This window comes from Arachis ipaensis, chromosome B1 (genome assembly GCF_059453495.1).
Source record: "Arachis ipaensis isolate K30076 ecotype BB chromosome B1, ASM5945349v1, whole genome shotgun sequence".
In the NCBI taxonomy this organism is placed as follows: domain Eukaryota; kingdom Viridiplantae; phylum Streptophyta; class Magnoliopsida; order Fabales; family Fabaceae; genus Arachis; species Arachis ipaensis.
The window spans coordinates 43,115,162-43,180,743 of record NC_142436.1 but is presented as its reverse complement, the minus strand read 5'-3'; the positions used below and the strand labels follow the sequence as shown (position 1 = coordinate 43,180,743).

At 37.8% G+C, this 65,582-nt stretch overlaps 4 protein-coding genes and 1 non-coding gene across 5 annotated transcripts; 3 read left to right on the top strand and 2 right to left on the bottom strand.

Moving 5' to 3' along the window:
- Positions 1-6,853: 6,853 nt before the first annotated feature.
- LOC107629393 (bax inhibitor 1) lies at positions 6,854-9,783 on the top strand. Its single transcript, XM_021120554.2, has 6 exons — positions 6,854-7,205; positions 7,552-7,695; positions 7,819-7,910; positions 8,654-8,840; positions 9,116-9,271; positions 9,367-9,783. Exons 1-6 carry the CDS (start codon positions 7,098-7,100, stop codon positions 9,415-9,417), a joined length of 738 nt encoding a protein of 245 aa, XP_020976213.1. The 5' UTR covers positions 6,854-7,097; the 3' UTR covers positions 9,418-9,783.
- Positions 9,784-13,755: 3,972 nt separating this feature from the next.
- LOC148576365 (protein MAINTENANCE OF MERISTEMS-like) lies at positions 13,756-16,412 on the top strand. The gene is made up of 4 exons (XM_088502711.1): positions 13,756-13,806; positions 14,055-14,797; positions 14,912-14,999; positions 15,102-16,412. Exons 1-4 carry the CDS (start codon positions 13,756-13,758, stop codon positions 16,410-16,412), a joined length of 2,193 nt encoding a protein of 730 aa, XP_088358837.1.
- A 375-nt stretch (positions 16,413-16,787) lies between these two features.
- LOC107605952 (uncharacterized) lies at positions 16,788-18,302 on the bottom strand. Its single transcript, XM_016307911.2, has one exon. The coding sequence runs from the start codon at positions 18,300-18,302 to the stop codon at positions 16,788-16,790; it is 1,515 nt and encodes a 504-aa protein (XP_016163397.2).
- Positions 18,303-18,328: 26 nt separating this feature from the next.
- Positions 18,329-19,442, bottom strand: LOC148576364 (uncharacterized). The gene is made up of 2 exons (XM_088502710.1): positions 18,481-19,442; positions 18,329-18,425 (listed from the first exon to the last, which is right to left on the bottom strand). Exons 1-2 carry the CDS (start codon positions 19,440-19,442, stop codon positions 18,329-18,331), a joined length of 1,059 nt encoding a protein of 352 aa, XP_088358836.1.
- A 9,336-nt stretch (positions 19,443-28,778) lies between these two features.
- Positions 28,779-28,886, top strand: LOC148576363 (small nucleolar RNA R71). Its single transcript, XR_015903603.1, has one exon. It is a non-coding gene; the product is annotated as a small nucleolar RNA R71 (small nucleolar RNA).
- Positions 28,887-65,582: the final 36,696 nt, after the last annotated feature.

Genomic DNA, 65,582 nt, shown 5'->3' with positions numbered 1-65,582 from the left:
ATATGTATATATATATTGAAACTTTTTACCTTTTCTTTAAATGCGTTCAAGAGTGAAGTGATATGAAATCTCTTTTATTTTATACCAATTTTCGAGGACGAAAATTTTTATAAGGTGGGTAGGATGTAAGACCCAGAAATTTCAGAAAAATTTTATTAAAAGCTAACTCCGACTTATTTATTCATTAAAGTCTTTATTTTTAGAAATTGTTTTATTAGAAATAATTAAGTTAAGATTTGATAATTAAATTAAAAATTTTACTTAATCTCATAATTATTGAGTAATTTTCTATATTTAAATTATATAACTTAACAGTTGTAAAAGGATAAGAATTTTAAATAATTTAATTTAAATAATTGAGATTTTAGAATGTAATATTTTAGTTTTTATAAACAAATAAAATTAATTATATTATTTCTAATTTTAAATTAAAATACTTAATTAAAATCTAATTAGCAAATTAATAAATAAATAATATTTTTAAAATAATTTTAAATAATTAAATTAGATTTTAAATTTATACATTATATCATAATTTTATTAGAAATCATGTGTAGCTTTCGAAACGGACTTCATTAACAGCCTTCTTGCACCATTGACTTAATCATCATCATCATCATCATCATCATCATCATCATCATCATCATCATCATCATTATTATTATTATTATTATTACTCCATCTAGTTACATATACACAAACAAAAACACAAATGCACCCACACATGAGTACATAACACATACGGAGAGGGATTAAGAAAGAAAGAAACGAAAGAAAGAAAGAAAAGAAGAAAGAGAGAGGGAAAGAAGGGAAGCGGGGAAGGGGGCCGCCGAGGAAGAGAAGGGGAAGACCCGTGAGAGAGGGAGAGCGCCAGGGGAGGAGGAGCTGTTCGCACCGCCTCCGTCGTGTCACCTGCGCCGTCGCCATCGTTCGTCACGCCGCCACCACGCTGCGCCGCCATCGTCATCATCGCGGGCTGCTGCTGCTGCGCGTATGGTCGTTGCCGCCTCTGGGTCCGTCACCGTCAAGGCTGGTCGCGGGTAGAAAAAGGAGAAGAGATATCCGTCGCCGCCGAGCCAAACACAGGAGAGAGAAGGAGCCCGCGGGAGAGGAGCTTGTTGCCGCCGCTGCCATGGCTTCCTTGCCGTCGCCGTGGTTAGGAAGTCACCGGAGGGAGCCGTCGTTGTCAGCGCCGCCATCGGGGTTACCGCCACTTCTGCCGTCGGAGAACACCTCTGCCGTCACCGAGATCTACCGCCGGTAAGGTTTTAAGTTGGTTTTCGTTTCCTTTGAATTTTCGGGAGCTCAATCATCGCTATATGTTTGTTTCAGTCGCCATTGCCAGAGTTCTGGTCGCTGCTGCCGTTCGAGGTGGCTGCCGCCAAACCAGTTCAGCGACCGCCGCTGTTTTATTTTCTTAGTTCGGTAAGTATTTATGTTTCAGAAACCCATGTTAATATTCTGTTATGTTTGGTTATAAACTCTGAGGTTCTGGTAACGTAGGGTCGTGTTTTGAGCGTTGCATGTTGCTTTTAAGTTGCTGTGAGTGCTGCGAAAGTGATCAGGGACTGAGTTTGCGGTTGCTGTTGGTTTCGGGTTAAGAGAAATGGTTTCGTTGGCGCGTTTTGAGTTATGGTTTCGACGAGTCGAGGTAGGGGTTTTTCTTAAATTCTATTCTATATTACAGAGTTGTTATAAATAGATATTGACGCAGAAAGATATACTTTTGTGATTATATTTGTCTTGTAAATGTGATGGTTTGTTAGACTGAATTATTGGTTGCTTGATTGCTTGAGTGAAGTACGGTTGTTGATAAGAAATGAGTTTGAAAAGTTATTTACTTAATTATTATGAAAAGTGGTTTTTCTTGGTTTGGAGTTAAAGCGGTTTGATTTTGAGTCGGTCTGATTTTATAAATGATTTAATGCTTGAGCTGGTTTGATTTTAAAAAGAGTGTTATTGAAATTGGTCTGATTTGAGAATAATTTGATATTGGAGCTGGTTCAACTCTGGAAAATGTTTGGAATTTGGAAATGGTTGAGAAAAAGTTTGAGAAATGTTTGGGTGGGACCCGAAAAGGGTGGCAGTGTCCGAATTTTAGAGGAGATGCTGCCGAAATTTTATAAAATTGAAAGTTTTGCCTGAAGCGATGATTTAAAAAGATTTAGTTTTTGAACGTTATATATTTTAAGATTGATTTATTTAGAAAAGAAAGAATTATGTTTTGAATTGAGATTGTTGATTAACGGAAAGAAGGATGATGATGATTGATTTGAAATATGATTTTTGAATGAATTTGGAAATGAGATATGGATTGACGAATGATGATGATATTGAGAATGGCTTAGATGTTGATGAATGATGAATGAATTATTTATATGGCTTATGAATTTGAAATATCTGAGATACGAGGTTCCCTGGATTAAGTGCCGTGGCTTGCCACCTCGTGTACCAGGTTGAAAACTCGATACTCTGTTGACCCTACGACGTAAGTGTGACCGGGCACTATATAAATTCCTGGAAAGGATACCCCCATTGAGTAATATTGATTATTTGAGAAAAAGCTATGCATAGACTCTTGGGGATGCACGTCGGGGGATGGTCTAAGGACAATTCAGACTTGTCGGGTTGGCTATATAACCGACAGATGAGCCTCATCAGCCATAGGACAGGTATGCATCATATGCATTTGTATGCTTTGCTTGGGTTTGGACTTGTTTTGGTTTGCCTAATTGCTAGACTGTTCTTAACTGCTACTTGAACTATTTGCTGTAACTGCTACTTACTTGTGCTTTCCTTGTCTGTCTTGCCTGTGTTTGTTCTGGCGTGCTACATTGGAGAATGAACTTGGATGCTGAATTAATGATTGTGTTGTTTGATTGCGTGGTTGATTTCTGATCGAGATTTTCTTATAAGAAAGGAAAGATTTTGGATTTCTGAAAGATTAAACATTGTTTCTTTGAAAAGGGTTTTGAACGATTTCCTATTGGTTTTAAAAGATTCATAAGGCAATGATAATCACTGAGCTTGAAAACAGTTTCTTATTAAATATCTTCTTATAACAACTTTGAAACTCTATGGTGAGACCGTGTGGTTAGGTTCTCACCCTCCTACAGCTTTACCTTTTCAGGAACCGGATGAAGAAGCATTAAGAAGAGATATACTGCGTTTGGTTTATAAGATATTGTATTAATTAGATTATTTTCTTCCCTCGTCTTTGTTATTACGAGTTTGTAAGAGGGATAGGAATTGTATGTTTTATATGTATATTATATTATGAGTTATTATGTAAGGAGTCTTGTATATGAATCTATGCCTGTTTGTATTTTTCTTAAGATAAAGTATTTATTTTCGGCTTTCTAAGAAATCAGCGATACAGTGTCGAGTCACAGGCTCCTATTTTAGTATTTAGTATGTAAAGTAGTCGTAATACTTCTTCCTATCAGAGTGGCGCAGTCGGAAGCGTGACTTCTGATAGTGAGAGTGTTACAGCTAACGTGATAAGTTTATGAAATTATATCAAATCAACCCCAAATTAAGAGATTTCAATGCCTCAAGTTTTCTACTCATCAATTAGGTTTTGATTTGATCTAATTTTATAAACTTATCATTTTAATAATCAACTAAAAATATTTTATGTGTGTTGAAGTATCATTTAACGTGCCACTATATTAACAAATTTTAGCCCCATTAACAAAAAAAAATGACAAAAAGAGTACCGTGATTAATTTAAAATATTTGAAAGATGAATTTTATTAAAAAAATTTTGAAAACTAATTTATAAAACAAATAATCTTTTACGGATGAATTTAATTATTTATCCTTTTTTTCATACAAAATTGTTTACACATTTAAATAAGAGCTTAATTAAGTTCCTTTTGATAAAATAACTTAAACAATAAATGACTCTATTAAAAGTAACTTATAAATAAGGTATTTTGTGTTTGGATTTTTAACTTTAAAAGTGCTTATTTTATAGAAATTGGATGAAAAGTAGAAGTATTACGAGAGAAGTCATTTTTTTTAACTTCTCTATAAGCTCCTAAATAGCTTCTTAGAAAATTGCAACTTGGTTTTGAAAATTGCACCAGACATTAATGCTACTACTTTTCATAAGTCAAAAGTTAAAAAAAGTTACTTCTAGAGTTTCTCAAACGAGCCCATAGTCTCCCCATACTCAATTAAGAGGTTGCGGGTTCGAGTCTTATATCTTTGGTAAAAAAAAAACTTAATTTTAATAAAATAATAATATAAAATATTTTTCATAATTATATAATTATATTTATTTTTAAATAATTATTTACATGATTAATATAAAAAATATTTATTTTTATGAGTATGATGTTACGTAATTAAATTCACACATAAAATTATTTTATATTAACAATGAATTTAAATTAATCTTTTTAAATAATTATGTTGTAATATTCTTGTGTTATCGTTTAGTATTCATTTTGTTTTGAATTTTAGTGTTAGTGTGCTACTTATAAATATCAAGTATAATGTAATTGCTCATATTTGGGGCATTGCTTTTTCTTTTCTTTTTGGTTGTGTGTCTATTTGGTACTTGAATTCTGGAAAAAGAAAAAAAAAAGACATTATTTATTTAGATAAATAGTTAAATTTTTTTTCAAAAAATTATTCAGTTTTTAAATTAGTTTTTAAAAGATATTTTTAATTAAATTTGTCTTTCAAAAATTTTAAATTAATTGCGTTAATCTTCTTTTTTTTTTGTTAATTGTACCAAAATTTATTAATATGTCATGTTAAGTGAGACTATAATTATACATAAGAGTCTTAATTGACTATTAACATAAGTTTATAAAATTAGAATAAATTAAAACTTAAGTGAGAGAAGAGAATTTGAAACATTAAAATTCTTCAATTTGGGGTTAACTTAATTTTATTTTATAAATTTATTATGTTAATTGTTAATTAAGACTATTAAATATGTGTTATGTGTTACTTAATGTGTCACATTAACAAATTTTAATATTATTAGTAATGGAAGTAACAAAAAAACTAAAATAATTAATTTAAAATCTTTAAAAGATAAATTTAATCAAAAAATATTTTAAAAATTAATTTAAAAAATGAATACATTTTTTTATGAACTAATTTAATCATTTACCCAAAATTTAGTCTAAGTATATATGTATACTTTTTTTGCTAAATACTTGGAAATATTTCAGGGCGTTGGATGTGAAAAAGAGAGATAGGTTTAATATAAATATATATACTTTTTGGCTAATTGTTGTGATATTTTACTTTTGTTGGAACTATAAATATGGTGAAGGCGTTATTTTTTAATTCTTACAATCCCGTGAGGTGTCAACCGTAGCTAATTAACCAATTTTTTTCTGGTAAGAAACATAAATTTAAACTATCATAAAAATTATCTTAAAATTTAAATGAATAGGGACATTTAAATTCTAAAAAATAATATCTAAAATTATTTAAAAATTATTATAAAAAATTATAATAAAAAATTATCCAAAATATAAAAAACATCCAAAATTTAATAAAAAACATCTAAAATTATTTTAAAATTTTTAAAATTTAACAAAACAAAACATTCAAAAAACATCGAAAAAATTCAAAAATTAAGCAAGAAACATTTAAAACTATTTAAAAAAAATTAACAAAATGAAATATTCAAAAAACATCGAAAACAAAATCTAAAAATTAAACAAGAAACATTTAAAATTATTGAAAAAAATCTAAAATCCAAAAAAAAATCCAAATATAAGAAAATAAATTCAAAACTTAAGATAAAAAAAATCTAAAATTAATAAAGAGAATCATCCAAAACTAAGAAAAAAAAAAAGAAAAAAAAAAACTTAAATGACGTCAATATCCTTAAACAATTTGAGAATATTTTAGAGACAAAAACATTAAAAGAGCATTTGACTGTCATAATAATATCAATAATGTTGATGATAATGATAGATTTTTATAGACCTTTTAATTACCTCTTCCGAATAGTTCCTTATTTTTAATTAACTGGCAAGAGAATTAATTACGACTAGTCACATTTTACAAATTTAATAATTTTTTAAGAGCTTACTTGTTGTTTATGTTTATTAGAATTATTTTTGTCAACATCAAAATCTTTTAGGCATCATTTTGATGGTTAACTCTATTTAAGTGACAAAAATTTTTTTATTTAACAAATAATTTATCTATTTGATTCAAAATTTTATGACAGCACTGAAATAACTATTAAAAAAAATGCATGCAAAAATAAAACAAAATTTGATCTATAAAAATTACCAAATATAAAGAATAAAAAATCATATTTTTTTAATAATACTTTAAAAATCTTATTAAAATCTAATTTTTAAAATCTCTTAAAAATATATATAATATTTTTAAATTTTTTTAAAATTTATTCATCATTCATATCTTTTACAATTTTTTCTATAAACGATATAAATTTTTGTATATATTTTAGAATTTAATTTTTGATATATTATCAATATAAAATAATTTTATATGTGTATCTAATATTATATCAATAAAAATAATTTATTTTTATATTAATTACATAAATAAACATTTAAAAAATAGATAAAATTATACAATCAAATAAAATATTTTACATTATCACTGCATTAAAATTAAAGTCTATATTTTAATGGGTTAGCCTTAGTTATTTTTTACAACTCTATTAAAAAAACTGTGCGAAAAGGAGGTTGCTACTTATTTATGAGGATCTTTCTTAGTATATTACGGAAAAGGACCAAATGACCAATCAGCCATGATCACAACTCAGAAGGATGTATACATCCACGTAAGTCAACCAATAAAAACTTGAGGCTTCAGCGGTTCAGCCCAGAGTAATATCACTGGTGGGGTCCATCGCTATAAATTCGAGTTACGGTTCAAGAAGTTGCTTAGGCAACACCAGAACTTTCCACGAAACGAGAATCTTCGCGAAGACCCCGCAACCCTATAAATAAACTCCAGATTCTCGCGCTTTCCTTCTTCACTAATCAATTATCCGTCTATCTCCTCTTACAATATTGCAATCTTCGTTTCGTTGCGCTCCGTCTCTTTGATCAAAATCAAAAGAGGGAAGGAAGAATAAAATAATAATGGAGTCTTTTACTTCGTTCTTCGATTCTTCCCGAACCCGCTGGAGCTACGATGCTCTCAAGAACTTCCATCAGATCTCTCCCGTAGTTCAGAATCATCTCAAGCAGGTAACTATCTTGAATTCGATTTCATCGCTGACTACTACTAGTAATATTAGTGTATATGCTAGACAGTGTTAATATGGATTCTTGGTAGTTACATTTATCGTGGATTTTATTTTATAGGGTGATTAAGAATAGATAAATTGATGGTGAATGTGTTCGTTAGATTATTGCGGATAAGTGAATTGGAATTCTTTGTTTCATCGCATTGGAAAATTTGAGAGAAGTTTATTTTGGTTATGTTGATCTCTGTGATGACATATTTATAGAACAATTTCTTATGTAGCATATATCGTCTTACATATAGTCAGAGATTGTTTGTGACGGATTGAGTGATGTAATTTGATTACAGGTTTATTTTACGCTATGTTGCGCTGTGGTTGCTTCAGCTGTTGGTGCTTACCTTCATGTGCTGTGGAATATTGGAGGTTTACTCACTGCTTTGGCTTCCATTGGAAGCTATGTGTGGTTGATGTCCACACCTCCTTTTGAAGAGGTATGATGTATGATATGGATTTGGATATTCTCCTGTGGAATGAAGCTCTCTGCTCGTTTCTTGGTTTCTTTAATTTGTATCATTTGTTTGATATTCACTCTTTTGTGTTGTTGATGTGTGTAGCAAAAGAGGGTTACTTTGTTGATGGTTTCGGCCCTGTTTCAAGGTGCCTACATTGGACCTCTTATTGATCTGGCTATTCAAGTTGAACCAAGGTATGTCGCTGCGTATTTTTGTATTTGAATTTTACTGTACTATTTTCGGTTATAACTATGGCTTTTTTATTATCTTGGCGTGAATCTTTGTCTTCTCTGCTGAATTTTATAGCTTTAGTTGCTGCTGATTGTAATTTATTGTGCATGTATATTGGTGATGAGTTTTGTGATCACGTTCAATTTGTATGTACAATCAATTCAAGACAATAATATCTAATCATGTGCTGCCACATAGGCCAAGATAGTTCCTTTTTTTATCTTTTTTGGGTGGATGTGCTATCCAATAAATTGTCTATATTGTAGCGTATGGTTGAATGTCAATGTAAAATTTTGTTACAAGCTCAGTTCGTAGCAATTAAATTCTTTGTTGCTCACTGCGAAATCCTAAATTTAAGATGAAATAGAGAACATTACATTGCGCGTCTTTCTTTCTTGTTTTTAACTATTTGAATTAATGATTATTTTATTTTGGCTAATTTTACCTGATCTTGATTCTAGTAGCATGGCATAGTCCGTATTTAAGAATTACAGAGTAACACTTATAATTTTCAGAATTTACTATAGTTGAATTCTCTAACAGATCTTATTTTGTGCCAAAGTTGATGTATCTAGAGATCACTTTTGTCAAAGATCCATTTATTGAAAGCAGTATAAGAAGTTAATATCTGCTAACAATCTGAGTTATCTAATATCTGAACTTTTAATGCTTTTTAACCGTTGATTTTGTCCTATTTTGTTTGCAGCCTTATCTTTACTGCGTTTGTGGGAACTTCCTTGGCCTTTGCATGTTTCTCAGCGGCAGCTTTGGTTGCAAAGCGAAGGGAGTACCTCTACCTTGGCGGCATGCTTTCTTCTGGGTTGTCTGTTCTTATGTGGCTGCACTTCGCTTCCGCCATCTTTGGTGGTTCGATAGCACTTTTTAAGTTTGAGGTAATGTAACTAAGCCTTAATTCTTGTTAGCATATTGTGTTAGAGGACCAAATATAGCATACAAGTAAATCACTAAAAAACGGTCACTGAAAATGAGGATTGATGATGATTTTATTTAAGACTAAAAATGAAATATTATAGTCTTTTGATTCTTAATAGTAAATTATCAATCTATGAGGCACCAATCTTTTACGGCATTAATTTTAAGATTAATATAATGTTCGATTCTTGATCTTTTTTATATTTTCTGATTGCCTTATTTGCAACTCTTGCAGTTGTATTTTGGACTCTTGGTATTTGTGGGTTACGTGATCGTGGATACCCAAGAAATAATTGAGAGGGCACACTTTGGTGATCTAGATTATGTGAAGCATGCCATGACTCTGTTTACTGATTTGGCTGCAATCTTTGTGCGGATTCTTGTTATAATGGTACTTTTTAGAGAAGATTTTACACCTTTTATTTGTGTTACTTAAATGATTTGTATTTAGTATGATTGACTAACATTTTTCTTATGGTCTTGCAGTTGAAGAATTCGGTTGAGAAAAATGAGAAAAAGAATAAGAGGAAAGAGTGATTTTTCGGCTATCAGCTTTGATTTGCGTTTCGTTTGGTTGTAAAGTCTGTGTAGGTAGATATACATAAAAGCAGTTGTCCACAACGTTTTCTCCACTTCAATTTGTATAAATCATAAGTTTGAGCAGACAAAAATGTAAGAGCACGCAGCTAGTTATCATGTGATCTTTTTAGGCTCTTCCCTTTTCTTGGTTGTTACGCGTCCTAAATAATGATTGGTTCACTTGAAGTAAATAAGAGATGGGCAGATTTTGGTAAGTGAAAGCGGAGAGCTTTTAGGTCGTCTTCACTTTTCTTTTCTTATCGATATTTGCTGGGCTAGAGTTGGTCGGTTGCTCAACGAGTAAATGTTTAAATGTTTTCGAAATTCAAATTGTACTTTGATAAATGACCAATTGAATCTCTTAAATCGTGCATTTTCGTTAGTCTCTTGGAAAAGAATCATTGATGACTTAGAATGTTAAGTGTCAGGTTGGTATTTTAATTATAGAGAAAAAGACAAATAGGTTTTTAATTTTTTTGTCCCGAGAATAATTTCGTTTCTGACCAGTGAAAAATACTTTTAAGTTTCTGATCTTTACAAAATTTGGATGAATCAGTTTTTCGGTCAACGGACGCGTGTATGCGTACGCGTACACGGTACCCCTTGTCGCGTGTATGCGTATGCGGTACCCGTCGTATGGAAAATTTTTCTCTCACACGGCGTCGCCATAAATTTAACAATATCTCATTTTTCTTCATGAATCCTTCACTTTGCATATTTTTTTTTTTTTTCATTTTTTTCAAGTCATTCTTGTTTTCAAAACTTTAAATCACTTAAACAAACATATCAAGGCATCGAATGATAAAACTGTTAGTAACATTTTTTGTCGGTTTTTTTTTTCATTTTCTTTTTTATTTTTTCATCATCATAGCCTTGCATTATACATCAAAATATTAATTTAGTATTTTTTACATCGTACTCTGATTTCAGTATTCTCAATAATTTTATTCTTAATATTATTTTGGAATTCAACGTTTATGATTATATTATTACCTATAATTAATTTTTTATTTAATTTGTCTTTTTTAATGAAATCATAATTTATATTATAAAATAATTACACTAAAATATAGTACACGAGAATTACAATTATAAAAGAGAGTACTAAAAATATTTATCTTGACAATGATAAAAATAAATCTAAAAATTTTTTATGATATTTTTATATAGATATTTTTAATACTCTTAATATTCTTTTTTAGTACGATATAATTTTACTATTATTATTCTATACAAAAAAATAATAGGTAAAAAATATATATAAACAAAAAAACTAAACCTACGTTTGATGCTTCGTAAGCTAAACACACCCTAAATTGCTAAATTTAATTTATTTTTCTATCATTCGATGCCTTGATATGTTTGTTTGAATGATTTAAAGTTTTGAAGGCAAGAATGGCTTGAAAGAAATGCAAAAAAAAAAAAAAAAACATACAAAGTGGAGAATTCATGAAGAAATCAGGTATTGTTAAATTCATGGCGACGCGTATGCGTGACCCACGCGTATGCGTGAGAGGGAAGTTTTTCAGGCGACGCGTACGCGTGACAAGTATTTTCCGTTGATCGAGGGACTGATCCGTTCGAATTTTGTGAAGGTCAGGATCTTAAAAGTATTTTTCAATGGTCAGGGACGAAAATGTCCGCGGGACAAAAGGTCAGAACCTATTTATCTTTTTCTCTTAATTATATATGTTGGTGTGAACACAATTTAATAGTATTCTAATTGTATGTTGGTGTGGATAAAAATTGTTATAGTTCAAATTGATATCCAAAATTGATTTATAATATTTAAACTAGTCTTTTTTAATTTATAAATTCTTAATTTGCAAATCTTTGCCTTTTATTTTTTTCAATTCATGTTTTTTTCCCACGTATATGATGGAAGGTAGAGAGAGAAGTCAAAGTAGCTCAAGTAAAAATAATTCTATTGAGAGATCTTATAGCAGGAATGAAATGCGGTGCGCAATAGAAGAAATAGGAGAAATAAAAATGTCGTTTTTTACAATTGCAGCTACTCAACTATGATAGAGAATTTTGGAAGATTATTTTATAGTTGTCCAAACTATGAGATAAAATTATGTCTTTAAAAAAAAATGTAAAAATGGTTTGACTTTAAAATTGGATTCACCTACGTTTGTTACTTTGTAGTATGTAATTCATTATAACTTTTTCTGTTGGAGTGATAGATGTGAATTTCAGTGACAGATCCAAAAAATTTTGATAATAGAAAAAAAAATATATAGTATGATAATAATTTATACAATTGTACTATAATATTATAATTTGTAAAATATGATTACTTTTTAAATTATCTAATCAACAAATTACTAAAGATCATTTTATGTTTATTTTAAAATTTTAAAAGGTTTCAATAAGTTTAATATCAAACCACCCAATATATGATTTTAGAGGTAAATTTTTTATTTTCTCAACCAATCAAAGGGCTAAAACTACGCCAATGAGTTATAGCTCAAATGGCATAGTCTCCTCATACTCAATTAAAAGGTTGCGAGTTCGAGTCTCCTATCTTTGATAAAAAAAAAGGGCTAAAAATTACTATTCATACTTATTTCAAATATGAAAATGTCTGCAAAAGTTGCCAATAACCTATATTAGTTTGTTGTGGGGGCAAAATTAGTTGTGTTAGGGGCAACTAACCTATATTATCAAGAACTACTAAAAATTTTCAAATTTTCAGTGGGGTGGGGACACTTGCCCCCACTACTTCAAGAGTAGAGAGTAGAGCTGTCCCTGGATGTGATAAATCAGTTTCTGTGACACCCATTCCGTAAAAGGTTTTATATTATTTTAGAAGATGATAAGTTTGGAGAGTGATGTTAAGACTTTAAAAAAACTTTTGCAATTGTTTTTGGTATTTGTTTTTTTTTTTTTGGTGACTCTTTTTTTGGTATTTGTTTAGGTTTTAGGTTGTTGGGTTTTATAATTAATAAATGATAATTATGTAATCCAATCTTTAAATTTTTTAAGTACTATGTAATGTATTGATGACAATACAATGAATTGAAATATTAAGTTTGCATGAGTTCAACTTTTGAATAAGGTATTTGTTTTTCTAAAATCGTGAACAGTTAAACAAAAAAGAGATTAATCAAAATATACAAAGAAGTTAAATCTGAATTTAACATAAAATTTGCAGCACTATGAAACAAGTGCTGTTTGTGGTAAATCACCAAGTGCATAAGTATGATATCATAATCCAAAATTTCATAGGCTATAGCAACAACAAAGGCATACAGATTCCAAAAATTACACCACAAAAAACATAACATTGTTTAACTATAACAATTTTTCACATCTCCTCAAAGGATAACTGCACATTGTTCTACTTAGACCATTACAAATTATAAAAGGACATCATGAAGAATATTTTTTTGGTGGCTTGGGGTTAGAACAAATTTCATGAAGGAGGTCAACTTTTAAGAAGTTACTGCACTAGCTTTTTGAATAGTCTTTCTTAAAATTTCAATTGGATGTGGAGCAAAAATAACAATAGTGGATGCAGTTGTCCTTTTTATAGAATATTTGTTGCGCCTCTCATTTTTAGTCTTTAAAATTCATTTATTAACATTTGTTATAGTCTATATTCTATGATAGCAATAGGGTTTTTTATTTAAATAAATTATTTGCAACCCTAATTTACGTGAATCCCCTAAATGGTTTTCTTGAACGTGAATCCCCTAAACCATATAATATATAAATCGTCCTAGGCTGGTGTGTGTTAATTAATATATAAAACATTGTACCCTGGGACGATTTATGCATGAATTACATAGGTGAATAGAGCATAAATCGTCCCAGGCTAATGTGTTTTACAAATGACACATAAATCGTCCTAGCCTAGTGGGTTTTATGTGTTTTTACCTAAAACTCACTACCCTGCCACGATTTACGTTCATCTTTGTAACCCTCAACCCCCTAGCACGATTTATGTGCAAATCTAACCCCCACCAACCTAGCACGAATTACGTGCATAAATACCCCCTCAGCAGCCTAGAACGATTCATTTGTTAACCCAAACCTTACTTACCTTCCACGAGTAAAGTCTCATTTGTGAGAGACTCCATTAGCGGTGAGGAGGGGCAGTGGAGGGGAGGAGAGCACCGGGAAAAAATTCAAGGAAGGGTAGTGGGCGGCGGCAGTGGAGGATCGGTAAGGCGTCGGAGGAGGTGGCCTCCGGTGGACGGCGGCTGAGGGTGGCTTTCGAAGGTTGTGTTGGCGGCGGGAGGAGGCTGATTTGGTGGCTTTGGGTGGCGGTGCAAGATGGCAAGAAACGACATGTACCGATTGAACGGCATCGCGCACGTGGCAGGTTTTATCGACGAAGAGGTTAGTAATTAATTTGGTTTACAACTGATATAGTCAATGTCGTTGATGTGTTTAGTTATAAGAATGTGATTCATTTGGAAAAAAAAGTGGTTGTTGTGTTAGAAATTTGTGAAACGTTAAGGTTAAGGTTAACATGTTTAGGATGGGTTTGGGTCATGTTTGGTTTAGGAGTGAGGTTAATTTCTGATACATATTTTTGGTTGGTGTGCGATGTTGAGTTGTAACTGTGCTTATTATTCTGTTATCAGCCAACCCGGTGTGTACGGACTATCCGTAGGCAACAAAAGATGATATTGCATGACCGTATTATGCCTTACTTAGATAGCGCCGGACTGCTGCATGTTGCTAGGCTGAATGATTATTGGTTTAAGCTGGATGAGCCACTGATTAGTGCCTTTGTTGAGCGATGGCGTCCAGAGACAAACACTTTTCATATGCCATTTGGAGAGTGCACTGTCACTTTACAGGATGTGGCATATCAATTCGGCCTCCCTGTTGATGGATTTCCAGTTAGTGGTTGTCTCAGTGACTTTGAGCAGTTGATGGAAGGTGGTAAGCCTGCGTGGCAGTGGTTTGAAGAGTTGTTCGGTGAACTTCCTCCTGAGGACTGTATTGATGAGTTCACGGTGTCATATGGGTGGTTCCAAAACAGGTTCAGAGTAATGCCGAATGATGCTACAGAGCCCACGGTACAGGTCTATGCTCGTGGTTACATCATGATGTTGTTGTCCACAATGCTTTTTGGCGACAAGTCTGGGGCCAGAGTGCACTTACGCTGGCTCCCGTATGTTGCGGATCTCGACGGACTTGGAAAGTATAGCTGGGGTTCGGCCACGTTATCTTGGTTATATAGGTGTCTCTGCAGAGTGGCCAATCGAAATGTAAAAAACTTAGCTGGGCCACTAGCATTGCTGCAGTCCTGGATATTCTGGAGGTTCCCTACATTCAGGCCGAGAGGGTTTGATGTCATTCTCTGGCCACTTGCATCGAGGTGAGTGTAATGCTTATTATTTATTCTAATATAATTTAGCTCTAAACATAACGTATATTATTAATGACTGAATCACTTTTACCGTATGTCTAATGGTGCCGTTGAATATTGCAGGTGGGGTAGATACATGCCGTCATCAGATGAGAAGGGTCCTCGGGTCATTGCTACCCGACACAGATTAGACAGGTTGAGAGTAGATGATGTAAGTATAATCTCCCATGATATTTGTTAAAGTTTCACGTTTTAGATGGTTAGGTGTATGCATCACGTAGTAGTTCTAACATAACGACTCTACATGTTGCAGTTTATTTGGATGCCATACTCGGCACTGGAGGTTATTCAAGTTGTCCATCCTGATATCCTTAGACCTGAGCACACGCATTTATGGAAGTCGACAACTGCATTGATTTACTTTTCCTCCATCGAGTGGCACCAGGTTGACCGAGTCCTGTCCCAGCTAGGAGGAGTTCAGCACATACCTGAACCAGCAATCAACATTGATTTTCTGTTATCGAAGGATGGGCGGGGACCTACCCGCTGGTTTCCTGAGGTCTTTGCCACATGGCATAAGTTTTGGGATCAGAGGCATCAGAGCGTGTTGACGTTTCAGTTGGTACCAGATCCAAGACCATCGGTTGAGTATCTTGATTGGTGGTACCGGGTAGCCCGTAGATTTTTGTCGCATGACCGGGATTTAGTTGACCCTCGCCAGGCCGGGGTCCCTGCAGATGCTCCAGTTCGAGGTAATATCGCTGTGCCCGCTAGACAGCAGGGACCAAACTTCCCGGACAACCGTAGGAGGGCTACGCGTGAGCGGGTTGGTACGCGATATAGCCAGCCACTGCGCCAGGGGGGCGACGATGCCTTGGAGTTGGATGAGACACAGGGTGGTGATGACGACCATGGGGGGAGCCAGAGTCATCAGGCTGGCTGGGGACACGGTGGTGGGGGATCCGGCTGGGGTTGGGGTGGTGGTGGTGGATGGTCTGGTCGAGGAGGTGGTGCAGGTCCCTCTGGCTGGGGCAGTCAGTCTGGAGGCTCTGGTCGGGGTGGTGGATCGGGGTCTGGTTGGGGGGGTGGTGCTGGAGGGTCTGGCCGGGGAAGGGGTGCAACTGGATCTGGCTGGGGGAGTTGGGCGGCTGGAGGGTCTAGTAGGGGGGGTGGTGCAGGTGGGTCTGGATGGGGTTGTGGTTCACTACCTAGTGGGTACGGAGGTGGGGGTTTCGGAGGGGGGGTTGAGACGACGACACTGTTCGCTGACTTCTGCAGTCCGAACCAGATGGAGCAGGTTTTTGGTGCGGGTAGTGATTTTTTTGCTGAGATACGGGAGTTTGCCAGCACAGATGGTGATTATAGGCCTCAGTTTGAGGGAGGGGCAGTGGATCTTAACGTCGATCTGAATGAATCGCCGACTACTTATCAGGGAGGTCCGTTTGCCATGGGTGGTACTCCGGCATCTGCCGTGCAGGGACAGACACACACACAGTTGCCTGACGAGCCCGATCGTGCTTCTGGTATGGAGGTTCATCCACCTGAGACATATGTACCGGTCACTCAGAGGAGGAAGCGCATCATCAGGCCAGCCAAGTGTGGCACCGGGTCACATATGTGTTAGCTAGTGGGGTATTGTTATGTTGTTATCTACTACTATGTTGTTATGGTATTCATCTAGTACTTCTCACTGTGGTTTATGTTATGTTGTTATTTAGTACTGTTGTGGTTTCGATATTGTTATGTTGTTATTAAACACATTTGCCGTTTCGGATGTTGTTATGCTATTATCTACTACTATGGCAATATTAAAGGACTATTTTGCAAGTAAATCGAAAGTGAAATTTATACTGTTAAATAACACGAGTTCTTTAATAATAAGACAAGTGATAGACAAAGAACAACATTAAATGCAAAGTGTAAAGGACAACATCAAGCAATAATCTAACTATGCTAAGGCAAAAAAAAAATAACATAAACTATAACGGTGCTAGAGGGCCTATGCATTACTCCCTTCATGATGACCGGATGCACCTGCGCGAAGGGGACACTGTCTCCTAGTATGACCTGGAACCCTGCACATACCACATCTCTTCGTCCTGTCCGGTTCGGGCTCATCCATACTGTTTCTTATCCGTGTAGTTCTAGGACGACCCACGGTCGCTCGCATCATGCCGGGGTCTGGGATAACTTGAGGACCCTCGTACAAGGGAAGCAAGTCATCTGCCATCGGAGGGGAGAAACCCATCTTATAAACATTGAAGATGGTTGTTAAGCGATACACGTCATCCACGTAAGTCCTCCAATCCAGTCTGCAATACGAACAAGCTGCAAGCACATGACGACATGGGTAATGGAGGGCCTGAAAATAGCCACAGTCACATGTCCGGGCCGATAGCGATACCCTACATGCAGTCAGAGCGATTCTCCCTCCCGTCGGAGCAATCTCGTCCACAACAAACTCTGTGTTCCCTCTATCATATAGCTCAACCCGCATGTTTCTGGAGGCCTGTTTGTTCTTCTCAATCGCCCTCATAAGCATCTGCGAAAATTCCTGCCTTGCCCCGAGTTGCATCTCCGCTTCCTTTCCTTTCCTAACAAAGAGCTCAGCCAATCGCCCATATGTTGACTTCACAAGTGACCCCACCGGTAAGTTCCGTGTACCCTTCAAGACGGCATTGATACACTCAGATATGTTGGTTGTCATGTGACCGTACCGGCGCCCACCATCCCGATATTGGGTCCATAACCCTAAGCCAATCCGGCTACACCACTCAACCATAGCCGGGTCTTCGGACCTTAGGATCTCCATGTAATATTGATGCTCCTGTTCAGACTTTGCGTAGGCTGCGTTCACCAGAATCTTCCGTGCATCCTTGGATTTAAAATTAAGCGCAAAATTAGCAGCTATGTGCCTGGCACAATATGCACGATAGGCGGCCGGTGGGAGCCACCCACCGTCTTCTGCAACTAACGCGGCCTTGATTGCATTGTGGCGGTCAGATATAACAAGAATGCCCGGCTGCGGGGTCACATGTTGGCGAAGGTGAGTAAGAAAGAACTTCCATGACTCAGTGTTCTCACCCTCGACTAGTCCAAACGCAACTGGGAGTATGTTCGAGTTTCCATCTTGTGCAATCGCCATGAGTAATGTTCCGCCGTACTTGCCATACAGATGGGTTCCATCTATGGATATCAGTGGCTTGCAATGCTTGAATGCCTCAACGCATGGCGGAAACGTCCAAAACAATCGATGAAAAAACACCCTCGACTCATCAACCGCATTACCAGACCTTACAGGTGAAGTACGCAATACTGCAATACTGCCGGGCATGTACATCTGAACCTCAATTATCCACCTCGGAATTATGTTGTAAGATTCCTCCCAGTCACCATAAATTTGTGCAATCGCCTTCTGCTTAGCCATCCAGACCTTCCGGTAGCTGGGCTTGAAACCATATGTTGTTGACACCGCATTCTGCAATACTTTCACCGAGATTGCCGCATCCGCCATGACCAGCGATAGAATTGATGCACATATCACATGATAATCAAGCTGCCTGTGGTCGGTGGACAGCTCGGTTGCAAGACATGTGTGAGGCCCATTGTACTTCCGGACTTCCCAGTATCCTTTCCGCTGCCGCATCGTCACACGTATCAGCCAATTACACCCATTCCCAAACTGGACGCACTTTCCGTGATACTTCAACTGGTCCGACTCAAACACCTTATACTGAACACCACGGCGGATATTATAATTCTTCACCATCAACACTGCCTCCTCCTTGCTCTGGAACCGCTGCCCGACCTCAAACTCCTCTGCCCCATGCATACCGTGCTCGTCTCTGTGAATACTTGACACTTGTCGACCTGGAAATGCTGGTTGATTCATCGCCTCAAGATCCAATGTAGAGAAGTGTGGAGGGTATTGTTGTGTCTGAGAACTTGTCTGGCCTTGCGATGGTGCAACTGGTCTTGTGTCATCCTCATCGTCAGACTCATCACCGATAACGGGTGGTTCCGAATCTGAATCATCATCACCAATGGCCTCAGCAGCTGGATCCCCATCTCTGACCTCCATGAATGTAGTTGCACCATCCAATACAGGTCCCTCTCTGATTGCCGCTGCAAGCTCCCCGAAGGTTCGTACATCACCCATGCAATCCCTATCTTCGGCATGAACAGCCAGATCGGCTGCAAATGACGGAGATGAAACGTGGGCGGTGACGTCGTGACGAATTGGAATGGCACTTGAAGCACCATCTACCCCGATTGTGGGCGGATTTGGAGCAGATCCACCGGAGCTACCCTCCACATCAGCCATTTTCGCGAACAACTCCATAGCTCCCAGATCTGGAAACCTGGCATGACTGTGAAATATAACGCGAATGTCATCATCGCCTAACATCTCATATTTTCCAAACTTCACGTAACCCTGCCTGAGTGAGATAGGGATCCTGAAGAACATCTGCTTGACAAGCCTTTTACCGCACTTACCTAACTTTTGTAATATGCTATTTCGTAAATCATCTAAACTCGTTGATGGATTTATGAACACCCCAATCTGTTTCTTGCTACTGAACGTTACACCCTCACTTGTGTTTTCATCGATCTTTCCCCGATGATGAACTAACAAGAACACACTCTCAGCCATCTTCTCACAACCCTCTTCTCACAATCCTCAGTGGAAATATGGCTCGACATTGGTGTTGTGTTTTTACACGTAAATCGTCCCATACTAACGTGTCTTATCATATAACACATAATTCGTTCTAGGGTATTGAGGGATAAAGATTTGCACATAAATCGTGCTAGGAGGTTGTGGGTTAGGGTTTTGCACGTAAATCGTGCTAGGGGGTTGAGGGTTACAAAGATGAACGTAAATCGTGGCAGGGTAGTGAGTTTTATGTAAAAACACATAAAACCCACTAGGCTAGGACGATTTATGTGTCATTTGTAAAACACATTAGCCTGGGACGATTTATGCTCTATTCACCTATGCAATTCATGCATAAATCGTCCCAGGGTACAATGTTTTATATATTAATTAACACACACCAGCCTAGGACGATTTATATATTATATGGTTTAGGGGATTCACGTTCAAGAAAACCATTTAGGGGATTCACGTAAATTGGGGTTGCAAATAATTTATTTAAATAAAAAACCCATAGCAATAACAACAATAACATGAATGCAGTGGTGGAGCTTGAAACAAAAATTTGGAGGGACTAAAATTTAACATAAAAATTTAATAATAATATTTATATTAAAATAAAATTTATAAATATAATTATTTTTTAAGTTTGTTATTAATAAGATAATAAATAAATAATTCTACAAATAAAAATATAAAATAGTTTATAATGGTACTCTTCGAATTTTTAGTGACTTAAATCTTCAATAATTAAATCAAAACTAAACTTTATAGCAATTTATAATATTTATTGAATTTTTTTTATCAATTTATACAAATACAATATATAATATCAATATTTATTGAATATTCTAACTTTTTTTTCATATAAAAAATTAAATTAAATAAACAGTAAAATATAAAATAATATTAAATTAATTAATTAAAAGATACCTAATTTTTTATATTTGAATCTAGATACTTTAAGTCATAGTAAAGTATGTGAGCTAACTGAGCTATTTTTTATTTTTTTAAAAAAGTACTATTAATTTTTTTATAAAAAAATTGGAGGGAGAGAGGGAGAGAGGCCATAGTCCCATTGTCTCAACTAAGCTCCACTCCTGCATGAATGTTATTAATAATAATAATAATAATAATAATAATAATAATAATAATAATAATAATAATATTAATCCTCATGAATAGGAATGCAAATAATAATAATAATAATAATAATAATAATAATAATAATAATAATAATTATTATTATTATTATTATTATTACTTGAGTTGGAATTTTTTGTTCAGCAACTTGACCCCTTTCAGCAGTTTCTTTGTGCTTGGACTTTAGCTTGTCTCCCTTTAGCATTAGCTTCATGATGAGCTAAAAATTTGATACATTCGAATATTGACAAGTATATCAAATCGCTCCAAGTAATATCACAGTAATCAAGCAACTTTTGAATCTTCTAATCAGATCAATCGAACTTTGGTAAGAGGATGAGAATCTTAAAGTTGAATCTTGAAATAGCAAGGAACAATGAAGAAGAGTGTTTGATTGTGAATGAGAAAATGCTTATGAAATTGAGGAAGTAATCAATGAATGAGATGTTAAAAGGCTTCGGAGATGTTTAACCTTTAGAAAAAGTAATGCTTATATTTTATTACTTTGACTCAGGCAAAAATATTTTCACAACAAATCATATATAATCAAATTCCAATTCCTTGAAAATTCAATTTCTCTTAACTTAACTAATCGTCAATTCTTTGGTCAATTAACTAAGAGAAGAGGTTAAGACAATTCCGACTTAACGCCGCACAACTTTCAAAATACTATTCCTAGTCAAGTTAAAAATTAAGATAAAGAGTTTTAAGTTAATTCCTAAAATATTTTCTAATACTTTTAACCATTAAAGATGAAGAACGAGACTTAATCTTGAAAAAAGTATTAATGCATTAATCAAAATAAAGAAAACACTTACATTATCAATCTATAAAATCAAACAGAGCTCCTAACCTTTAACAAGAGAGGTTTAGTTACTCATGATAAAGAAAATAGCCTAAAGCTAATGAGATGCTAGATTAATCCAGTTATGATCCTCTGATTTCCTTATTCTGTGAACCATACGTTCACTTATTTATATCCTAACTTCTATCCTAGAATTCAAATTCAAAAACTAAATCTAATCTTATCTTTTGAAGGATAAGATAGATAAAAAGAACACTTCAAATATAATCTAAAATTAAATATTAACAACCAAATATTTTCTTTCTAGAAGAAATTCATGCTAACTAATCATTCAAATCTTGAATCTTAGGATTGAATTTAGAGTTTCCTGGGAGAAGACATGGACTTGGCATTGGGCTTGATCCACTAACACCTAACTTGGATACAATTTTAGGCCACCGGGAGTGAAAAAATCACTTGAATGCGGGCTCCGAGAGTTGCCGCTGGACGCTCATGTTGTGGTCTTCATTGGGGCCAGGCTTGAATGTCGGAAGTAGGGTGCCAACACTTGAGCACCATCAAAGAAGCCCGATAAATTCATATTTTACGATTATTTTTGGCTTGAAAAGAGTTGATTTTATCAACTTACCTTGCATTTATTACTTGAAATTGCATATTTTTGTGAATCTCTTCCTAATTGTGCTTAATTGTGAAAAATATATTTTTTTATGCTTAAAATGTTAAATTTTAATTCACTTTTCTCCCATTCGATACTTTGATATGTTTGCTTGAGTGATTTAAGGTTTTGAAGGCAAGAATGACTTGAAAAAATGGAGAAAAAGCATGCAAAAGTGGAGAAACCATGAAGAAATGAAGCTTTAGAAATCTGCCCAGTTGTGCGTACGCATGCCTCATGTGTATTGGTGCACGAAATTGTGATCATCAATGGCGCCAACAACTTGGTACGCACAATTGTAATCTCAACTCTTTGTCACAACTCCGCACAACTAACCAGCAAGTGCACTGGGTCGTCCAAGTAATAAACCTTACGTGAGTAAGGGTCGATCCCACGGAGACTGTCGGCTTGAAGCAAGCTATGGTCATCTTGTAAATCTCAGTCTGGCGGATTCAAATAGTTATGGAGGATTGATAATTAAAAGATGAATAAAATATAAAATAGGATAGAGATACTTATGTAATTCATTGGTGAGAATTTCAGATAAGCATATGAAGATGCTTTGTTCCTCCTGAACCTCTGCTTTCCTATTGCCTTCTTCCAATCATTCATACTCCTTTCCATGGCAAGCTTTATGTTGGGCATCACCGTTGTCAATGGCTACTTCCCGTCCTCTCAGTGAAAATGGTCCAAATGCGCTGTCACCGCACGGCTAATCATCTGTCAGTTCTCGATCATGTTGGAATAGGATCCATTGATCCTTTTGCGTCTATCACACGCCCAACACTCGCGAGTTTGAAGCTCGTCACAGTCATCCCTTCCCAAATCCTACTCGGAATACCACAGACAAGGTTTAGATTTTTCGGATCTCAAGAATGGCTGCCAATAATTCTAGCCTATACCACGAAGGTTTTAATCTTAGATTAGAAACCTAAGAGATACACATTCAAGCTTGATTGCATGTAGAACGACAGTGGTTGTCAGGCACGCGTTCATAGGTGAGAATGGTGATGAGTGTCACGGATCATCACATTCATCAAGTTGAAGAACGAGTGTATATCTTAGAGAAGAAGTAGGCGTGAATTGAATAGAAAAACAATAGTACTTTGTATTAATTCATGAAGAACAGCAGAGCTCCACACCTTAATCTATGGTGTGTAGAAACTCTACCATTGAAAATACATAAGAACAAAAGGTCTAGGCATGGCCGAATGGCCAGTCTCCCAAAGCGTGAACATATAAGTTCAAAGATGAAAAGTGTGTAAAAGTCCCCCTAATACAATAGCAAAAGGTCCTATTTGTAGAAGACTAGTAACCTAGGGTTTATAGAAATGAGTAAATGATGTAGAATCCACTTTCGGGCCCACTTGGTGTGTGCTTGGGCTGAGCGTTGAAGATTTCACATGTAGAGGCTTTTCTTGGAGTTAAACGCCAGCTTTTGTGCCAGTTTGGGCGTTTAACTCCAGCTTTTATGCCAGTTCTGACGTTTTGACGCCAGAATTTCTATGCTGACTTGGAACGCCAGTTTGGGCCATTAAATCTCGGGCAAAGTATAGACTATTATATATTGCTAGAAAGCCTAGGATGTCTAATTTTCAACGCAATTGAGAGTACGCCAATTGGGCTTCTGTAGCTCCAGAAAATCTACTTCGAGTGCAGGGAGGTCAGAATCCAATAGCATCTGCAGTCCTTTTTCAGCCTCTGAATCAGATTTTTGCTCAGGTCCCTCAATTTCAGCCAGAAAATACCTGAAATCATAGAAAAACACATAAACTCATAGTAAAGTCCAGAAATATGATTTTTATTTAAAAACTTATAAAAATATAATAAAAACTAACTCAAACATACTAAAAACAATGCCAAAAAGCGTATAAATTATCTGCTCATCACAACACCAAACTTAGATTGTTGCTTTTTCCCAAGCAACTGAAAATCAAATAGGATAAAAAGAAGAGAATATACAATGAATTCCAAAAATATCTATGAAGATCAGTCTTAATTAGATGAGCGGGGCTATTAGCTTTTTGGTTCTGAACAGTTTTGGCATCTCACTTTATCCTTTGAAGTTCAGAATGATTGGCATCTATAGGAACTCATAATTTAGATAGTGTTATTGATTCTCCTAGTTTAGTATGTTGACTCTTGAACACAGCTACTTTATGAGTCTTGGCTGTGGCCCTAAGCACTTTGTTTTCCAATATTACCACCGGATACATAAATGCTACAGACACATAACTGGGTGAACCTTTTCAGATTGTGACTCATTTTTGCTAGAGTCCCCAATTAGAGGTGTCCAGAGCTCTTAAGCACACTCTTTTTGCTTTGGACCACGACTTTAACCGCTCAGTCTCAAGTTTTTACTTGACACCTTCACGCCACAAGCACATGGTTAGGGACAGCTTGGTTTAACCACTTAGGCCAGGATTTTATTCCTGTGGGCCCTCCTATCCACTGATGCTCAAAGTCTTGGATCCTTTTTATTTCACCCTTGCCTTTTGGTTTAAAGGGCTATTGGCTTTTTCTGCTTGCTTTTTCTTTTTCTTCTCTTTTTTTTCGCATATATTTTTTTTGCAAGCTTTCCGCTGCTTTTTCTTGCTTCAAGAATTATTTTTTATGATTTTTCAGATTATCAATAACATTTCTCCTTTTCCATTATTATTTCAAGAGCCAACAATTTTAACATTCATGAATAACAAATTCAAAAATATGCACTGTTCAAGCATTCATTCAGAAAAACATAAAGTATTGCCACCACATCAAGATAATTAATCTGTTTTAAAATTTGAAATTCATGTACTTCTTTTTCTTTTTCAATTAAAAATATTTTTCATTTAATAAAGGTGATGGATTCATATTCATGGCTTTAAGGCATAGACACTTAGACACTAGTGATCATGTAATAAAGACACAAACATAGATAAATATAAAGCATACAAATTCAAAAAACAGAAAATAAAGAACAAGGAGATTAAAGAACGGGTCCACCTTAGTGATGGCGGCTAGTTCTTCCTCTTGAAGATCTTATGGAGTGCTTGAGCTCCTCAATGTCTCTTCCTTGCCTTTGTTGCTCCTCTCTCATGATTCTTTGATCTTCTCTAATTTTATGAAGGAGGATAGAATGCTCTTGGTGTTCCACCCTTAGTTGTCCCATATTGGAACTTAATTCTCCTAGGGAGGTGTTAATTTGCTCCCAATAATTTTATGGAGAAAAATGCATCCCTTGAGGCATCTCAGGGATTTCATGATGAGGAATTTCCTCATGCTTTTGTACATGAGTGGGATCTCTTGTTTGCTCCATCCTATTCTTAGTAATGGGCTTGTCCTCATCAATGAGGATGTCTCCCTCTATGTCAATCCCAGCCGAATTGTAGAGGTGGCAAATGAGGTGAGGAAAGGCTAACCTTCCAAAATAGAGGACTTGTCAGCCACCTTGTAGAGTTCTTGAGGTATAATCTCATGAACTTCCACTTCCTCTCCAATCATGATGTTATGGATTATGATAGTCCGGTCTATAGTAACTTCAGACCGGTTGCTAGTGGGAATGATTGAGCGTTGGATGAACTCTAACCATCCCCTAGCCACAGGCTTGAGGTCATGCCTTCTTAGTTGAACCGACTTCCCTCTTGAATCTTTCTTCCATTGAGCACCCTCTTCACAAATGTCTATGAGGACTTGGTCCAATCTTTGATCAAAGTTGACCCTTCTAATGTAGGGGTGTGCATCTCCTTGCATCATTGGCAAGTTGAATGCCAACCTTACATTTTCCGGACTGAAATCTAAGCATTTCCCCTAAACCATTGTAAGCCAATTCTTAGGGTCTGGGTTTACACTTTGATCATGGTTCTTGGTGATCCATACATTGGCATAGAACTCTTGAACCATTAAGATCGCGACTTGTTGAATGGGGTTGGTGAGAATTTCCCAACCTCTTCTTCGAATCTCATGTCGGATCTCCGGATATTCACCCTTTTTGAGCTTGAAAGGGACCTCGGGGATCACTTTCTTCTTGGCCACAACTTCATAGAAGTGGTCTTGATGCACCTTTGAGATGAATCTCTCCATCTCCCATGACTCGGAGGTGGAAGCTTTTGCCTTCCCTTTCCTCTTTCTAGAGGTTTTTCCGGCCTTAGGTGCCATAAATGGTTATGGAAAAACAAAAAGCAACGTTTTTACCACACCAAACTTAAAATGTTTGCTCGTCCTCGAGCAAAAGAAGAAAGAAGAGAGTAGAGGAAGAAGAAATAGAGGAGATGGAGGGGAGTTAGTGCTTCGGCCAAGGGGGAGAAGTAGTGTTTAAGATGTGTGAAAATGAAGGGGTGAAAAGTGGTTTATATAGGAGTGGGGAGAGGGTAAGGTTCGGCCATGTATGAGTGGGATTGGGAGGGAAAGTGATTTGAATTTGAATGGTGAGGTAGGTAGGATTTATGATGGATGGATGTGGATTGGTGAAGGGTTTATGGAGAAGAGGGTAGGATTTGATAGGTGAGGGGTTTTTGGGGAAGAGGTATTGAGGTGATTGGTGAAGGGTATTTGGGGAAGAGTATTATGAAAAGGTGTGAAGAAGAGAGAGAGCGAGTTGAGGTTGGTGGGGATCCTGTGGAGTCCACAGATCCTAAGGTGTCAAGGATTTCTCATCCCTGCACCAATTAGGCTTGCAAAACGCCCTTTGCTGCCAATCCTGGCGTTAAACGCTAGGTTGCTGCCCATTTCTGGCGTTTAACGCTAGCTTCTTGCCCTTTTCTGGCGTTAAACGCCAGTCTGGTGCCCATTTCTGGCGTTAAACGCCCAGAATGGTGCCAGACTGGGCGTTTAACGCCCATTCTGCTGCCCTTACTGGCGTTTAAACGCCAGTAGGCTTCTCCTCCAGGGTGTGCTGTTTTTCATTCTGTTTTTCAGTTTGTTTTTGCTTTTTCAATTGTTTTCGTGACTTCACATGATCATCAACCTACAAAAAATATAAAATAACAATGGAAAATAAAAATTTAACATAGATAAGTAAAATTGGGTTGCCTCCCAACAAGCGCTTCTTTAATGTCAGTAGCTTGACAGTGGGCTCTCATGGAGCCTCACAGATACTCAGAGCATGATGATGGCCTCTCAACACCAAACTTAGAGTTTGGTTGTGGCCTCCCAACACCAAACTTAGAGTTTGAATGTGGGGGTTTTGTTTGACTCTGCATTGAGAGAAGCTTTTCATGCTTCTTCTCCATGGTTACAGAGGGAGATCCTTGAGCTTTAAACACAAGGGAGTCCTCATTCACTTGAAGGACCAATTCTCCTCTGTCAACATCAATCACAGCTCTTGCTATGGCTAGGAAGGGTCTGCCAAGGATGATGGATTCATCCATACACTTCCCAGTGTCTAGGATTATGAAATCAGCAGGGATATAATGGCTTTCAACCTTTACCAAGACATCCTCTACAAGTCTATAAGCCTGTTTTCTTGAATTGCCTGCCATTTGTAGTGAGATTCTTACAGCTTGTACCTCAAGGATTCCTAGCTTCTCCATTACAGAGAGAGGCACGAGGTTTATGCTTGACCCTAGGTCACACAGAGCCTTTTCAAAGGTCATGGTGCCTATGGTACAAGGTATTGAGAACTTTCCAGGATCTTGTCTCTTCAGAGGTAATTTCTGCCTAGTCAAGTCATCCAGTTCGTTGGTTAGCAAGGGGGTTCATCCTCCCAAGTCTCATTACCAAATATCTTGGCATTTAGCTTCATGATTGCTCCAAGGTACTTAGCAACTTATTCTTCAGTAACATCTTCATCCTCTTCAGAGGAAGAATACTCATCAGAGCTCATGAATTACAAAAGTAAATTCAATAGAATCTCTATGGTCTCAGTGTGAGCCTCAGATTCCCATGGTTCCTCATTAGGGAACTCCTTGGAGACTAGTGGACGTCCATTGAGGTCTTCCTCAGTGGAGATCACTGCCTCTTCCTTCTCTCCAAGTTCGGCCATGTGGGTCATGTTGATGGCCTTGCACTCTCCTTTTGGATTTTCTTCTGTATTGCTTGGAAGAGTACTAGGAGGGAGTTCAGTAACTTTCTTGCTCAGCTGACCCACTTGTGCCTCCAAATTTCTAATGGAGGACCTTGTTTCAGTCATGAAACTTTGAGTGGTTTTGATTAGATCAGAGACTATGGTTGCTAAGTCAGAGTGGCTCTGCTTAGAATTCTCTGTCTGTTGCTGAGAAGATGATGGAAAAGGTTTGCCGTTGCTAAACCTATTTCTTCCACCATTACTGTTGTTGAAGCCTTGTTGAGGCCTCTGTTGATCCTTCCATGATAGGTTTGGATGATTTCTCCATGAAGGATTATAGGTGTTTCCATAGGGTTCTCCCATGTAATTCACCTCTTCCATTGCCGGGTTCTCAGGATCATAAGCTTCTTCTTCAGATGAAGCTTCTTTGGTACTGCCTGTTGCTGCTTGCATTCCAGACAGACTCTGAGAAATCATATTGACTTGCTGAGTTAATATTTTGTTCTGAGCCAATATGGCATTTAGAGTATCAATCTCAAGAACTCCTTTCTTCTGATTTATCCCATTATTCACAGGATTCCTTTCAGAAGTGTACATGAATTGGTTATTTGCAACAATTTCAATGAGTTCCTGAGCTTCTGCAGGCGTCTTCTTCAAATGAAGAGATCCTCCAGTAGAGCTGTCCAATGACATCTTGGACAGTTCAGACAGACCATCATAGAAGATACCTATGATGCTCCATTCTAAAAGCATGTCAGAAAGACACCTTTTGATCAATTGCTTGTATCTTTCCCAAGCTTCATAGAGGGATTCACCTTCCTTCTGTCTGAAGGTTTAGACTTCTACTTTAAGCTTGCTCAATTTTTGAGGTGGAAAGAACTTTGCCAAGAAGGCATTGACTAGCTTTTCCCAAGAGTTCAGGCTTTCTTTAGGTTGTGAATCCAACCATGTTTTAGCTCTGTCTCTTACAGAAAAGGGAAAGAGCATAAGCTTATAGACCTCGGGATCAACCCCATTGGTCTTAACAGTGTCACAGATTTACAAGAATTCAGCTAAGAACTGATGAGGATCTTCCAATGGAAGTCCATGAAACTTGCAATTCTGTTGCATTAGAGAAACTAATTGAGGCTTAAGCTCAAAGTTGTTTGCTCCAATGGCAGGGAGTGAGATGCTCCTCCCATAAAAGTCAGGAGTAGGTGCAGTAATGTCACCAAGCACCTTCCTTGCATTGTTGGCATTGTTGTTGTTTTCGGCTGCCATAGCTTCTTCTTGTTTGAAAAGCTTTGTTAGGTCCTCTACAGAGAGTTGTACTTTAGCTTCTCTTAGCTTTCTCTTCAAGGTCCTTTCAGGTTCAGGATCAGCCTTAACAAGAATGTCTTTGTCCTTACTCTTGCTCATATGAAAAGAGAGGAGAAGAAAATATGGAATCCTCTATGTCACAGTATAGAGATTCCTTGAGGTGTCAGAGGTAAAGAAGAATAGAAGGAGAAGGTAGAGAAGAGAGAATTCGAACTTATCAAGAGGGATAGAGTTCGAATTGTACATTGAGGAGGAGTGTTAGTCCATAAATAGAAGGATGTGAGAAGAGGAGAAGAATATTCGAAATTAAAGTAAAAAGATTTTAAAAAAATTAAAAGAAATTTTGAAAATTTGGTAAATGATTTTTGAAAACTAAGATTGGAAAAGAAATTAAGTGATTTTTGAAAAAGATTTTGGAATTAGAAATAAAAAAGATATGATTGAAAATTAATTTTGAAAAATATGTGATTGAAAAGACATGATTGAGAAGATATGATTGAGAATCAAATTAAAAAGAGAAAGTTTTTAAAATTAAAGTTGATTACTTGACCAACAAGAAATTAAAAGATATGATTCTAGAATTAAAACTTTTGATCCTTTCTTAATAGGCAAGTAACAACTTGAAAATTTTGAATCACTAATTGTAGCAAGGATTTTCGAAAATAGTAATAAATAAAAAAAATTGAAAAGAAATTGATTTTGAAAGGATATGATTGAAAAGATATGATTTGAAAAAGATTTGATTTTGAAAACTTATGAAAATTTGCAAAAGATTTGAATTAAAAACAAAATCTTCCCTCTAGTGTCCTCTTGGCGTTAAACGCCCAGAATGGCATCCATTCTAGCATTTAACGCCCAAAATACTACCTTTTTGGGCGTTTAACGCCCAGCCAGGTACCCTGGCTGGCGTTTAAACGCCAGTTTTCCTTCTTCATTGGGCGTTTTGAAGGCCCAGCTTTTTCTATGTAATTCCTCTGCTGAATGTTCTGAATCTTCAATTCTCTGTATTATTGACTTGAAAAGACATAGTTTTGAAAATTTTTCGAATTTTTAGAGAATAATAACAAAATGAAACTAAATCATGAAGAACTAAGATCAAATAAACAATGCATGCAAGACACCAAACTTAGAAATTTTCATATTAGAAACACTAACAAAGTGAGAATCATATGAGAAACAACAAAAGACACAAAATAAGAGAATTTAAAGATCAGAGCAAGGAAATCATCAAGAACAACTTGAAGATCAATGAAGAACATATTACATATATTCGAAAAATGCAAGAAGAATAAAGACATGCAATTGACACCAAACTTAAAATTAGACCCTAGACTCAAACAAGAAACATAAAATATTTGTGATTTTAAGATTTTATAAATTTTTTTGTGATTTTTCAAAAATTATTTGGAAAAGAAAATAAAGAGATTCAAAATTTTTAATGAGAATTCTAGGAATTATTGCAATGTTAGTCTAAAACTCCGGTCCAGGAATTAGACATGGCTTACTAGCCAGCCAAGCCTTCAATGAAAGCTTCGGTCCAAATCACTAGACATGGCCAATGGCCAGCCAAGCTTTAGCAGATCATTACTCTCAACAGCAAAATTGATAGAAATCAACAAGCTCTTGTGATGATAAGTTGAAACCTCAGTCCAAAAGATTAGACATGGCTTCACAGCCAGCCAGACTTCAACAGATCACCATGAAACTCTAGAATTCATTCTTAAAAACTCCGAAGAACAAAATAGAAATTTTTTTTTTTGTATTTTTGAAAAAAATTTTTTTTCGAAAAAAAGCATAAACATACAACAAAATTACCTAATCTAAGCAACAAGATGAACCATCAGTTGTCCAAACTCGAACAATCCCCGGCAACGGCGCTAAAAACTTGGTGCACGAAATTGTGATCATCAATGGCGCCAACAACTTGGTACGCACAATTGTAATCTCAACTCTTTGTCACAACTCCGCACAACTAACTAGCAAATGCACTGGGTCGTCCAAGTAATAAACCTTACGTGAGTAAGGGTCGATCCCACGGAGACTGTCGGCTTCAAGCAAGCTATGGTCATCTTGTAAATCTTAGTCAGGCGGATTCAAATGGTTATGGAGGATTGATAATTAAAAGATGAATAAAATATAAAATAGGATAGAGATACTTATGTAATTCATTGGTGAGAATTTCAGATAAACGTATGAAGATGCTTTGTTCCTCCTGAACCTCTGCTTTCCTATTGCCTTCTTCCAATCATTCATACTCCTTTCCATGGCAAGCTTTATGTTGGGCATCATCGTTGTCAATGGCTACTTCCCGTCCTCTCAGTGAAAATGGTCCAAATGCGCTGTCACCACACGGCTAATCATCTGTCGGTTCTTGATCATGTTGGAATAGGATCCATTGATCCTTTTGCGTCCGTCACACGCCCAACACTCGCGAGTTTGAAGCTCGTCACAGTCATCCCTTCCCAGATCCTACTCGGAATACCACAGACAAGGTTTAGACTTTTCGGATCTCAAAAATGGCCACCAATAATTCTAGCCTATACCACGAAGGTTTTAATCTTAGATTAGAAACCCAAGAGATACACATTCAAGCTTGATTGCATGTAGAACGACAGTGGTTGTCAGGCACGCGTTCATAGGTGAGAATGGTGATGAGTGTCACGGATCATCACATTCATCAATTTGAAGAACGAGTGTATATCTTAGAGAAGAAGTAGGCATGAATTGAATAGAAAAATAGTAGTACTTTGTATTAATTCATGAAGAACAGTAGAGTTCCACACCTTAATCTATGGTGTGTAGAAACTCTACCGTTGAAAATACATAAGAACAAAAAGTCTAGGCATGGCCGAATGGCCAGCCTCCCAAAGCGTGAACATATAAGTTCAAAGATGAAAAGTGTGTAAAAGTCCCCCTAATACAATAGCAAAAGGTCCTATTTGTAGAAGACTAGTAACCTAGGGTTTACAGAAATGAGTAAATGATGCAGAATCCACTTCCAGGCCCACTTGGTATGTGCTTGGGCTGAGCGTTGAAGCTTTCACGTGTAGAGGCTTTTCTTGGAGTTAAACGCCAACTTTTGTGCCAATTTGGGCGTTTAACTCCAGCTTTTATGCCAGTTCTGGCATTTTGACACCAGAATTTCTATGCTGATTTGGAACGCCGGTTTGGGCCATCAAATCTCGAGCAAAGTATAGACTATTATATATTGTTGGAAAGCCCAGGATGTCTACTTTCTAACACAATTGAGAGCGCGCCAATTGGGCTTCTGTAGCTCTAGAAAATCCATTTTGAGTGCAGGGAGGTCAGAATCCAACAGCATCTGCAGTCCTTTTTCAGCATCTGAATCAGATTTTTGCTCAGGTCCCTCAATTTTAGCCAGAAAATACCTGAAATCATAGAAAAACACATAAACTCATAGTAAAGTCCAGAAATATAATTTTTATTTAAAATCTAATAAAAATATAATAAAAACTAACTCAAACATACTAAAAACATACTAAAAACAATGCCAAAAAGCGTATAAATTATCCGCTCATCATGTACGCATCTTTTGGAAAATTGCCAATTTGTGCATACTCATCCCTCATGTGTACGTATCTTTTTCAAATCATGCGTACGTATCGCAAATGCGTACGTATGACTTGCTGCACGTGATTCACTTAAGTGAACAGATGGGTCGTGATTTTAGGCCAATTTTGGACCTAATCCAACTCATTTCTGAAGTATTTGAAGCATAGACCAAGGGAGGATCAACCAGATAGTGTTAAAATAGTTTTAATTTATGTTTTTTTTTATCATATTTTGGGATAGAATTCTAGAGAGAGAAACTCTAATTTTTCTTTAGAATTTAGGGTTTCTTAGTTTAATTTCTCCGTAGTTTAGGTTTTAATTATTATTTTTAGTTTTCTTGAGCGAGTAAATCCTAAGAGTATTTTAACACCCGATACCTTGAACCAACTGGTTTGAAAGTGTCGATTGAAAGTTTAGTTTAAAAGCCGTCTTGAGATAAAACGCTTAGAGGCAAAGCCAAGTGCAATCACCTCAAAAATAAAAGGATTAAGAAAAGAAAACAATCATCACAAGAAGAAAAAGGAAGAAGAAATGCTGTCTTTGAGGTGAAAATGTATAAAGAGACCTCCATAATATCATCCAAATGAATTTTCTAAGCTCTAAGACTTTCAAGTATAAGGACTAACAAGTATTGGAATTCATGCATAAGCATATGATTAAGTTCACCCCATTATCTCTTGATCATGTTACTTACTGAGACTTCAAGCAATTATTCAACACATTTCAATCAAGGAAATCTTCTATGCATAGTTCTTGTCTTGTTTGGGGACAAACAAGATCTTAAGTTTGGTGTTGTGATGCATGAGCATATTTAGTTGTTTTTAGTCATTCTTTCTTTGAATAAAGTTAATGATCTCTTGTTTTTTATTAAGATTTTCATGCTTTTAATAAATGTTTGTTGAATTTTCCTTCTTTGAACAAAGTTAATGAATTCCTGATGTTAATCGAGATTTTTGTGCTTTAATCAAGGTTTCTTGGAATTGCTTTGCGCTTTGATGAGCGGATATTTTATATGCTTTTTGGCATCATTTTCATATAGTTTTCATTTTGTTTTATTTAAGTTTTATTATATTTCCATAGGTTTTAGTGCAAAATTCATATTTTTAGATTCTACTTTGAGTTTGTGTATTTTATGGTGATTTCAAGTATTTTCTGGCTGAAATTGAGGAGTTTGAGCAAAAGTCTAATTTAGAGACAGAGAAAGGACTGCTGATGCTGTCATGATCTAACCTTTATGCACTCGAAGGAGCTTTTTTGGAGTTACAAAAGTCCAAATGACGCGTCCTCAATGGCTATAGAAAGCTAACATCCAGGGCTTTCCATAAATAGATAATAGTTTATACTTTGCTTTGGAAATGAAGGTCCAAAACTGGCGTTCAACGCCAGCCACCTACCTTATTCCTGGCGTTGGACGCCCACAAGGGAGTAGTTGGCATCCAACGCACAAAAGGGAATCCCAAGCCAGCGTTCAACACCCCTAACCAGTACTAGCTCATGGATTACACTCAAGCTCAGCCCAAACACTCACCAAGTGGGCCCTAGAAGTGAATTTTTGCACTATCAACCTAGTTTACCTTATTTCTGTAAGGCCCACATCAGTTGGGTAGGGGAACGAAGCATGCCTTATAAGGGTGTGAATACCTCTCCCTAGCATGACGTGTTTTGATGAGTGAGTGTGGGGGGCTTCGGCTATCATCCCTATCGTCAAAGGCAAAACCGTGAGGCCTTGTGTGTCAAAGCGGATAATATCGTGCTAGCGGGTGGTCTGGGCTGTTACAATTTCTGTAATACTTAGTTATCAGATTAGTATATATAGGAGAAGATCAACCATGTTTAGGATCTTCTACCTCAACTCTTGCCCACTTTATACGTTTTTTCAGTACTCTTCTGTAAGCATGAGTCACTAACCTCCTAAAGTTAAGGTTAGGAGCTCTGCTGAGTTTCATGGATTAATAATATTACTATTCTAGTTCAATATGTCTGATTCTATTCTCTTATGCATTCTCGTTCTTCATCTCATTGATTGAGGGTGGCCCGTGACAATCACCCTTGTTCTACATGGGTTCCATGCGAGTCCTGATCCGGATAGCATTGAACCAAAGCTAGAGATTGCATTCCAGATTCTAATAGAGTACCTGGGCAACTTTGGATACGTGACATAAAATCCCGTTGACCGTGGGTAAGTGAGGTCTCTGTGGCACTAAGGATAGAGTCTGAGAAGTAGCATTCCCTGATCCGGAAGATCTACCTTGTCTGTGGCACCTTGAGTAGAATCCTGAGGGGGAGTGGATTGCTTAGAGCTTCATCTTCTGCTACAATAAGAAACCTAGAGGTGGCTTGATGAGAGGACATGAGTCACTTGCAACATGGTGGATTGCTGCAGTGGAGGAGGTTAACTTGATGAGAGGACATGAGTTGTCAGTTACGGCTACCATTGAATGAATCAGAGAGTTATTGAAGTAGACAGTAAGAAAAGTTAATCCAGAAAGACAAAGCATCTCCGAAGCCTTAACCGTTCTCATACCATTGATTTCCCACCTATCTAGTAACGTTTTATTTATTCTGTTTTATGCATTTTCCGTAACAAACTATAATTTCTATCCACCTAACTAAGATCTGTAAGGTAACCACTGCTTGCTCAAACCAACAATCTCCGTGGGATCGATCCTCACTCACCTGAGGTATTACTTGGTCGACCCGATATACTTGCCGATCTATCTGTGTGAAATGTGCGGAGCCAGTTTTGTGCACCATGCTTTGATATGTTTAGGGAGTTGTTGAAAGATTTAAGGCAAGAACAAATGAGGACAAGGACAATCAAAGAAGCCTTTGAGAGAAGCAAGGAAGGTGGTATGCAAGAGGAAGCACACTCCCAAGGAAGCAAGAGTTGGAAAAAGCGCAAGGAAGTTCAAAGAGAAATTACAACACTGACCTCTCCATACTCTAACAAGGATAACTTGAGTTAGAGACGTCCAAATGAAGAAGGTTTAGCTGCATTAGAAAGCTAACTTCCATATCTTTTCAATGACATATGTTGGTCCTTAGTGGATGCTAAATTTGAGGGTACAAATTATCATTCTTGAGTTTTAGAGGTCCAAATGAAGCACATTCAGTGGCGTTAGAAAGCTAACATCCAGAATTTCCCAAAGATATATAATAGTATATGGTGGATGTTCCGTTTGGGCCACGAACAATGAGCATCTTTGGATTCCCAAATTGTGAGGCGCCCCATATGCGACTCAAATGGTGCCCCATATGCCTTCGAAAGTGTACACCTCCCAGGGACCTCAAATTGGTGTTTTGTATGCCAAATCATAGGCAACTCTTAGGGGCTTCAATCAAGCTCCAAATTGGCATCTTATACGCCACACTTATGGAGTTTCATACTCCATCAAGATGCATACCTTCTAGGGACTTATTTTAATCTTCAAAGTGGCGCCCCACACACCACTTCCCTGGTGCCTCATACACGAATTCATGCACCTCCAGTTTGATGCAACCAGATGGCACCCCATACGCCAATTTTTAAAGAGTACGAAGCTTGAAACACCTTTGACATTCTGAGGAAGCCCCAAGATCAAAAAATGGCATTTTGTACGCCATTTTGAAGTGTTTGGTACGCCACCAAAGGTGCAACCTCCAAGAAATCATTTTGAGCAAGAGTTTGGGTATTATGCATATCACTTTTGGAGCTTAAAATGCCAAGTCAATTTACACAAAGCCCATAGGATTGAAGCCCATATTCTCAAGTCAAAGTTCACACCAAGGCAGAGGATCTCATTGAAGCAAGGAAGATCATTAGTGATAGCTAGTTAGAAAGTTGAATTTAATTGTAATTTGAATTGCATTTGAATTTGAATTTGAGGATAGTTAGACTAAAGTATAAAAAACCCCAAAGAAAGTCATTAGAGGGGGATCAAGACTTTCAATTTCATCACTTCACTTTTTTCTTCTCTCACTTTTCATACCCATTTTGTAATTCTCTGAAATATGAGTAGCTAATTCTCTCTTTGTTGAGGAAAGGAGATCTATTACTTCTATTGGATTGATTATTCTTTATCTCTATCTTTAATTCATGCTTTATTATTTCTTCAGGAAGAGTTTTTGTTCTTTATCATAACGATCCAAATCTATTGGAAGATAGTTTGGATCTAATTTAGATTTTATGATCACATGGAAGAGTGAATTATAGAGATCAAGCTTGAAAACTCTTTCTCTTAATTCTTATGATCTTTGATTTGAATTTGATAAGTGACATTGAATCAATCTTATCTAGATCTTGAGAATTGTATGGCTCTAAATCAGAGGACATGCTTCATCTCTTCTTATGAGCAATTGATCAAGGAATTGGTGATTGATTAGGTTAAGAAAAATTGAATTACCAAGAAATTGGGATTCAATTACCTAAGATTGCCTAAGATCTATAATTGCATGGTTGAGATAGAGGTGAAATTCATTAATCCAAAGGATTTAATATCTCTGATCCTTAATACTCTCTCTCATTTTATCTCCTTAATTTGTTTATTATTGCTTGCACTTAATTCATCATTTAATTCTTAATTCCTTTATGAGCTTTATTGTTATTTTTTTTCTATTTCCAATTAATTCATTTGTAGTTCATTTACTTCATTGCTACGTCATCTAACTCTCTGTTTATGTTCTTCGATTACCTTTAATTACTTTAATTCCTATCATTTTATTGCTTTCATTTACTTTATCGTCAAGTTATTTAAATTCCAGTTTACTTTTCTTGATTAATCATCATTCAAATATTAATCGTCTAACTAGAATAATCAATTGATTATTGCATGCTTAATCTATTAATCCTAATGGAAACGATAACCCACTCACCATGGTATTACTTGATGTGATTCGGTACACTTGCCGATGGTTAGGCCTGAATATAATTTTATGCTATCAGAAACCACTTCCAGTTGGATTTATTCTCCACATATACAACAACCCAAGCAATTGGGTATATATGATTGTTTGCATCCTGACCCATGGTGCACAATAACCAACCTCCATGATAGGTCTTCAGAAAAGCACCATCTAATCCTATCAAGGGTCTATGGCCACTCACAAAACCCTTCTTGCATCCATTCAAACAAACATAAAATATTTCAAATATACCAACTCCATTGGGTGTCAAACTGACACCTAACTTGATAGTTGAACTAGGATTAAACCTCAAAAGCTCCTCTATATACTCCCTTAGTTTAGCATATTCTGTAGCTTCATCACTCCTCACGATCTTTCTAATATCATCCAAAACTCTTGTAATTGTTGTCCTAGACAATTATATTCCAGTTTTTGTCTTAAAGTAATTAAAAACTTCACAATATCTAAAAGTGGGCAACTTCCTAACCTTCTTAACCAATATATCATTCACCCAAGACCTAGTTGCTCATGTATTCTTGAAAGTTTTCTCACATGTATGGTTATTATTAAAAGTCTTAATATGCCAATATCCATTTTTTTGTTATAAGAGCAAAATACCAGCTAGGGATATTTCACATTCTTACATACCACTTTACAAATAGTAGTATCATTTTTCTTGTACTTAACAGCCTTACCCTCTTGCAATGTATACTAATAGTAAACTCTATACCAAGATCTAACCTCACATGTCCAAACTTGGCAACATCATTAAAGATGAAATTCACAGCTAGGTCTACTTCATCTTCAGAATATGGTAGAGTCTTTAGTTCATCAAATTTCGAAGAGTCATCAGAAAATGACACTGCCACACAAGTTCATGCATTACATCAATGGGAAAAAAATAAAACAAATAAATGCATAATTAAATAAAGTTAGCTATAATTTCATAAACTGTAGGTTTCCTCCTCATCATCTATCTCTTTCTCATAATCAGATGCATCCATGGGGAGGGAGATCATTAATGCGTGAGCATCTTGTACCCATTTTACCCTTGTTTTCTAGTTACTTTTAGTTAGAATATATTATTTTTTTATTATATTTTTAGTGCAAAACTCCTTTTTGGATGCTACTTTGATTTGTTTTGGTATTTGACGATCGGTTTTTCTATCGGTAAAGAAATGTAAAAATATGATCGCGTTGTAAGTATAGCTCCTAAACCAACAGAAAATCCTTTCGTACAAATGTGTTGGTTGTCACAAGTAACAAACCCCTTTTAAAATTAATAACCGAAGTATTTAAACCTCGGGTCGTCTTCTCAAGGAACTGCAGGGAGGTATGTTCTTATTATTAGTTATGAGTTTTGTAAATTGGGGATTTTGAAAGTAAGGAACAAGTAATTTAAATGACAAATAAAATAAATAAATAACAATAAAATAAACTCTCGGCAAGGTATGAAAATTCGAAAGTCCTATCCTGGTTATTCTTATGAGAATTAAAGTTAATCCCACTTAGTTAACCCTTACGAAAACAAGGGAAAGTCAAATGAACTAATTAGTTAGATTCCTAAGTCCTAGCCAACTCCTAAGGAAAGACTAGAGTTAGTGGAATTCCAGTCAATTAGTCGACATAACAATCAATCACGATAAGTTGATAACTCAAGAGCCTCCAGTTAATCAATTAAAGCCAAGAATATAAAAAGCTAAACAAGAATCATAAATCTGAAATACCTCAATTGCATTAATAAGAGAAAATCATTCTAACATAAAGAGTTCATAAGCCAATCTGGCAACATAAGTAATTAAATGAGAGCATTAAAGTATCTGAAAGTAAAAGAGAAATATAAAGTAAAAGAAATATTGAACCTGATGAAGAGTTGAAATCCTAAATCCTTTAAGAGGAATCCTAATCCTAAAACCTAAGAGAGAGGAGAGAACCTCTCTCTCTAAAAACTACATCTAAATTGTGAAAAGTGAATAATAATCGACCTCCTCCGAATGGATGCATTCTCCCACTTTATAACCTCTAATCTGTGCTTTCTGAACTTGGATCTGGGCCAAAAAGGGCTTCAGAAATTGCTGGGAGCGTTTTCTGAAGTTTCTGGTGCGTGGCGTCTCTCACGCGTCCGCGTGGGTCACGTGGTCGCGTCATTTGGGAGTTTTCCTTATCACGCGTTTGCTTCGGTCATGCGTACGCATCATCTGCGTTCTGCTCAAGGCGCGCGTCCGCGTTAGTCACGCGTTCGCGTCACTGCCTTTTCGCGCTAGGCATGGGCCGCGTCGTCCATGCGTTCGCGTCGCTGCCAGTTTCTTCAAAAACTCCATTTTGTGCTTTCCTTCCATTTTTGTATGTTTCCTTTCCATCCTTTAAATCATTCCTGCCGTAGGAGATCTGAAAATCCTCAACACACAAATCACGGCATCGAATGGTAATAAAAGGTAATTAAAATAATTATTTTTAAAGCATAGGAAACATGTTTTTCACATATATCACATAATAAGAAAGGGAAAGTAAAACCATGCAATTTCACATGAATAAGTTGGTGAAGGGTTGAATAAATCACTTAAATTGAGCACAAAATATATCATAAAATATAGGTTTATCAACCTCCCCACACTTAAACAATAGCATGTCCTCATGCTAAATCCAAGATAAAGAGTAAGGTAAGGTTAAAGTGGTGGAATCTCATGCAATGCAATCTATTCTAAATGCAACTACCTAAATCATGCAATTCTAATTGTTATTCACTTGTATATAAAGCTTAAATGTAGTTAAATTAATTCATATCCTCAAGGAATCATATATGCATAGCCAAACCTTAGATAATGTTAAAGCACTTTTACAATTGAGATGGGTAAAAATATTTCACAAACTTGCTAGACAATTAACAATTTAAGCAGGGATATATGGTGATGAGCTATTGAACCCTCACTGGATTTTGTGTTTAGTCTCTAGTCGCTCAGTGTTTATTGGGTTAATCACTCTATTCTTTTTCTATCCTTACTTTCTATAACTTTGTTCTTCATCTAACCAATCAACAATTATAGAATACAGACATACAAAAATCATGAGATCTTTTTCAAGGTTGTGATGGGGCCAAGGTAAAGGTAAGGGTATATGACGTGGCAGAAATTGGCAAGTTAAGAAATTATTATAAGAGATACGTTGCAAGTACAGTTCTTAACCAACCGAAAATCCACTTATCAATTTAGAAGGGGTTATCACAAAATTAGAATTAAAATCCTGGGAGTATGAATCCCAGGTCGTCTCCCAACGAGTTACAGAAAGGTGTGCTATTTTATTAATCAGATGTTTTCTAAAATGGTTTGAGTTGGTAAACAAGAAATTAAATCGGAGAATTTATGTAATTTAAATAAAAATCTTGACCGGGAGTAGATTAGTTGGAAGCCCTATCCTTGATGGAGTTCTCTCAAGATAAAAGTGATAATTGAAGGTTGTTCTGCTTAGTTATCCTTTACTAGGTAGAGGAAAGTCAAGTAAGTTGGAAGGCAATTTCTATTCACAAGTCCTAATCCTCTCCCTTGGGAAGGACTAGTGTCAGTGACTAAAGGGCGATCCAACAATAAACCCAATTACAATTTTTCTCTTGAGTATTCCAACTCAAGGTTCTCCTTTCAATCATCTCCCAATCAAGTTATTGAACTACTCGCTCATTATAAATGTAAATTTCACAAAATAAGGAAGAGAAATAAAGAGAGACATGATGAATAATAATAATCAAAGAAAACAATTAAAAATAAAAATAATTCTTGTATTAATAATTCTAAAAATAATCCAATAGTAACTCTGAATAAATAAAGGACATGGAAGAGTAAGTGACAAGTAAGGAAACAAACTTGAATGACGAAGTCTTGACGGAGGTAATAACTCTTCTCGATATCCCAATCCAAAAAGCAATAAAAATGAAATCCTAAGAACTATGAATGTGTAGAGAGAAAACCTAGAAGAGGAGTAAAGTTAGATCTAAAACTAAAATTATGCAGAATGAATGTTGTCCTTCGGTCTCTGCATGTTTCCTGGCTCTAATCTGCTTTTTTGGGACAAAAACTGGGTCAAAACAGGGCCCAAAATTGCCCCTAGCGAATTCTGCAGATTCTGCATATCGCGCATGTCACGCGATCGCGTCATCCAGGCGTTCGCGTCATCCAGCGTTTTGCCTTGCCACGCGTGCGCGTCGTCCACGCATTCGCGTCACTTATGCAGCTTCTGATTCACGCGTTCGCATCAGGCACATGAGCGCGTCACTGCAATTTCCTCTATTTTGCGCGGTCGCGTGAGCCATGCGTCCGCGTCACTTCTCGCTGGTCATCTCCTCAATTTCTTGTGTTCCTTCCATTTTTGCAAGCTTCCTTTCCAATCTCCAAGTCATTCATGCCCTATAAAACCTGAAACACTTGACACACAGATCACAACATCGAATGGAATAAAGGAGAATTAAAATACATAATTAAAAGTCTCTGAAAGCAAGTTTTCAATCATGGAGTAATTTTTGGGAAGGAATTGTAAATACATGCTAATCATATGAATAAGTGGGTAAAGGTTTGATAAATTCACACAATTAAACACAATATAAACCATAAAATAATGGTTTATCAACCTCCCCACACTTAGACATTAGCATGTCCTCATGCTTAGTTGAAGGAGATAAAATAAATGAGTAGGAACATGTAAAACTCATGCAATGCAATGCAACCTATATATGTGAATGCAACTATACGATTCTTGTCCACTTGGTCAAAAGTAAATAAGCTCTTCAAGACAATCACAAATCAAATTCCACTAATTCAATTCTTATACAGTAGCAACAGATAAAAATGCAAGAAGGTAGCTCATGAAAGCAGGGAACATAGAATTTTAAGCATTGAACCCTCACTGATGATGTAGGTACACTCTCGTCTCTCTAGTGTATAGGATAATCACTCTATCCTTCTCTAATCATGCTTTCTAATTTTTGTTCTTCTCCTAACCAATTAACAACGTTCAATATACCAATGCAAACATCATGAGGTCTTTTCAAGGTTGTAATGGGGCCAAGGTAAGGGTAAGGGTACATATATGGTTAAGTAAGCTTATAAATTGAATCTTTAATTAACCCAAGCTTTCACCTAACACACATATATATTCTTTATGACTTAAATTTCACACCTAGCTGCCCAAAATTTCCTTTTCACATTCCTTACTCATGTATCAACTTTTTATTTTATTTTAATTTTATCATATATGCATTGATCCTTGAATTTTAACTTAGCATTGGGGTAATTTTGTCCCCTTATTTATTTATTGAATATATATAAATTTTTTTTATATATAAACACAGCTTATCAATGCACATAGAATTATTAATTTTATTTTTCACAGTTTCACATGAGTAGGTACCCAAATTCCCGTTATATTATCATGACACATTCCCTTATTATCTTTTGTTCCCAAAATCTTCCCATGCTCAATTAACACATAATTCTACCTCAAGCTAACCAAAGATTCAATTGGGATATATAATTATTTTTCTGCTTAAGGCTAGTAATGTGGTAAAATAAAGAACAAATGGGATTTAAAGGCTTAAAATGGCTAACAAAGGTAACTTAGGGGGTAGGCTTAATTTGGATAAGTGAGTTAAACAAATAATGGCCTCAATCATATGCAAGCATATAAATATATTAAACATTGGACATATAGGATGAGACAAAATATAGATTACAATCATTGAGAAGTAAACACACAAGAATAAAATAATTATGGTTAAATAATGTAACCATGTGTTTAGGCTCAAAGTCTCACAGGTTGTGTGTTCTTTAGCTCAAAAATCATGTTCCAAATACAACTTCAAGCAAATTTAACATAAAAGTTGTAATTAAAATTAGTGAAATTTTGTTCTAAAAATAGGGTCTTAGAAGAAACTTACTGTCTTTTCAATCAAGTAGAACATGCATACAACTAACCTATTACTATGCAATTTATCCTATTCTATAAAAGAGAAACTAACTTAATATCCTATTTTATTGGTGTTAAGGAAGAGAAATTACCTCCGAAAGTCAGGTACTAACTGACCTCCCCACACTTAAGGCTTTGCACCGTCTTCGGTGCCATCTGTCAGGAACAAAGGTGGGCTGGTAGCAGTATCTCCACAGTCGGGACCATCATGGCTCCCTGTGCTGGTAAAGGAAGTGGAGTCCGGGGTGTCTGAGTCTCTGTATTTTCCTTTAAGTAGCTCCTTGAGGTATGTGAATCGGCGCTTGTTTCGGCGCTCTTGAAGAACGGAAGCTTGATGGTTTAGAAGTTATAGTAAACTCGTTGTAAGTATAGTTACTAAACCAAGCAATCAACCTTTCTTACAAACGTTTTGGTTGTCACAAGTAACAAACCCCTTTAAAATTGATAACCGAGTATTTAAACCTCGGGTCGTCTTCTCAAGGAATTGCAGGGAGGTATGTTCTTATTATTGGTTATGAGTTTGTAAATCAGGGGGTTTTTAATGTATAAGATAAAAAGCGAGAATAGTAAATGGCAAGACAGTAAATTGTATTAAATTAAATAGATAATAAAACTCTTGGCAAGGTATGAAAACTGGAAGTCCTATCCTGGTTATCCTTATCAATTGTAATGAGAATTGGATTTTTCTCCCACTTTGTTAACCTCTAACTATGAAGGTAAGTTAAGTGGATGAATTAATTCTGATTCCTCAAGTCCTAGTCTTTCCTTGGGAAAAGTTAGAGTTAGTGGAACTCGAATTAATTCTTGAAGAATTCCAATTTTCAATTAACAATGAGTTTGATAACTCAAGAGTCTCCAATGACTCAACCAAAGCCAAAAGGGAAAAATCTAAATTATTTATATAATAAATAAAAGAAAGCAATCATAATTCTGAAATACTTCAATCAGCACTAATAAAGATATCAAATGTAACATGGAAGAGTTCATAAATTAAATTAGGAAAATAAATAAAAAGAACATTGAACCTGTGATGAAGAAGAAATAATCCTAAATCCTAAAACTAAATCCTAAGAGAGAGGAGAGAACATCTCTCTCTAAAAACTACATCTACTCCTAAAATTGTGAATTGTGAGCTTATAATCATGAATGGATGCATTCCTCCACTTTATAGCCTCTAATATGTGTTTTCTGGGCCGCAAACTAGGTCGAAAACAGCCCAGAAATCGCTGGAGAAGAAATCTGCCACGCTGATTTTCGTAACTGCGACGCGTCCGCTTGGATGATGCGTTCGCGTCGCCTAGCATCAGGGTAACTATGAGATATTATATATCAAATCGAAGCCCCAGACGTTAGCTTTCCAACGCAACTAGAACCGCGTCGTTTGGATCTCTATAGCTAAAGTTATAGCCGTTTGAGTGCAAAGAGGTCAGGCTGGACAAGTTAGTAGTTCCTTCAACTTTTTGTATTCCTTCCACTTCTGCATGCTTCCTTTCCATCCTCTAAGCCATTCCTGCCCTGTAATCTCTGAAAACACTTAACACACATATCAAGGCATCGAATGGTAATAAGAGAAGATTAAACATATCAAAAATTAAGACCAAAGAAGCATGTTTTCAATCATAGCACAAAATCAGGAAGGAAAACGTAAAACATGCGAATAATATGAATAAGTGGGTAAAGAGTTGATAAAAACCACTCAATTGAGCACAAGATAAACCATGAAATAGTGGTTTATCAGCTCTCTTAGCTTTGCTTTGTGTTCCTGCTGATCCAACCTTTCAAGTATCTGATGGAGCAGTTGATTAGTTGTAGGTGCTTGTGGTGTTGAAGGAGGAATGTCTTCAGCCGGTTCAGTAGGTTGGCTTGTAGTGGCTGCTGGAAGTCTAACATATTTCCCGTTAGGGACGTACTGATCATCCCGTGGGAGCATGGCTTTGGTGTCTCCAGCTATGTAGGAGACTCCAGCTGCTGAGACGAGATCTGAAACCAACGCGGGAAAAGGTAAGTTACCCGCAATTTGTACGTGTGCCCACACGCGAGCTTCCAAGGTAAGTGCAGAAGCCAATATTCCCTTAGGTCGGGAACGATGGTATCCGTAGATCCATCTGCTGCCAGGTAGCGCGATAACTCTGAGAACATCGTCCCAGTCAAATTGGTACATCTGGCGCTTGAGTGCGGCCTCTTGAAATGCGTCCAGTCCTTCTGGAGTAGGGGGAAGATCTAAAGTTCGTTGAATGGCCTCTTCTGTAATGGGGATTTGCTTCTGACGGATATAGACAGACTGCAGGGTCGGCAGGTGAAAGTTGGAGTAGAACTCGACTACCCAGGAAAGATTAACCTGCCGTGGCTGTCTCTGTAGGAAACCCCATTGTCTTCGTGCAATTTGCGGCTCAACAAATTCAGCAATATGGGTCCGGAGGATAAGGAGGTACTCGTTGTTGTAACTCCTTTCTGCCAGGATGGGGAACATCTGCTCACAGTAGCGATTGGTAAATCGCGCAGTGTTCTTTGCTGGGAAAGCTCTCTCTTTTTCATCAACCTTTATAATCCTCTTAATTCTTTTTGTTGAGGGCTTAACTGCAGTTGAAGATGGCTCTTCCACTAATGCTCTTTTTGTTCCTCTTCTTGCGGGTGGTTTGGGAGTAGCTTTCTCCTTGCCTTTCTTGGTGGCCATCCTAAAAGAAAGAAAAGAAAAAGTATGTTAAAATATCAAGGGTTGGAGCAAGGAAGAGGGTGGAAAAGGTGGTAATCAATGCACATTAAAAGATGAATGATGTTAATACATGGTCATGACTACATGTGGAAAATCATCAATGGAAATATAGCAAGTGCATATGGGGACAATTAAATGCAAGGTGTTTATTGGCATGCAGGCAAAGGCATGAGTAGCATAGATCAAGCATTCAATGTCTAAGTTAGATTACCAAGTCTGTCATACTAACAATCTGTTTGTATTAACAATTATATTTAACTAATAAAATATAAAAAAGGGTTTTGTGAAAAGCAAGCATATAGAGTAGTATATTAAAAGAAATCTAAAAATAGTGCACAATGCCATACCGGCGTTTTCACAAACACATAGCATGCATGATAAATAAGCTAATGAAAATGATAAATTGAACCTGCAAGCAACCCTTAAAAATTAATATATAATTGCCAAACAAGTTCTTAACAATCCACAAGCAAATCATAAGGAATAATAATGACCCTAATAAATTTCCAACACCAATTAAAAGAAAAAGAAAGAAAAGAAAAACATGGATAATGCAAGTAAAAAGAAAAAGAAAAGGAGAAGAAAACATAAAAATAAAAAGAAGAATAGAAAAGTAAGGAGGGATGAAGAAAAGAAAAACCTTGATAATGGTGGTGAGAGAGAGAGCAAGTAGAAAGTGAGAAAGAAGGAAGAAGGAAGAAAGGGGAAGAAAGAAATAAGGAGGGAAAAGAAAAAGTAGGATTTGGGGAATAGAAAGATAAGATATTTTGGCAAATTAGGATAAGCTGTGCGGCGTAAGAGACGCGGACGCGTGGGGTACGCGTTCACCCGAATTGCGCTCACATGAATCGACGTGGTCGCGTCGGTCACGCAAACGCGTGACTCATTTTGTGCTACTGGCGCGAGGGCCGCCTCGCGCTCGCACAACTCTCTGTTCAAAACTCATTATTGCCAAATTCCAGGGTGACGCGGTCGCATGGTGGACGCGATCGCGTGGGTGGCCAATATTGGGATATGACACGGACGCGTGAGCCATGCGTCTGTGTGGTAAGGCTTGTGCGTTCAGCACCAGTCCAGCACCACTCCAGCACAACTTTCGGTCATGCACCCTGTCTTACGTCGATTTTTGGGTCACGCGACCACGTGGGTGACGCAGACGCGTGGGAGGCATGTTTCCCATATGACGCGGATGCGTCAGCGATGCGGTCGCGTGGGATGATTTGTGCCAAAGGCACGCCTCCAGCCATGCTTCCGCGTGACTCTCTGTTCGATTTATTTGCTTTCTTACTCTTCTGCGACGCAGACGCGTCGGCGACGCTGTCGCGTCGCGTGCTCCCCCATTTTTTTATATGCAATATGCAGATGAAGATGCAAACTAAATGTGCTAATAATGAGAAGAGTTATTGAAAAATAAAACTAAGTAGAAGAAGGAAAGGAACGATCATACCATGATGGGTTGTCTCCCACCCAGCACTTTGCTTTAACGTCCTTAAGTTGGACGCTTCACTAGCTCAGTCTTCTGCTGTGGGTGGATCCTCCAAGAGGAAGATCTCTAGCTCTTTTTTGTTCGTCACCTTCTCACCATGATATAGCTTTAAGCGGTGTCCATTAACTTTGATGAATTCAGATCTTGAAGGATGACTCAGGTGGAAAACCCCGTATGGCTCAGCCTTCTCTACTCTATACGGACCTTCCCATTTTGATCTCAACTTGCCTGGCATGAGCCTCAGTCTAGAGTTGTAAAGGAGGACTAAGTCCCCAGGTTGAAACTCTCGCGTCTTGATGTGCTTATCATGTACAGCCTTCATCTTTTCCTTGTATAACCTTGAGTTCTCATAAGCTTCCAGGCGAAGGCTTTCCAATTCTTGCAGTTGCAACTTCCTTTCAGCTCCGGCTTTCTCAAATCCCATGTTGCACTCCTTTACTACCCAAAAGGCTTTGTGCTCTACTTCAACTAGGAGGTGACAGGCTTTTCCATAAACTAAGCGGAAGGGACTCATCCCAATGGGTGTCTTGTATGCTGTTCTGTATGCCCAGAGTGCATCTTGTAGCCTGGTACTCCAGTCTCTTCTATGAGGTTTGACTATCTTCTGCAATATACGCTTTATCTCTCTGTTTGACACCTCGGCTTGCCCATTAGTCTGAGGGTGGTAGGCTGTTGCTACTTTATGAATTATCCCATGCTTCTTCAGTAATCCTGTTAGTCTCCTGTTACAAAAATGGGTGCCTTGATCACTCACGATTGCTCGTGGTGATCCAAAGCGACAAATAATATGGTTTCTAACAAAGGAAACAATAGTGTTAGCATCATTAGTGCGGGTAGGAATTGCTTCCACCCATTTAGAAATGTAATCTACAGCTAACAATATATAAAAATAACCATTAGAATTTGGAAATGGACCCATGAAGTCAATGGCCCAAACATCAAAAATTTCATAAAAAAGCATAATCTGTTGAGGCATCTCATCCCTCTTGGATATATTACCAAACTTTTGGCATGGGGAACAAGATTTACAAAATTCAGCAGCATCTTTAAAAAGAGTAGGCCACCAGAATCCACAGTCTAAAATTTTCCTAGCTGTTCTTTGAGGGCCAGAATGTCCTCCACTCTCAGATGAGTGGCAGGCCTCTAAAATGGACTGGAATTCTGATTGAGGCACACACCGTCTAATTACCTGGTCAGCGCCATATCTCCATAAATATGGGTCATCCCATGTATAATATTTAGACTCGCTTTTCAGCTTGTCTCTTTGATGCTTAGTAAAGTTTGGAGGAAAAGTGCGGCTAACTAGATAATTAGCTACAGGCGCATACCAAGGGACTACTTCAGATACTGCTTGCAGGTTATCAAATGGGAAATTATCATTTATAGGAGTGGAGGTATCCTTAATGTGCTCAAGGCGACTCAAGTGGTCTGCCACTAGATTTTGGTTACCACTCCTATCTTTAATTTCTAAATCAAATTCTTGTAGTAGCAGTATCCAACGTATAAGCTTTGGTTTGGACTCCTTTTTAGCTAATAAATACTTTAGAGCTGCGTGGTCTGAGTACACTACTACTTTAGTACCAAGTAAATAGGCTCGGAATTTATCCAGAGCAAAAACAATAGCAAGAAGCTCTTTCTCAGTAGTAGTGTAATTAGACTGAGCAGCGTCTAAAGTCTTAGACGCATAAGCAATGACAAAAGGATCCTTACCTTCACGCTGAGCCAGCGCTGCTCCTACTGCATGGTTGGAAGCATCGCACATGATTTCAAATGGCTGGCTCCAGTCTGGTCCTCTCACAATTGGAGCTTGAGTCAGGGCGGTCTTCAGCTTATCAAACGCTTGTTTGCAATCCTCACTGAACTCGAACTTAATATCTTTCTGCAGTAGTCTGGATAAGGGTAGTGTTACCTTACTAAAGTCCTTAATGAATCTCCGGTAAAAACCTGCATGGCCAAGGAACGAACGGACTTCCCTCACAGAGGAGGGGTAAGGTAAACTAGAAATAACATCCACCTTTGCTGGATCTACAGAAATGCCCGTATTAGACACAACATGTCCTAGTACAATCCCTTGTTTTACCATAAAATGACATTTTTCAAAGTTCAATACAAGGTTTGTACTGACACATCTATCTAATACTCTAGATAAACTATCTATGCAAAGGCTAAAGGAATCACCATAAACGCTAAAATCATCCATAAAAACCTCCATACAGTCCTCAATAAGGTCAGAGAAAAGACTCATCATGCACCTTTGGAAAGTAGCTGGTGCATTGCGCAAGCCAAAGGGCATTCTCTTATAAGCATAAGTCCCAAAAGGACATGTAAAAGTAGTTTTTTCCTGATCTTCAGGAGCTATATGAATATGGAAATAGCCTGTGTAACCATCTAAAAAGCAATAATGTGATTTGCCTGACAGGCGATCCAGCATTTGATCAATGAATGGAAGGGGGTAGTGATCCTTACGAGTGGCTTGGTTGAGACGCCGGTAATCAATGCAGACCCTCCAGGCATTCTGTACTCTGGTTGCCATGAGCTCTCCATGCTCATTCTTCACTGTAGTGACTCCAGACTTCTTGGGCACCACTTGTACTAGGCTTACCCATTCACTGTCTGAGATGGGGTAGATAATATCTGCCTCAAGTAGTCTGGTCACTTCCTTTTTGACAACCTCTAAGAAAGTGGGATTCAGTCTTCTCTGGGGTTGACGAACAGGTCTTGCTCCCTCTTCTAAAAATATTCTATACTCATAAACTTGAGGGTTGATGCCTTCTATGTCTGCCAAGCTCCATCCAATTGCTTTCTTGTGTCTCCTCAGCACACTGAGTAGCTGTTCTTCTTGTTGGGAAGTGAGTTCCCTTGCAATGATAACTAGAAACTTCTGCTTGTCCTCAAGGTAAGCATACTTGAGGTGCGGATGGAGGGGCTTTAATTCTAATTTCTGCTTATGGCCAGGCTCTGTGTCATCCGGAGCTGGTGATAATGGTAAAGTGCTCTCATTGTCCTCTGAAAATGTCCCCATACTTGGACCTTGTCTTATGTACTTCTCTTCTAATTTCTCCTGGTGAACTTCAGCTACAGTTTCATCAATAATATCACACTGAAAGATAGAATGATCATCCGGAGGATGTCTCATTGCTTCATTTAAGCTGAACTTCACTGATCTGCCATCTATCTCAAAGGAATAAGTTCCTGAGAATGCATCCAGCTTGAACTTTGAAGTCTTCAGGAATGGTCTTCCAAGCAGGATTGATGATGGCCTTCCTGAGTCATTAGGGGGCATTTCCAGGATATAGAAGTCAATGGGAAATGTGAGTCCCTTAATGCTCATTAATACATCTTCAGCAACTCCAACCACTGTAATAATGCTTTTATCTTCTAACACAAAACGAGCTACCGACCTTTTTAAGTGAGGAAGCCTCAAAGTATCATACATAGACAAAGGCATTATACTAACGCACGCTCCTAAATCACATATGCAGTCAGAAAATATCACACCACTAATAGTACAATTAACCATACATGGACCTGGATCACTACACTTTTCAGGTATACCTCCCATTAAAGCAGATATAGAACTACCTAAAGGAATAGTTTCTAATTCATTAATTTTGTCTTTATGTATGCATAAATCTTTTAGAAACTTTGCATATTTAGGTACTTGTTGAATAACATCAAAAAGGGGAACAGTTACCTTGACCTTTTTGAATATTTCTACCATTTTGGGATCAAGTTCCATCTGCTTCTTGGGCTTCCTTGCAATTTGTGGAAATGGAATAGGAAGGACATTTTATGCAGCGTCTGCATCCTTTGGTGCTTCCTTCTATGGTTGGACTTCTTCTTCTTCAATCATGTCTTGTATGTCCTCTTCTTCTTCAGCATCCTCTACTTCCACCACCTCTTTAGCTGAGGCGTGTTCTGATAGGATTGGCTCCTCCTGATTCCTCTCTTGTAGTGTGGTTCCGGACCTTAGGGTGATGGCATTGATGCCACCCTTTGGATTGGACAATGGTTTTGGATTGGGCAATGGTTGAGAGGGGATTCCACTAGAGCTCAAAGGAGGGTTGTTGGAGTAATTTGGTGATCCAATCTGTGAGATAAGAGCTTGCAAGGTAGAGTTCAGACCATTTAGAGTATAAGTAAGGTTGTTTTCCATGGCCTGCTATCTCCGATCAATAGATTGTAGTAAATCATCATTAGAAGATGAGAAGGGATAAGTAATCTGAGAGGTCTGCTGTTGGTTGTGCTGTGGTCCTTGGGATTGCCTCAGGTGAGGTGCTCTGTAAGGCTGGTTCTGGTTCTGCTGCCTGTTGTTGTTATTATTCCACCTCTGATTTTCCTGATTGTCTCTGTCTCCTCTGTTATTGTTGTCCCTCCAACTCTGGTTAGAATTATCTCTCCAACCTTGGTTGGAATTGTCTTGCCATCCATGGTTGTAGCTGCCACCTTGATTGTATGCTTGATCGGGGCGGTCATAAAAGTTATGAGTGGCTGCCACAGTGTTGTCTTCCTGCTGGAGCTGTGGACATTCATCAGTATAATGGCTATAATCAGCACAGATCCCACACACTCTCTGTGGGACTAACTGTTGGCTTTGCTGCGCTTGTTATTGATTCAACTGCATCTGCTTTAGTAAGTTGGTTATTTCACATATACTCTGAGTCAGAGTAGTAGTCTCCTTGCTAGAAGATACCTCTGCAACAGCTTTTGACCAACCTTGTTTTTGCCTGTGATTTCTAGTAGATTCAGCCAAGTCGCTGATCAATTGTCATGCCTCATCAGTGGTCTTGTACTTTTTCATAGACCCATTGCTAGCATTTTCCAATGTGGTCTTATCTTGGGGCCTCATGCCCTGTGTGACGTAGCCGAGCAACACTATCTTGTCAATCATATGGTGGGGACATGCTTCTAGAAGGTTGTTGAAGCGCTCTCAGTATTCGTAGAGAGTCTCGGACTCGTCTTAAACAATCATAGAAATGTCTTTCCTCAGTTTATCTGTAACTTCAGCTGGAAAGATTTTTTCCAAAAATTCTCTTCTAAGCGTGTCCTAGTCAGAAACAGTTGCTGCGGGTTGAGTGTAGTACCACTCTCTCGCCTTTCCCTCAAAAGAGAATGGGATGGCTTTCAATAGAATAGAAGTTTCATCTGCACCATCTTGCCTGACAGTAGAACAGGCTGCTTGGAAATCCCTAAGGTGCTTGATAGGCTCATGAGCAGGTAAGCCATGAAACTTAGGCATCAAGTTGAGCAGTACAGTATTTATTTCAAAATCTGTAGCCACTGCTGGGTGATGCGCTTGAAATAGTTGCATTGTGAAATCAGGGGCTCCAGCCTCCTGGATAGTGACTCTCCTAGGTGCTGCCATGTCACCTGCATATAAATCAACCGAATCAGTAGAACGGGGGCTTGTTTCTTCCTTACGTGACGTTTCAGATTCTCCCTCGGGGAGGACTAACCGATGCCGAGGTTGCCTTATTCGTGAAATAGTTCTTTCAATCTCAGGATCAAATACTGGCAAGCTTGGATCAGAAAGTGAACGCGTCATTTAACGAAAGAAACATGTAGCTCATAGCAGCAAAATAAAATAAAATGCAAATAAATAAATTCCAATCAATAACTTAGCACTCTATTGCAACTCCCCGACAATGGCGCCAAAAAATGACGTGGTAGAAATTGGCGAGTTAAGAAATTATTATAAGAGATACGTTGCAAGTACAGTTCTTAACCCCGAAAATCCGCTTATCAATTTAGAAGGGGTTGTCACAAAATTAGAATTAAAATACAAGGAGTATGAATCCCAGGTCGTCTCCCAATGAGTTGCAGAAAGGTGTGCTATTTTATTAATCAGATGTTTTCTAAAATGGTTTGAGTTGGTAAACAGGAAATTAAATCAGAGAATTTATGTAATTTAAATAAAAATATTGACCGGGAGTAGATTAGTTGGAAGCCCTATCCTAATAAGTCTATAGAAAGCAAGTTTTCAATCATGGAGTAATTTTTGGGAAGGAATTGTAAATACATGCTAATCATATGAATAAGTGGGTAAATGTTTGATAAATTCACTCAATTAAACACAATATAAACCATAAAATAATGGTTTATCAGTATATGTATAAGGTTAAGTGAGCTAATAAGTGAATCCTTGATTAGTCTAAGATCTCACCTAACATACATACTATATATAATTTTAAAGTTCCTTAACCTATTTACTCAACATTTTTCCTTTTGGATTACAAGCTCATACATTAATTTTAAATTTGAAATTTTTGACCCATGTGCATTGACTCTTTCTATTTTGCATTTTGGGGAATTTCTTTGTGTATTCCTTTAATTAAATACTGAAAATGTAAAAATACTTTATTTTTTTTTAATCAATGCACATGGTAATTCTATTGTTTTGATTTCACATGAGCATGCTTCCCAAATTTTTTTGTTTTGAAATAGCTTACTCTTTTTAAATTCCTACTTTGTCTCTATCATCCCATGTTCCCATAGAATTTTCTACTCTCAAATTGTACACAATATCTATCTTAAGCTAACCAAGGATTCAACCTGGGATTGTTATTTTGTTTTTCTGCTTAAGGCTAGTAATGTGGTTTATAGAACAAGAGGGGATTAAAAAGCTCAAGGGGCTAACAAGGGTGATGTAAAAGGTAGGCTAATTTGGGATAAGTGAGGAAAAATTCAAATGATGGCCTCAATCATCTCTTGGTATGTATCTATATTCTATAATTGGACATATAGATTAAAACAAAGTAAAGAACATCAGAATAAAAAAAGAAGGACAGAACACACAGGAAAGAAATTTATGGTTTGAATGTAACCATACAATTAAGCTTAAAACTCACAGGCTGTGTGTTCTCCAGCTCAAAAATCATATATCAGTTATACATGTCATGCAAGTAAAAATTAAGAGTTCCCATTATTCTCAATGTAAATCTTAGGGTGGCCCTTAAAATCTTAGTGTTGTTCCTTGATGAAATGTTGTTAACTAACTAACATGTAATGCTATATATACAAGGTGTGTGGATTGTTTTAATTTACTAAAATTTCTAGTTTACTCCTTTTATTTTCAATTAAACTAAATTATCATATGCTAAAAGGGTAAACTATACTAATAAATCCACATATTCTATAACTAATAAGTTAGAATTGTAACTAAACTAAATGGCTAAGATATAAACTAAAGTGCAAAATGCGAAAATAAAGTAAAAATACAGCAAAAGAACAATGTGCAAGTACTGAAAAATAAAAATAAAGATAAAAATACAGAAAAATAAACAAAATAAGATAAAAAGAGTCTGTAGTGGTTCACCAAAAAGATACGCCCGGGATGGCTACCTCCCCACACTTAAAATAAAGCATCGTCCTCGATGCTCACTCAAGCTGAGTGTGAAGGAGTGTCATCACCGGAAGGATGGGCTGCTGGAGTCTCGGTGGTGGCCTGAGGATCTGCAGACTGGATAAGTGTAGGAGGATCTGTTTGCTGTAGTGGAGGTGCTGACTGGAGAGGATCTCTGGGTCTGCGGCCTGAATCTGATGTGGCTCCTCCTGTTGTGACGCGGCCTGCTCCGATTCTGCCTGCTCAGCCTCTCTCTGTGCATGCGTCTACTCCTCATGCTTGTCCGCCTCCTCCTCAGATGGCTCTGATGGTGTGTCAGACTCGGAGGGGATGTCGCCGCCAGATTGGATCATCAACTTGAGGTGCTCATAGCGTCGCTTGTTGCGACGCTCAGATCTCTCATATTGCCGCTGGTTGCGGCGCTCTATCTGGTCCAGCTGCTGAAATAAGTGGTGCACGAGGTGGTAAACGGGCTCTGAGGCAGGTGGAGGTGCAGTGGTGGTAGCTGGGGTAGCAGTAGATGAAGAAAAGGCAGCTGAAGGTGTGGCTGTCTCATCAGAAGCGGTGAGGAATGGGGGTCTGTAACCCAAAGCCTGAAACTTCCTGCTGTGAGGAATAATTTTCTTGCAGTCTGCAGCAGTCAGCTTTGCATCAGCCAGCTCCCAAGGCACGTCAGCTCGACGGGCGAGCTGGGTAATCAGATTTGGGAAAGGGAGAGTGCCTCTGACATGGACCCTGGCCATGTAATACCGGATGAATCGTGGAAGATACGGGTCCTTACCCTCCATCACACACCAGAGGAGGGTGATCATAGCAACAGGCAGCTCCGTCTCATGAGAGCTCGGCATAACAAAGTTGCTCAGGATCTGGTGCCAGAGCCGAGCCTCATCATTCAGATACATCAGCTTGATTCCCTTAGGCATTGCTGTGTTCTTCCCCATGACCCATGGGACAGTAGGATCAAGGGCTATCCTCTGCTTGACAGCATCCCAGTCAATTCTCAGAAAGCGCATGTCCTGTTTAGCCTTTTGGTAACCATCAGGATGATCTGATTTAGGCTGAAGGTAGAGGATGTCCTCAATGGCTTCCTCAGTTACCAATATCTGTTTCCCTCTGAGGTGCACTGCATCCAGGGTAGTCTTGAAATAGTTGCAGTAAAACTCTCTTACCCAAGAAGCATTGACCTCTGTCAAGTTTCTCTCCAAGAAGAACCAGCCTCTCTGTTTGATCTGATCGGAGGTATACTGCTGTAGTTCTTCTGTAATTTTTAGAGTCCTCTCTAGGTACAGGTTCCTGGAGGTGGCAAACACTAGATACTTCAGCTCACAGTATTTGTTTGCAAATTTAACTGGATCATTGGCAGGGAGGAGCTGGTCAGCTTTTTTCTGCGGAGTAAAGTGCTTTTTTCGCCAGGAGTCATCATGCATAATGTCCAGGATAGACATAGAGGATTCGCCTCTTTTCCTTTTGCCAGTGGTGGCTTTGCCTTTTCCTTTGTGCTGAGGGTCATACATCTTGAAAAACAGAAATTCCAGGATATAATTGAAGAACAAAAGCAGGAAAACAAGTAGGCAAATAGAATAATAACAATAGAAGCACATAGTGGCAAAAGAGCAGTAGAATTATGAAATGAGTTAAGTATATGTGCATTATGGATTGTATTTGAGTTAGAAATCCAAAATGAAAAATCACAATCCAAAATGTAATAAGTAGAATTCATGTTAATTAGGAAAAACAAGAATCATGCCTTGAGTTAGAAAGTTAAAGTAAATAGTTAATAACCAAAAAGAGACATTTGAAAGTTAGATTGGTTAGGATTGAAAAAGAGGTTAGAAAGTGGAAATTAGTGAGTTAGGAGAAAGTATGTTAAAGTGAGTAGCATGATAAATGGTTCCTAAGTAACAAAAATTTCGCAATTTTAAACAACAGTCAACTCATATTCAAGCAAGGAAATCAGGTTGTTGATGATAATCATATAGATGCCTGAGTAGCAAAAATTAAAATCTAATCATCAATAATGCAATTTATTAACCAGGAAATCGAAAGGAATAAGAATGCTGGCCCGTGCGTCCATGAAATGATTTGGGTATAACGAAGTAATACAAAATTTAAAATTGCCAAAACTAAAACATGAATGAAAATAAAATAATTTGCAGAAAATTGGGCAGCATTCTGGCTAATATTTGATGTTCCCGGGTAATAAATAGCAAGCAGAACAGTTCATATAAATTAAAATAAAGCTGCAAATAGACACAAGTAATATGAACATGAAAGAGCAATGGAACAGCAGTATTAAATAGTGAAGAACAGCATATGAACAGTATTAACATTACAGCCAGACCAAAATTGCAGAATTGGTAAAACAAGCAACAAGTACGGTGCAATTATCAGGCCTAAATCCACTAACCACATCCTAGCTACCTAATCACCTAGAATCCATTACAAACATGCATCTCTAACTAGCCTAGTTTTGAACATAAACTAAAAAATATGAAACTAACTACGAATGAAAGAAAAGTGGCGTTTGGCGGAACCTGGTATGTGTAAGAACAGAGGTGGGGGTAGAGAGATGGTGGTGGTGATGCGGCGGCGCTGGGAGGAGCACGGTGGCGCGGTGGCGGAGCAGGGGCGGTGGCAGGGGGGTTCGGGTAGGGTTTAATGGTGAAGGGTGGGAATTGGGGGAAGGGGGCGAGGGTTGTGGGTTGGAGGGTGGTTGTGATGGTGGGAGGCGGCGTTGGTGGCGGGTTGGTCATGGCTGGCCGTGGTGGTGGGGGGCAGCGGTGGTTGAGGGAAAAAGGAGAGGGGAGAAGGAGAGGGGAGGAAGAAGGAGGGGAGAAAGGGGAGAGGGGGGTGTCGCGTGGTGGTCTGGGTGGTTGGGGGTGGTGCGGCGGTCGGAGTGGTGGTTGCGGGTGGTGGTGTTTGGGGAGGGTGGGTTGTAGAGAAGAAAGGAAGAAGAAGGGGGTATGGGGGGCGCGACGGGTAGGGTTTCGCGTGATAGGGGGTTAGTGATTTTGAATCCACGCGATCGCGTGGCTAGGGTGAAATGGGATTGATGCGGTCGCGTGATTGATGTGATCGCATGGAATGGGTGAAAGATGGATGACGCGGATGCGTGAGGCACGCGACCGCGTCGCTGAAATTTGTGCTAGACGCACACTTCCAGCGTTGTTTCAGTGCAACTCTCTGTCTCCATTTAGGGGGCCATAATATCCACGCGACGCGGACGCGTCGCTCACGCTTTCGCATGGGATGGGTGTTTTGCAAGTGACGCGTTCGTGTCAAGGATGCGAACGCGTGGGCCATTTTGTGCTAAACGCACACTAGCCGCACGATTCCAGCCCAGATTTCTGGGCGTTGGATTTTTACGCCGATTTCCAGATCACGCGTTCGCGTGATTGACGCGGATGGGTGGGAGGTTTTTTTATGCAATTATTAAATTATGCAATTATGCAGTATGCAATGCTAATGAATAATATTCAGGTTCAATGAAAATAATATAATATAAAAACAAACAACACGAAATAAAATTGAAAAAGAAACGACCATACCATGGTGGGTTGTCTCCCACCTAGCACTTTTAGTTAAAGTCCTTAAGTTGGACATTTGATGAGATTCCTGCTATGGTGGCTTATGCTTAAATTCGTCCAGAAATCTCCACCAATGTTTGGAATGCCAACAGCCTTCGGGGTCCCAAACTAGGCATGTGAAGCTTTTGAGCAGCTTCAAACAGATTCTCAGGCTCCTGGGGTGACGAATGGAAGAATATTTTCCAGGATCCCAAACTTTGTTTTTAAATCCGCCTTTGTCTTGATCTATATTCTTCCATCCGGGCGGTTTAGAAATTGTATTCTCACCAAGATGACCAAACATCTTCCGAGACCCATTCAACTGAACTTGATACCAATCCTTGCACTTCGAATTCAAGCGCGGAACCTTATTGAACCTTGTACCCCAGCTCTGAGTACGAGCCATTTCCCTCTTACTCTTAAAGCTGCAGAGAGCTCTAAGCTGGCCATCTGTTTCAAGCAAACCATATTCAAGTGGAAAAGTAAAGATAAAGGTTAAGGATTGTACCCACTTGAAGCTTGTATTAGGTGGTAATGGCCTTGGGATAGGTGTTTCCAGTGGTTCTGTAAGCTCTACTCCCTTGTATTCTTCTGTGAATTCCTCCACTTCTTTGCAAAATTTTTCAACTGTAACTGCGTCCTGATCAAAGTCTTCTATGTCTTCCTCGTCACTCAAGTCATACGTTGGAGGTTGAGAGAAATCTACCTCGACGTCATCTTCGTATTCACTTGGACAAGGTTCTTCAGGCTCAAGGAGTTCAGTTGCGGATGCAAGTTCATGACTAAGAGAGCTTGATGCATGATCAACACTGCCTATGGAATCAACTTCTTAGTCTGTTCCGTCCAATTTTTCACAAGGTATATGCTTTGGAGGTTGTGCACTGTTCTCTTTGGCATCAATTTCGAACTTCTCAGCAGAATCCTTTACAGTTCTCGATTCCCATGGGGGTTCAGCATCTCCTAAATCTTCAACGACTTCTTTCTCTACAACTATCATGGCTTCCTCTACTTGTTCCAATACAAAGCCATGTTCCTCATTGTCCACCGAGGTTTCTAGTGTCTCCTTCATGTTTCGCTCTTCTTTTGATTCTCCACATGTAGCCATGGGAGTACTTCGAGTGCTCAGATGTCGAGAAGCTATTATATTTACTACCTCAGTTAAGGTAGTAGTGAGTTCCAGTATGCCCTTTTTCATCCTCGCTTGCCCTTGAAGAAGAACACGAAGTTTGTCACTCATTGGAGGTTGGGGTGGGTATGAGGGTTCATTGGTTGGGAAAGAGGGTTCAAAATAAGAATGTGGTGGTTCTTGGGAGTAATTGGATTGGGATTGTGGTGGATAAGGGTCATACGGTGGTGAATGGTGAAAAGGAACTTGTGAGTGTGGTGGTTCAAAGCTACGTTGAGAGGATGGTCTATAAGTACAGGGTGGGGCTTGTTGGTAATTACAAGGGGGTCCACCATATCTATCAGCTTGGTATGCATTGTGGAGTGGTCCTCGTCCATGATATCTTGGAGGGTGTTGTTGCCTAAAGGGTTGATCAGGGCCTCTTGGCTCCATCCATCTTTGATTGCTTAGACCTTGATGCATATTCCTGTTGTAGCTTCCACTCCTTTCAACAAATTTAGAACCAAACTCAAAGCGAGAGGGGTGAGAATTCATAGTAGCTAATAGAAATAAAAGGGAAAAACAAAAACAAATAAACAAATAAAAGAAAAATATTTACAATAACCAAAAATAAGGCACACGTTTGCAGTTCCCCGGCAACGGCGCCATTTTGACGATCGGTTTTTCTATCGGTAAAGAAATGTAAAAATATGATCGCGTTGTAAGTATAGCTCCTAAACCAACAGAAAATCCTTTCGTACAAATGTGTTGGTTGTCACAAGTAACAAAACCCTTTTAAAATTGATAACCGAAGTATTTAAACCTCGGGTCGTCTTCTCAAGGAACTGTAGGGAGGTATGTTCTTATTATTGGTTATGAGTTTTGTAAATTGGGGGTTTTGAAAGTAAGGAACAAGTAATTTAAATGACAAATAAAATAAATAAATAATTATAAAATAAACTCTCGGCAAGGTATGAAAATTCAAAAGTCCTATCCTGGTTATTCTTATGAGAATTAAAGTTAATCCCACTTAGTTAACCCTTACGAAAGCAAGGGAAAGTCAAGTGAACTAATTAGTTAGATTCCCAAGTCCTTGCCAACTCCTAAGGAAAGACTAGAGTTAGTGGAATTCCAGTCAATTAGCTGACATAACAATCAATCGCGATAAGTTTATAACTCAAGAGCCTCCAGTTAATCAATTAAAGCCAAGAATATAAAAAGCTAAACAAGAATCATAAATCTGAAATACCTCAATTGCATTAATAAGATAAAATCATTCTAAACATAAAGAGTTCATAAGCCAATCTGGCAACATAAGTAATTAAATGAGAGCATTAAAGTATCTGAAAGTAAAAGAGAAATATAAAGTAAAAGAAATATTGAACCTGATGAAGAGTTGAAATCCTAAATCCTTTAAGAGGAATCCTAATCCTAAAACCTAAGAGAGAGGAGAGAACCTCTCTCTCTAAAAACTATATCTAAATTGTGAAAAGTGAATAATAATCGACCTCCTCCGAATGGATGCATTCCCCCACTTTATAACCTCTAATCTGTGCTTTCTGAACTTGGATCTGGGCCAAAAAGGGCTTCAGATATCGCTGGGAGCATTTTCTGCAGTTTCTGGTGCGTGGCGTCTGTCACGCATCTGCGTGGGTCACGCGGTCGCGTCATCTGGGAGTTTTCCTTATCACGCGTTCGCTTCGGTCACGCGTACGCGTCATCTGCGTTCTGCTCAAGGCGCGCATCCGCGTTAGTCACGCGTTCGCGTCACTGCCTTTTCGCGCTAGGCATGCGACTGCGTCGTCCATGCGTTCGCGTCGCTGCCAGTTTCTTCAAAAACTCCATTTTGTGCTTTCCTTCCATTTTTGTATGTTTCCTTTCCATCCTTTAAATCATTCCTGCCTTAGGAGATCTGAAAATACTCAACACACAAATCACGGCATCGAATGATAATAAAAGGTAATTAAAATAATTATTTTTAAAGCATAGAAAACTTATTTTTCACATATATCACATAATAAGGAAGGGAAAGTAAAACCATGCAACTTCACATGAATAAATGGGTGAAGGGTTGAATAAATCACTTAATTTGAGCACAAAATATATCATAAAATATAGGTTTATCAGTATTTTTATTATTTCAGGTGAAATTTGGGCAAATTTGGCAGAGTTTTATGCAAAAACAAAGGAAGAAGTAGACGTTATCAACCCTGACCTCCCTATATTCCAACAAGCATAACTTGCGTTACAAAGGTTCAATTGACGCGGTTTTAACGGCGTTGGAAAGCCAACTTTCAGAGCTTTCCAACAATATATATTAGTTCATACTTTTCTTCTGGAATCACTGCCAAATCTGGCGCTAAATGCCAAGCCTGGCGTTTAGCGCCCAAAGAGGACAGAAAAATGCTCGAACTTCCCCTTGTCGGCGCTAAAGCCACAAAAACGCCCATAAACGCCAGAATACGGGTCAAACTAGCCCAAGGGAGCATCTTTAGTAGGATTTAGCTTTTAATTATTATCTTTTATCTTATTCTTGTAATTTTTACTTACAAACAAAATCTTTTAGATTTAGAATTGAATATTTTATTTTAGTTTCAAATCAAATTAGGTTAGATATAAAAGAGAAAAGATTCACCTTTTAAGGGGCATCTTGGAACTTCTCTCTTCCGCACGTTTCACTTTTGGAAGAACCCTAGTTTTCTCTGTAAGTCATTAGCCACTAAACCTCTTTGGTTAAGGTTAGGAGCTCTGTTTATCTTCTATGGATTAAGATTATTGCTTTTCTATTTTAATTAATGTATTGATTCAGTTTCAAGGATTGTTTTCGTTCTTAATCTTATGAATCTGGGTGGAACGAGATTATGACCCTTATTTTACATGAGTTCTTGTCATTCTCAAGAGAGCTATCTCGCCTGAACAACAACTTGAAAACAAATTCCTCCTAAATTGCTAATTACATGAACTAATTGAGTAATTAGGGTTTTTGTGGCCATAAACTAGTTTTGCACTTAACCCTCTAATTAAAATTAAGTGACCATGAGAGTGGTGGTGAATGAAGGTTAGAGGAGGCTAAATCACTAAGAGATTAGGGTTTAGTCATTTACAGTTTACCATGGAATGAATCATGCATTGTTAAAATAGTTGGTAAGAACTTTTAATCCAAAAACGTAAACATCTCCGAAGCCTTAACCGTTTTCTCTCATTGTTTTTATACCAAACCTTGTAATTGCTTTCTTTACTCTCTTATTTATTGTTCTACGCGATTTCAACCAACAAACAACCTTTTCTGTTCGCCTAACTAAGCCAATTGGATAACCATTGTTGCTCAGTCCGACAATCCTCGTGGGATAAACCTTCACTCACCTGAGGTATTACTTGGATGACCCAGTGCACTTGCCGGTTAAGTTGTGCGAGTTCACAATTCGTGCACCAAGTTTTTGGCACCGTTGCCGGGATTGTTTGTGATTGATAACTACTAGTTGTCTGGTTGCTTAGATTAGGTATTTTTCTTAGTTTGTTTATTTATCTTTTCTTTTAATTTTTATTTTTAATTTTATTTATTTTCCTTTCATTTCTGCCTTTAAGTTTGGTGTCCCTTTAGTGTTTTCCTCTTTTTTATTTATTTTAGAAATTTTCAGCATCTTTCGCTTTTAAATTTTCAAAAATTTTTAGGTCATTTTCTCATTCTTATTTTCGAATTTCTTTGTTTAATTGCTTGCTTTGTTTTCTTTTATTTCTTATAGGATATCTTACTGTGAGCTCTCTATACTTTGACATAGAGACTCCCACTTTTCTTTGTCTCTTGTTTGTTTATGAGCAGGAATAGGGATAAAGATAGAACCCCTTCTTGAGTTTGATTATAAACCTGAGAGGACCTTGAGGTGGCCTTTACAATAAGCTAGAGCTTACAAAGCTAGAGATAACCTCAGGAAAACTTTTGAGAAGGAAGCTATGGATTCCAATGGTGGAAACCCGAACGCTAATGAGCATGCAAGGAGAACGCTTAGCTCGTACACTGCACCCACGCCTGACTTCTATGGGTGTAGTATAGCTGTACCTGCCATTGGTGTAAATAACTTTGAACTTAAGCCTCAACTTATCACTCTGGTACAGCAGAACTGCCAGTTTCACAGACTCCCACAGGAAGATCCAAACTTATTCATCTCTAACTTCCTGCAAATCTGTGACACTGTAAAGACGACTAGAGTGAATCTTGAGGTCTACAAGCTCATGCTCTTCCCATTTGCTATAAGAGATAGAGCAAAGCAGTGGCTTGATTCTCAACCCAAGGAGAGCCTGGACACGTTGGACAAGGTGGTCACTAGATTTCTGACCAAATTTTTTCCACCTCAGAAGCTGATTAAGCTTAGGGTGGATATCCAGACCTTTAGATAGAAAGATGGAAAGTCCCTCTATGAGGCCTAGGAGAGATACAAGCTGATGATCAGGAGGTGTCCTCCTGGCATATTTTCTGATTGGATCAGGCTGCAGATCTTTTATGATGGCCTCTCTGAGATGGCTAAAATGTCACTGGACAACTCTGTAGGTGGTTCCTTGCACATGAAGAAGATGCCTGAAGAGGAGAATGAGCTTATTGAGATGGTTGCCAACAATTAGTATCTATAGACTTCTGAGAGGAACCCTGTGAACTCTGGGACTACTCAGAAGAAAGGAGTCATGGAGGTGGACACCCTGGATGCCATTTTGGCTCAAAACAAGATCATGTCCTAGAAGATTAATATGATCTCTCAGCACTTAAGTAGAATGCAAGTCTTAGCTGTCAATACTTAAGATGCACCCCATGATATGACTGGAAGCTACAACCAAGAGGATGCTTATGACTATGCTCAACCCACCACTGAGCAAGTAAATTATATGGAAAATTCCTCCAGAAATCTCAATAATGATCCCTATGCCAATACATTTAATCAAAAATGGAGGAATCACCCTAACTTTGGGTGGAAGGAGTAGCCACAGAGGCCCCAACTAAGTTTCAACAACAACCAGGGTGGATTAAATCAGAACAGGTTTAACAACCGGCAGTTCTAGCCCTCCCAGTAGTAACAAGGACCCTCTTAGAGCCAAGACACTCCTGACTTAGCCACACTAGTTGCTGAACTTTCCAAGACTACTCACATCTTTATGCAAGAGACAAGAGCTTCAATACAAAATTTGGAAGTACAACTGGGTTAGTTGAGTAAGAGGATACCTGAGAGACCTCCTAACACTCCTCCCAGTAACATAGATGTAAATTCAAGAGAAGAGTGCAAGGCCCCTACCATGGCCAAAGAGGCCGAGACTAAGGAGGTGCATGTTGCTAAGGAATTATAGGAAGAAAAGGCTAGGAGCACATTGTTACACGCCCCACTGGTGGCACAGGAGCCTGAAGTACCACACCCGCAAAAGCTTCAAAAGGAGACCAAAGATGAGCAGATCACTCAGTTCTTGGAAATATTTAAAAAGTTGCAGATCAATATTTCTTTTGCTGAGGTGTTGGAGAAGATGTCTTCCTATATGGCCTTCATGAAAAGCCTATTCTTTGAGAAGAAGGCCTTTAAGGGAGATAAAACTATGGTCTTGACCAAGGAGTATAGTGCACTGATTCAGAAAAAGTTGTCCAAGAAGATGCCAGACACT

What these genes read in the sequence shown, in the direction of transcription:
- LOC107629393 (XM_021120554.2), top strand. Translation starts at nt 7,098, where the DNA reads ATGGAGTCTTTTACTTCGTTCTTCGATTCTTCCCGAACCCGCTGGAGC. An exon ending in TTCAGAATCATCTCAAGCAG is followed by an intron (nt 7,206 to 7,551) that starts GTAACTATCTTG and finishes ATTTGATTACAG; the next exon opens with GTTTATTTTACGCTATGTTG. An exon ending in GCTATTCAAGTTGAACCAAG is followed by an intron (nt 7,911 to 8,653) that starts GTATGTCGCTGC and finishes TTTTGTTTGCAG; the next exon opens with CCTTATCTTTACTGCGTTTG.
- LOC148576365 (XM_088502711.1), top strand. Translation starts at nt 13,756, where the DNA reads ATGTACCGATTGAACGGCATCGCGCACGTGGCAGGTTTTATCGACGAA. An exon ending in CTCTGGCCACTTGCATCGAG is followed by an intron (nt 14,798 to 14,911) that starts GTGAGTGTAATG and finishes TGAATATTGCAG; the next exon opens with GTGGGGTAGATACATGCCGT. An exon ending in ACAGGTTGAGAGTAGATGAT is followed by an intron (nt 15,000 to 15,101) that starts GTAAGTATAATC and finishes TACATGTTGCAG; the next exon opens with TTTATTTGGATGCCATACTC.
- LOC107605952 (XM_016307911.2), bottom strand. Translation starts at nt 18,302, where the DNA reads ATGGCGGATGCGGCAATCTCGGTGAAAGTATTGCAGAATGCGGTGTCA.
- LOC148576364 (XM_088502710.1), bottom strand. Translation starts at nt 19,442, where the DNA reads ATGGCTGAGAGTGTGTTCTTGTTAGTTCATCATCGGGGAAAGATCGAT. An exon ending in CAGTTGAAGTATCACGGAAA is followed by an intron (nt 18,426 to 18,480) that starts GTGCGTCCAGTT and finishes ACGATGCGGCAG; the next exon opens with CGGAAAGGATACTGGGAAGT.